This window comes from Ylistrum balloti, unplaced genomic scaffold (assembly GCF_031769215.1).
Source record: "Ylistrum balloti isolate Yb309-2 unplaced genomic scaffold, AGI_CSIRO_Ybal_v1 Utg369680, whole genome shotgun sequence".
In the NCBI taxonomy this organism is placed as follows: Eukaryota; Metazoa; Mollusca; class Bivalvia; order Pectinida; family Pectinidae; genus Ylistrum; species Ylistrum balloti.
Genome location: NW_026781921.1, coordinates 1,219,403 through 1,290,314, shown reverse-complemented (window position 1 = coordinate 1,290,314; position 70,912 = coordinate 1,219,403). Strand labels below are relative to the sequence as shown.

Genomic DNA, 70,912 nt, shown 5'->3' with positions numbered 1-70,912 from the left:
CTGTGTAGCTAGGGTTAAAATGACCATTTGTTACCTGATATGGACCAGTGGACTGTGTAGCTAGGGTTAAAATAACCATTTGTTACCTGATATGGGTCAGTGGACTGTGTAGCTATAGTTACACAGACCATTTGTTACCTGATATGGACCAGTGGACTGTGTAGCTAGGGTTAAAAAGACCATTTGTTACCTGATATGGGTCAGTGGACTGTGTAGCTGTAGTTATACTGACCATTTGTTACCTGATATGGGTCAGTGGACTGTGTAGCTGTAGTTATACTGACCATTTGTTACCTGATATGGGTCAGTACTGTGTAGCTGTAGTTATACTGACCATTTGTTACCATTTGTTACCTGATATGGGTCAGTGGACTGTGTAGCTGTAGTTATACTGGGTCAGTGGACTGTGTAGCTGTAGTTATTTTTGTTACCTGATATGGGTCAGTGGACTGTGTAGCTGTAGTTACCTGATATGGGTCAGTGGACTGTGTAGCTGTAGTTATACTGACCATTTGTTACCTGATACTGACTGTGTATTTGTTACCTGATATGGGTCAGTGGACTGTGTAGCTGTAGTTATACTGACCATTTGTTACCTGATATGGGTCAGTGGACTGTGTAGCTGTAGTTATACTGACCATTTGTTACCTGATATGGGTCAGTGGACTGTGTAGCTGTAGTTATACTGACCATTTGTTACCTGATATGGGTCAGTGGACTGTGTAGCTGTAGTTATACTGACCATTTGTTACCTGATATGGGTCAGTGGACTGTGTAGCTGTAGTTATACTGACCGTTTGTTACCTGATATGGGTCAGTGGACTGTGTAGCTGTAGTTATACTGACCATTTGTTACCTGATATGGGTCAGTGGACTGTGTAGCTGTAGTTATACTGACCATTTGTTACCTGATATGGGTCAGTGGACTGTGTAGCTGTAGTTATACTGACCATTTGTTACCTGATATGGGTCAGTGGACTGTGTAGCTGTAGTTATACTGACCATTTGTTACCTGATATGGGTCAGTGGACTGTGTAGCTGTAGTTATACTGACCATTTGTTACCTGATATGGGTCAGTGGACTGTGTAGCTGTAGTTATACTGACCATTTGTTACCTGATATGGGTCAGTGGACTGATATGGGTCAGTGGACTGTGTAGCTGTAGTTATACTGACCATTTGTTACCTGATATGGGTCAGTGGACTGTGTAGCTGTAGTTATACTGACCATTTGTTACCTGATATGGGTCAGTGGACTGTGTAGCTGTAGTTATACTGACCATTTGTTACCTGATATGGGTCAGTGGACTGTGTGTAGCTGTATGTTGGACTGTGTAGCTGTACCATTTGTTACCTGATATGGGTCAGTGGACTGTGTAGCTGTTTGTTAGATATGGGTTATACTGTGTAGCTGTATTTGTTACCTGATATGGGTCAGTGGACTGTGTAGCTGTAGTTATACTGACCATTTGTTACCTGATATGGGTCAGTGGACTGTGTAGCTGTAGTTATACTGACCATTTGTTACCTGATATGGGTCAGTGGACTGTGTAGCTGTAGTTATACTGACCATTTGTTACCTGATATGGGTCAGTGGACTGTGTAGCTGTAGTTATACTGACCATTTGTTACCTGATATGGGTCAGTGGACTGTGTAGCTGTAGTTATACTGACCATTTGTTACCTGATATGGGTCAGTGGACTGTGTAGCTGTAGTTATACTGACCATTTGTTACCTGATATGGGTCAGTGGACTGTGTAGCTGTAGTTATACTGACCATTTGTTACCTGATATGGGTCAGTGGACTGTGTAGCTGTAGTTATACTGACCATTTGTTACCTGATATGGGTCAGTGGACTGTGTAGCTGTAGCTGTAGTTATACTGACCATTTGTTACCTGATATGGGTCAGTGGACTGTGTAGCTGTAGTTATACTGACCATTTGTTACCTGATATGGGTCAGTGGACTGTGTAGCTGTAGTTATACTGACCATTTGTTACCTGATATGGGTCAGTGGACTGTGTAGCTGTAGTTATACTGACCATTTGTTACCTGATATGGGTCAGTGGACTGTGTAGCTAGCCATTTGTTACCTGATATGGGTCAGTGGACTGTGTAGCTGTAGTTATACTGACCATTTGTTACCTGATATGGGTCAGTGGACTGTGTAGCTGTAGTTATACTGACCATTTGTTACCTGATATGGGTCAGTGGACTGTGTAGCTGTAATTATACTGACCATTTGTTACCTGATATGGGTCAGTGGACTGTGTAGCTGTAGTTATACTGACCATTTGTTACCTGATATGGGTCAGTGGACTGTGTAGCTGTAGTTATACTGACCATTTGTTACCTGATATGGGTCAGTGGACTGTGTAGCTGTAGTTATACTGACCATTTGTTACCTGATATGGGTCAGTGGACTGTGTAGCTGTAGTTATACTGACCATTTGTTACCTGATATGGGTCAGTGGACTGTGTAGCTGTAGTTATACTGACCATTTGTTACCTGATATGGGTCAGTGGACTGTGTAGCTGTAGTTATACTGACCATTTGTTACCTGATATGGGTCAGTGGACTGTGTAGCTGTAGTTATACTGACCATTTGTTACCTGATATGGACCAGTGGACTGTGTAGCTGTAGTTATACTGACCATTTGTTACCTGATATGGGTCAGTGGACTGTGTAGCTGTAGTTATACTGACCATTTGTTACCTGATATGGGTCAGTGGACTGTGTAGCTGTAGTTATACTGACCATTTGTTACCTGATATGGGTCAGTGGACTGTGTAGCTGTAGTTATACTGACCATTTGTTACCTGATATGGCTCAGTGGACTGTGTAGCTGTAGTTATACTGACCATTTGTTACCTAATCTGGGTCATTTGAGCGTTTATCTTATGTTGAAGATTTCTTACCTGATTTATATGCAAAATGGTTTGGATCTGGAGGTATTCAGATAACTTATTTTTCTGATTGAAGACCAGATAGTTATGATGATGTCTTGTAGGGCATTAGTAAGACCATAACAACATGATAGTAAATTACGTGAAATAATCAACAAACATAGTAGTTACAGAGACATGAAAATTTGAAACTGTTATTTGACAGGTTTGGGAGCTTCAGACCCCCAAAGCTAACAGTGATATACTGTAAATCACTTAATACATTTCATCTAGGATTATTTTTTGCGTTAATATGCGAGAGAGCCTATCGTGAATTAAAATCTTTTGCGATTATTTGTATGAACTGCCCGGGATGGATTTCATTTCGAGTTGGTTTCCTATATCAGAGATTTGAGGAGTCCTGGTCTACATGCATGGTCCATATTCAGCTAGTTATCTTTGAAAGTGTTTTTGGTTAACATAGAACAAAGGTTTAGGTCCCTTAAATCAGTTTTATTTTCTGAGTAAGTCTGCTCTTCATTCTATTTTTAATTTGTTTTCATGAAAATTTTTTTGTCATTTGAATAACTGAATTTGTGGATAAATTCAGCGTGCTTGATTGTACAGTAAAATATGTTTTTTTTTAAAAACTGTTCAAAATATATAGAAATTGAACCTGGTACATGCACGTTTGTTTCAGATCTTTCGGAAACTCTTCTCTCACCATGAATAGTTGAAAATTTTCTTTTTGTTTGGTCAGTCATGAAATCACTTTGACCTTATCTGGCTTTAGGGCACTGACCTTTGACCATGCCTTTCTGTAAAACGTGGTTGACCGAGTCTGATTTTGAAGAGAAGAGATTATCTTTGGTCTAGCTTGGTCCATCACAAAGACATCTGATTTCATCTGGCTTTTGGAAACTGGTCCTTGAGCTAGTGTATTCAGTGAAAATTAACATGCTTTAATTTGGGACATTTTCTTCAGGTTGGTAATGTCCATAGATAGAAGTTGTTATAACACAACCTGTAGAAGATTAGAGTGTGAAATTTTGAATACTTCACGATCACCATCTTCAGACAAATGACCAATGTGGAGCATACAAGCACTGACGTATGTAGTGTTCAAGATGGTATAAAATGGACCAACATATTAGACTGTATATTTGCTACAATCCTATGTACACCAAGGTTGAAAATAGTGTGACGAGATGGTACACAGATCAAAGACAAAAAAAAATTGCCTACTGCGACATATCAACTATGTATGTCAGTGTTAGTATGCTCCACACTGGTCATTTGACCTGCTGAAGGGGACTGTGTAGTCATCGAAACATCGCACACTAATCTTCTACTGTTGTGTTATAAGAACTGCTATTTTCTCAACATGATCTACTTTTGTATAGCTTGTCCTTGATCTACCTTTCATTTTGGTGAATTTTTTTTATCATTTATCGTGTCTTTGGGGAGCTATATATAATTAATGAAGGTATTTTGATGGATTCTAGTTTCTAAGAGATGAACGTTGATGATTGGAATTTGTCAGCCATGTTGAGACAAAATAAACAAGATCAGGTAACAAAGAGAGTATATTTCCATATTAAATCATCACAGTTGAAAGTAACTGGACATTCAGTTTACATCTGTATTTAATCTGCTAATAAAATAACATGTAGATTGAAGTTGAAAGATTTTAAGTGAACCAGATCATAGTGAATTTAAATGTTCTTTGATTTAAATAATAATTTTTCCTTATTAGATAATATGCATTGTATTATAAACTGAATACATATTGAATAATGTTGTAATGATTTAGAATGCATGTAGTAATATATTCACAGCTGCCAGTATTAAATTTAGTGTCTATACTGTTTACCATTGACAGAGGTGATAATTAGGTAATTTGTTGTTGATGTCAACTCTAGTCAGTTTATTTCTTGGAGCAATTGTTATCAGATTTCATATTTTAAGAAATAAATTTGATTCATAACTTACTTTAGATATCAATATTTTACAGATACCAGGAAATGGTAGACAGAAAAATAACGATACCAGTGCTGTTTTAATTAGATCTTTGGATGTGGAATTAAAATCATCTATATTTTTTGTACCCGAAGTTGGAAAAAATTATAATGTAATTCATAAAAAAAGTTGATATGAAAAAGGAAGATTTCCCAAGGAATGTTTCTAGTCCAACAGATCAAAGTTTTCGTAATATACAAACTGTATTCATATATTATTCAATCTTATGTTTATGATATATTTATGTATATAACTCATATTCCTGCCCCCATTAAGGGATTTTTTCATAATAATTATATATTTTTGTCGTTCACTGAGATTCTCCACATATCTACGTCTTTGAAATATTAAGGTTTGGCTTTCTATGTCTGCAAATATTTAGCTTCAGAAAACGTGTTTTCTTTTATATCAAATGGCAGATGTGTGTAACATCAATTACTTTATATAGATGTAATGTTTTCAATATAAGAAAGAGAATTGTATCAGTAATATTATGTAGCTTCGATTTGAGAATTTGAGAGTGGCATGCTTCGTCAGCTTTGTGATACTAGTTATGTCTTTAGCATTGAAACTATCTTCAATTTGATATCAAAATGCTGTAAACGTACATATATAAGAGGTAATTTTATTTCAGCACTTGACGTGTTGGAGATATGCTCAATATGGACGCAATCTCTGCATGTTATTACAAATTGTAATTTTACCAGTTTTTAGATCTTATTTATTTTTTCAATAGCAATAATGCGCTACAAATTTGATCGTGCCAAAAGAAATATGTTAACAGTTTTCAACGAGTGAAGAAGCAATTTGTACATTGAAAGAATTTGTTTTCAAACATGCCTGTAATAAACTAATTAAATATTCATATATATATAGAATCAAATACATATATATATATATATATATATAGAATCTAGTAAGTAATATCAACGGTATGGTCCAATATTGGTACTGGATCTTCTATGTATAGAATCAAGTAAGTAATATCGACAGTATGGTCCAATATTGGTACTGGATCTTCTATATATAGAACCTAGTAAGTAATATCGACAGTATGGTTCAATATTGGTACTGGACCTTCTATATATAGAATCTAGTAAGTAATATCGAGGGTATGCTTCAATATTGGTACTGGATCTTCTGTATATAGAATCAAGTAAGTAATATCGACAGTATGGTCCAATATTGGTACTGGACCTTCTATATATAGAATCTAGTAAGTAATATCGACAGTATGGTCCAATATTGGTACTGGACCTTCTGTATATAGAATCAAGTAAGTAATATCGACGGTATGGTCCAATATTGGTACTGGACCTTCTATATATAGAATCTAGTAAGTAATATCGACGGTATGGTCCAATATTGGTACTGGATCTTCTATATATAGAATCAAGTAAGTAATATCGACGGTATGGTTCAATATTGGTACTGGATCTTCTATATATAGAATCTAGTAAGTAATATCGACGGCATGGTCCAATATTGGTACTGGACCTTCTATATATAGAATCTAGTAAGTAATATCGACAGTATGGTCCAATATTGGTACTGGATCTTCTATATATAGAATCAAGTATGTAATATCGACGGTATGGTCCAATATTGGTACTGGACCTTCTATATATATATAGAATCCTTCTAGTAAGTAATATCGACGGTATGGTCCAATATTGGTACTGACCTTCTATATATAGAATCTAGTAAGTAATATCGACGGTATGGTCCAATATTGGTACTGGACCTTCTATATATAGAATCTAGTAAGTAATATCGACGGTATGGTCCAATATTGGTACTGGACCTTCTATATATAGAATCTAGTAAGTAATATCGACGGTATGGTCCAATATTGGTTCTGGATCCTAACAAACAAATGTTCTTTGGCTGTGTATTACTGGGATAGACATATGATCAATGAAGTAATAACGAAAGTACAGCCAAGAGAATTGTCAAATTTTCGAGGCGATCTGCCTCTTTATCAAGACACAAATATTACATAAATTACACCACATACATAGAACATAAAACAAATACAAAGTTATAAATCTAAATCAAGAGCAGTGGTGTTAACTTAGGTGTCTCAATAATCCCTTTGTCGATGGACACCGAAGGCCCTTTATAACGGACAAAAAAAAACATTCTAAGTTGTTGCATGAAAGATGGTGATTAAAATATCAAAAATGTTTTATATCAATCTTGTTATGTTTTGCACAGCTGAAGGGATTATACACATGTAGATATGTATATATTCATAAGCTTAACTAAGAAAATGTGACATTTGAAATACAAAATGTACCAGTATTTACTCTACAACATAACAAATAGAAAATAAATTAGATATAACAGCAACTTTCAATAAAATAATGTAATTAAAGCTATCCTTTCTGTAGATTTTGTAGTGAAACTATTTAAGAAATGTGCATATCTTTGTACAATAAATGAAACCTTTTCTACAAATAAATCTTTATCTCCATATCATTTTCTGCTATTCTTTCAAATATAATATTTTGAGTTTTTAAAAATAGTTACAATAAATAAAACTTACAAAAAAAAAACCAAATCAAAAAACCAAAAAAACCCAAAAAAACCAGGAAGTTCACAGAGGATTCATGTATATTCAGAAATTAGCACGAAATATTGTAGGAAAATGCAATGATAGCTGATAGCATTAAAATAAAGTGGATTCTTATTTGCTTAAAGTTAATTCTGAATTAACTCAAATGTCAATTTCAACTTGAATAATTCATGTTGAAGAATGTATCAAAACTATCCCTCAACTTTGTCATAATTCTAATGATTTACCCAACATTCATGGTCTTATGGAGCTAAATAAGCATTCTTTTTCCAAGGGTTAATTTTTTAATTCATTTCCTTGTCCATAGATTTTTTTAAAAAGGGAAATAAATCCTTTATTTTTTTTCAATGGGTGCTGTGGTTCTAGTTTTTGTATACTGTGAATTACTATGGTTCTTCTATGGTACACAGTGATAAAGATAAGTTTGCTATAATTTGGCTTGGAATGAAATGCAGATATATTGCTTGAATGAAAAAAGAAAAAAAGAAATAAAGATGCTTGCCTTTAGATAAAGAGGTGGTCATTTAACTTTTTTTTTTTTTTTTTTAACATTTTTTCCTGGTGTCAACTTTGCATATCTCTATATATAGGTGCTTCCTAGCCTCGTTTTTGATATTGATCAGAAAATATGCATATCATATATTGAATTGTAAACTTATTTGCTTTGTGAACAATTGTGAAAAAGGTAATATGAGTTCCAGCTATTCACTCTTAATGTTCTCAAAAGAGGACGCAAAGGATCTTGATATTGACATATACTGCAGAAGGAACACTCTCCTGGTCAGACAGGTGACTGCCATACCTTTTCATATCTGAGGGGGAAAAGTAATGTTGATTTAGTGTTTTTTCTCATTCTCCTTATTCTAAGCTGCATAATAGTTTTTTCTATAAAATATCTTACTAACACATTATTTCTGAACTATTATATATTTATGGAAGCTGGTACATTTCCAGTGGTTCAGTTTACTGCAATATAATCCTAACATATTCGAATGATTTCAATGTAACTTTTATCATTGTAATTACTCATTATTATTATCATATTTTCCTTGTTTAAATTTGATTATGAAATTAATAAAATTTTTGAATTGGAAAATTCATTTATTGGTTGTGATAATTTGTCATTATGGAATCATTTTCAGGTTTGGTATCTTTGCTTAAAATATTTTTATGACTTAGAAATAAAATTATTAAAAGAATCAGTTTTGCTTGAAAATGAAAATTTTGATTTATGTTACTGACATGAATGTCATTAAGCACTGGTGATTTAATAAAGTGGTTTTGCTGGTATGTGTATATATATTAGGTGATGTGTTCAAACGACTATTTCATTCATTTTAATAATTAACATTGATATCAATTTTCCCTGTTTTAGTTTTGGCTCTTTAGCCAATGCCTTCAATGGAATTTAATGATTCCATGAAGTATTATCATACATATTATAATATTGTTCTAGAATTTGCTTTTTGTGGGATTTCAATTTTTTTAATGATATGATAATTGAACTATACAGATCAATGTATGATAGCTTTGATTCACATCTAATGGAAACACGTTTATTTCTGAGAATCTCAGCACTGTTTGATATTCTTATGGTACATGTTAACAATATGATTATAATTTTAATTTCATTTCGTTAATACGGAATTTTTTATATGTATTAAAATAAAACAATAAAAACTAGTAAAGGATTATACTGATTTCAAATTTAAATCTTATTGTTCCTTAATTTAAAAAAAATATATTGTATAATATAGATTGTCTATTCATTTCTTTATTAATTACAGGATTGCAAGGTAGCACTGTTTTCTTCTTATTATATATATGATCAAGTTATATAGAAATATAGTGTAACAAATGCTTTAATTACAGTATGTACTCAGTACATCATGCTAAGCTGTCCAGAAGGTATTTGCTTCTTTATATGTGGATTGTGAACTTAAATAAACACTGTGATAATAAGGTTAGCATGCAACTTTTGTCATTTGTTAGCTTACCTCATAGACTTAGGGTTACATGTCAGTTCTTTCCAACACTGGTACGAGCCAGTAATGATCAGAGAAATTTCCAGGACTTAATGAGGTTTGCTTTAATCCTACGTCTCTGAAATAGTGGCAAAGTACTGACTAACAAGCCTGATGCTCTTTTGAGCTGATCTTTTCTTGAATTTTCTAAATTTATTGAATTATGGTAGAACTTTGTTATCTCTAACTCATTTTACTGAAAGAAACCATTAAACTTGCAGCGTTCTAGCAGTCCAAGCCAAATTTCACAATAATCATTCAAACTCGCTAAAATTTAACACTTGAATAGCTGAAAGATTTTCCATAGTCACACCAACTTTGAGACAATGAGTTTTGACTGTAAGTATTTTCCTGGCGTTGTTAGATGGTTGGCTGTTCAAAGCTGATTGTTGAAATTGCTCTTTTCTGTGATCTGTCTGTCCATTGTTTGTAAATAATTCTTTTCATCAATACATTTTTTTTTTGCTTGGAAACTCCCAGATTTCATATGTAGGTTTCCTTTGATCCCTAGTTTTGTGTTTTCAAATTTGAAAGGGGGGGGGGGGGGGGGGGGGGGGGGGGGGGGGGGGGGAAAGGTTGCGGAGAGGTGGCCATTTTGGATTTTGAAGATGATAAATAGTCATTACTATTTCTGGTGTGATACCTGATGGATCATTCTTAATTGATCAAGAAAAACAAAAATGGTCAAAAGGCTGCTGTCATGTATATTAACAGTAACAGTTTGTTATCACAAACCACTGAGAAGGACTGTATGGATCACTCCCAATTTTCATATGTATTTATAGGTTCTCAATGGTACATAATTGTGCATTGTCCATTTTTAGACAAAAAAAAAAAAAAACAAAAAACAGAAAAAACAGGCTAAAATCATGGATTTTGATAGTAACTGTTTGTTATAGCTGTAACTTGGTATTTCTCGAGAAGTACCCGGTGGATCACTCGTATATTTTTTTATGACAAAAAGTGGTCATTTTTGATATTGAGATCTTTTAGTACTGGAATGATCTTTTTCTGCATAATGTTAGTTTCTCTTTATATTTCTTTAGCCTTGTTCAGCATTCAGATGAAGGAAGTGAATAAATGAGAAAAGAAGAGAAAGACCAAACAATTGGCATCAAGTTTTCATTGTTCACCTCCAGGCCTTTCACATTCCTATGCTCCCCGCAGGGAGAGCAAATAGTCACCGTTTTGTTTGTTCGTTTGTCCGCCTGTCATAATTTTGTCCGGAGCATAACACAAATACTATAAGTGGTATCAAGATAAAACTTACTAGGTAGATAGATCTCAACAAGGAGAAGTGCAGTGCACAAGAACCATAACTCTGTTTTACATAATTTAGGAGTTATTGAGACCTGGTGTATACATTGGTCATACTAAGAGAATGTGCAGAACACCAAATTGACAGCCTGCAGCTTCTTATTTAGAGAGTTATTGCCCTTCGATTAAATTTTGTGTCCAATAAAGTCGTTTTCTTGGAGCATTCATTAGTTTCACTGACACTCTTGTGCTATTTAGGTCCTGTATACAGTCTGCATAAGTTAGGATATCTTAAGATTGATCTGAGCCAAAATAAGTTGACATTTAATAGTGAAAAATTAGGCCAACACTGGTAAAAAAAAAGTAACAAATTTGTATCTCGTTAATCTTTTTATTTGCCATATTTTCAATATAGAAAATAGTTTGTAATCATCACAGTCTAGCATAGTAAGATAAACATATAGGTTCATACACATCTCTTTGGCTGTAAGGAGCTTGCGCCTAATATCTGGCAGCTTAGTAATAACTTATGGTAAGAAAATAGTGTTTAGATAGCACTTGTGGTTCAAATTCAATGTTACACAATGGATATATTCATAACGAAGACATTTAAACTGAATGCAAATCCTAAACATTAGGATGACAAAGCAAGTTAATGATATCAGCATGGAGTAGAATTTGTATGCCTGAACATCAACTGACTTTTTCTCTAACATCATATACTGGAATTTCAACATCAACAAATGAATTATCGCTATAACAACTATGATAAATAGGTTTTCTAGAGGGTGAACAAGTAAAGAAATGGAATGATGTTAGAGGTTTTCCAGTTAAAACTGTTATTTCCACTGTGGTGATACAATATTCAACTGTATACAAGTATTGTACATAATTGTAATCATAAATGAATCACATGCGAATTGTTGAATAATTTTTACCAAACGTTAAGTCTGTACTTCATACTGAGCGAAATGCTGATGTCAGTAAGATAATCTGACAGGATCCATTTAATGATCCAGTTCTGATAAAATAATAATCAATTTCTGACAAAAGCTTACGTCATATCTAATTCAGCCCCTGTCAGTCTGCTATAAGAACTTCCTGGTATGATATGCAAATTGTGACACACCACACAGCATAAGTACTCTTACTTCCATAAGACAGATGAGTCACATAAGCAAGTACAGATAAGGTGAAGCATGTTGAAATAAACGTTTACACAAGTGAAAAATACAGATAATTCGCCTAATCACAGAGGACACCAATGTAGTACATCAGGTGTGTCTTTCTTTCTCATCTACAAGCAGTATAATAGTGTTTCCTTTATTGAAATACTATGAAAGCTATTCCTAATTGTTCAATTGTTTGCAGTTTTAGATGTAAGCCACAAAAAAGGAAGTCTGTATTAACCTCAATTTTTCACGATTTCATTTCATCTTAAGAAATTACATAAGAATGGAACTTTTGAGTCATTTTTCGCCAAAGATTGACATAACAAGAGTGGTTGGAATCAAATTCAATTCAAGCTTCGCCGTTAAAAATTAAAATTATACAATAATTAGGATAAAATGAGATGGTAATTACTTCAGGTAAGAGATTTGGTGCTGGAAATCATGCACTGCTGAATAAATGAATTACTTATCCAAATGACAAGCACAAACATTTCCAGTCTTCATGAAAAAGCCTAGGAAGAATGGTTTCATTGAGCACAGCGTTACATTTGTACAAAAACGTTTTAGTACTATCAAGAATAAACCCCATGCCATCACAGCAAACATGACTAGTCCACAAACCAAACTTTCATTTGATTTTATCTATGACCAATTTACCTATCAAAGATCTACCACCTGTCCCCAAACAATTACACATGTAGATTGTAAAATGTATTCCCACTTCCATTAGGTCATAAAGTACATAATAATGAATGCATGACTGAGATACATAAATTTGCATAAAAAACATGTTCAAAATTAACGTATAAACAATGAACAAAAAATGCCGATACCTCTTTCAAGAAAAATATAAGAATGACAATGTTGGTTTCTTTTTAACAGATGACGTAAACAAACAAACAAACAAACAAAACAGATACACTGGATTTGATTCTCAATACCAGGTATTTACAACACAAGTTGTTTTTGTTAGTAAAATTTTATATAACTACATGTAGATGTTGATAAACAATAATATTCAAATATAGATTTTTTAACAATAGTAAACATTTTTGATATACAATCGTCATACAGAGTATAAAGTTCAATTAATATGAATTCAATGTAAATCGGAATTTCAAATTTCTCAATGATAACATAAAATAACATCATGGTCCCACATTGAGCATATGGTTTAGCATCACAGCAAAAGTGTTTTGTTTTCCACCTTCGTGACTAGGACTACCACCTCATGATGTCAGCTACTGATTCTGATGTTTGATACAACGTGCATGCATGCAGTGCAAAAAACTGCTTGAACTCAATGACATATTTTAGTGTCATTTTAATATAGATATAGGGTTAGAGTATAATGAAGCCATGCTTTTCAAATTTTTTGGACAAAAATCATAAATTTTCCCCAAGCTGACAAATCTTGTGAATGTTTTCCACAATTGGAAATTATCTTGAACAAAATTTATGTTTACCTCAATGCCAGCATTCAGGTGAACCTGCACTTCTTCATATGTATTTTCAAAAGTTATTTATGTTTAAAATGAATAAAATCAATGATATCATCATGTCATTTGTAGGTTAAAACACCGGGAGGCAAAACCAGCATTCAAAGCTACAATTCATTTCTAATTATTTTGTGTATTTTTTCTTCATATATTGTCATACAACACTTGTGCCGCTTAAATATGAAAAAAAAAAAAAAAAAAATGGTATTAGCACAGCTGGGTTGGTCAGGATACCCAAATTATTCACTTCAATCAAATTAAGAATAATCGTGTATTTCAAAAATACACAGAGTATAAATGTTGTCTCCATTACAGTAATAAATATGAAAATAAAAACTATTATAGTATTCTCTTCTGTGATCTATTAAAAAAATAAGCAATATGATTTTACACATCCTGGTTTTTTAATCTGCAAATGTTGGATTTATTAAAAAAATATTCTGATTTCATTTTCATTATTTCATAACTATCTTTTTTTCACAGAAACAAAAATTCCCTTTTCTCTTAAAAATATGCTGACATAAATTTACAGGCTTTGTCAAATAAACTTCGTTAATTTTTCAACAATTGCAATATTTTTCTAACTTATATTAATCACTCTTGTTGGCCCAAATAGAAGTGCTTGAGGAGTCTTACTGTAGGAGGAAACCTGAGTACTCAGTGGGGAAAACCCAGGTGGTCAGGCAGGTGACCTCTACCTTTTCATGTCCGTACTGAGAATCGAACCCAGGACGTCTAGGTGAAAAGCAAGTGCATTACCACTGCTCCACCTGACAGGCTTTGTTGTCAAACAAGTAATGACTACACAAAGGTCTATCTCCTACATTGTGTTAATTTGCATATCAAACTTACTGGAAAACCCCCACCCTGATACATTATCAAAATAGATTAAGTTATCCACAATGAATTGGTCATTTACCATTCAAACAAGTCAGTTAAAGAATATGTTTTATGTGGTCACTACTGGTCAGTTACATCAACACTATGACGGCTGGCAGTGAACAAGATGGCATATGAAACGATGGAGTTGATAAAGAATGTTTAAAACGTTAGCGTCTGTATACCGCAGATTTGGCATTCCTGTTTTTAGCAGAAGGTGGCGCCCCATTTCTGCCTTTTACAGAAGCAGACTGTGCATTTCGGACAGTAAATGAAGACCTTGTAACACTAGTACGTCCGTCCCGACTTTTACTGTCATTTTCCTCTTTCTTATCACTTCTAGGTGGCGCTGTTTGAGGTCGCACAACCTTTGGGAACTGTGTCTGGAACCATGCCTCAAAATCTTCTATACTCATGTCAATAATTTTTTCCCGTGCAAACTCCACGGCAGCACTGATGTCAGGACTGCAAATCTCCCATTCCCTGAGAGTTCCGAGCACCTTGATAAACTTCAGCATGCTGTGCTGCTGACCGGAACCTTCCATCTGACAAATAGGTAAAATATTAATTTAAAATCATATTGGAAATAAAGAATCACAAAGTAAACAAAGTGTTTGGTAAACACAATGTTGTCACAAGTACCTTTTTCATATTTTATAATACAGGAATGCCTATGGGAGACTCTACTTAAAAATAATGTAAAAATTCACAAATACTCATCTACAAATATCTATTTAAACCTACTTTCAACTTCATAAACCAAATGTTCTAAAGCAACTGATGGAAGACATTTCAGATGGGATTAATTTATAAATCATTATCTATAGTGTGACGTTTAAAAGACATTTTTATCAGTGATATTTGAAATCGACAACATTTTATATAGGGTATTTTCAAAAAAATGTTTTCGCATTGATTACTGGTTTTTTTTATTGCATCTAAATGAGCATATTTGATGACCCACATGTTACCATTGTCATATTTGCCGAACATCAAACTTTGTAAACAATAGCAAACAAAAGTATCCTTAGAAATTATCTATTTCATAATTTTGCTAAAGCATTCTTGAATTCATTTATTTTTTTTTGGTCCAAATTCAACGAAACTTTATTGATATAAACTTCCAGCAATCAACTAATATAGCCTTTCATTAGCTGTGGTATACCTGTCTTTGATGTTATTTAACAGGTGTGTCTGTTGATACTTATTTACTGAACTACATATTAGCAAAATTTACCTGATGTTTCCCTGTATTTATGGATTTTTAATGATGAAATAATTTGTTGATGAGTAAGAACTAACTTTACCCTTTGTGAAGTGATATAATGACATAATCCTGTTTTCCTGGTTTCTTTTTTTCTCTAAACCATTATAAACTGCTGTATATCATAACACATATTATAACCCTGACCAAAGATACACACCGAATCTTACAACATATATGTATCAACATTGATATATTAAACATGACTTAACAACCAAAGTAATTATACAAATTGTGATCCTACATTATAAAAATTCAAAATCATTGTTTCAAAAATCAAATAGATGAGACAACATGTACAGTACATTTAGCATGTCATAATGCTTAACTTCTAAAAATCCCATGAAAGTATCATTTTTTTGTTTTTGCTGAACTTGCAAAAGTTGTCAAATGTGTCCTTTGACACTTGATCCTTGACCGATGAAGGGTTTGGTAATTATTCTATAAAAGAAATGAGTAAATTTGAGCCAAATCTGTGGAGAAATTAATTAATTTGGAATGGGACAGAACTGATATTCCTCCAATAAAATGGTGGGGACATAAAAAGAAACGAGCATACTTAACCCTTTCGGCACCAATTATCTCTTACAATGTACAGCTCAGCGCCAAATATTTTCCGGAAAATATCCGAAAACAATGGCAGCATTACTGAAACAAGCATATCTTGGCTAATAATAATGATATGTAACTTTATTGACCAAAGTCGCCTACGGCGGCCTGTCTGCATGTCGACTTTAGTTGCCATTGGCGCCGAAAGGGTTAAAACACAATGCCTTCACATAATTTCAAATCGGTTTTTGTTTTTTAACAATGTGTATCAAATAGTCTTGAAAATTTTTTTCGTTTGTTTTTGTTTATCCTAATGTAAGTTAATAAGCCACACGTGCTTCCTAACTAAAACACATTGAAATGATTTTTAACATTCAGTGTTCTATAAAATTCCTACAGTGTAAGCATACAGAACCATCAGCGAGTTTTCGTCAAAAGTTTCGTACTATCAGCATATTCTTTCACTCCTTATACAACGGAAGGAAAAATGAGTAGATACCAAACCCTGTATAGCTTTAATTAAGTTAATATGTTTTCAACTATAAGAGATAATATTCAGGGTTCTTAATATCAAAACATTGATCATTCTGAAGTGACCTCCTTGGTTTCTGCCGAAAGTATGTGCCTTCATTTAAAAACTCGTTGAAAGGTTTTAATTTTTATGTAATTGTGGGGTAAGACAATACTGTAATTTTACAAAGTCTGATCCACTTCTACAACAGAGATTACATCGCTGAGAAATGAAGATATAACATCAGATTTATCCACCATTTCTGGAGAGAACATGCATTTAAGTGTATCTATCAAGATTGCAATTTATATAACATAATTCTTAAGTGTTCCACCATCATAACGCTGGAGACATCATGCAATAATTTGGTCTAAATTTCCAGAGTGTGAAAGAAGAAACATGCATGTGAAGAGAATAACGAGGAGACAGATATGTCTTAATGAGAAAAAATTTGTAATTAATGTCAAGAAATCATACAATACCTAAGATGAGTTAAGTATTCAGAACGGATGGTTCAATTTGAGAGCCAATAATAACAATGAAAAGAGTTTTTGGATAGTTCTGATATTTCACTGAGGGTTCAAGAAAAAAAAAATGTTTTGGTAAATGTTAAAACAGGCAAGTCTGTGCTCCAACAAGCCATCATAGCAATCAGGGCATTTTTATATTCTTTTAATTATTCCGTTGGTGATATAAAATGATGTGATAATTTTTCATTTGGTAAAAATAAATGTTCCAACGTTCACTTGATTCTACACATTTTCACTTGCTGTTTGGATACCACACTTTTAATCTTTGTGAATATATGTAAATTATATGAAACTACTTTTTCATAAATTAAAGATGAAAAATACTAGTTCTTGGCCTTGTTAGAGGAAATATGTAATGTTAAAACATTTTGGAAGATGCATGAGGTTAGAAATATATGATTGCAGCATATGTTCATGTTTGCTAGAGAAAGCTTGAAAGAGAGAAATGCTGTTGTATGAGCTCATGTGTGAAAGTGCCACAAAAGCTGTTCATGACGTCATGGATAACGCCAGCTGGTGGAGTGCTGTACTACCTGGATGATGGTACTGCGACGACGAGCTAGAGGGTTCTGTTAGGGAGGTAGGTAGTACTTGTGTTAATGTACATTTATGTTAAAAAAAAAAAAACACACACACACACGCTAGAGATTGTAAACTAAACCGACTGGAATTTAAAACTTTTAAAAAAAATATCTGCTAAGCATCTTTTATCATATGTAAAAATATGCAGGCACGATGGAGGACAAACAATGAGTTCTTAACAAATTAATGCATTCATATCAACATTAAATTCAAAGATGTTTCCGAATAAAACAAAAGTCAATGATACAAAAACATAAAATATGTTGATATAGACGACATAACTCATGTTCGTACAGCCCTGAAATGTTGAAATTTTTGTTAATTTCTAATTTCCTATAAATCCAGGCTTCGAACGCTGTGTCAAGAATCTGAAAGGCTGGAACACAAATCTGAAAGCAAATTTGCATAAGGCTAGGGAAACCTTTTGAACAGCATTTCTATTGTAAACATTACTACAACTAATGCCTGTGCAGATTTGATTTTATAATGACTTCATAGAAATGTTACTGATGTTTAGAATGTTAAAAAATATTGACAGTGATTCAAATATTTGTATTAATTATGCGATGCTTAATAAATTTCGAAACATAATAATATTCTTTTTATAGATGTCGATTATTCATAAAACGCAATACCAACAGGTAGTATTTACAATGTAGCTTCATTTACAAGATAAAAAATAGTCACTTCAAGTCGAATGTTATAAACAGTAAGCATTAGCTCTGTTGAGTAGACAGATCTCATTTTGCCTGAAATTATACTTTCGAAAAAATGAATTGAACTTAACAAGTATCTGTTACATTCAACTAATGTCTTGTATCTTTGTTATTCATCATGTTAGAGAACGGTCTGGTTAGAATTTGAATATCTTAATAAAAGTTTTAATGTTTTTATGATATGTTTACAATCTGGACCAATTCCTTTATGTGTAGTGAGATAAACTGCAATGCTGATAATGACAAGAATTTAAACCACCACATACTGCGATTGGCTTACCACCAAGATGTTCATACAAAACCAATAATTTCCAAAACAAGAATAATGTTTTAGTGGAATCCGTAATATCTTTAACCAGAAAGAGGGGTCGTAACATTGAATGAAGAGGTACATGGAGATAAGAATGGTAACATCTCTGTGATGATTTGATGCAGGCCAACATAACATGAAACTGACAATTGTTTGTTCAGGGAAAGAAAAAAAAAAAATAAGATAAATGAATACGTTTCAAATATATGCTCCATTATTATCAAAAGAGGGAAAGAAGTCGACGAAAAAATAACTTTTAAGAAAAAAATTATGAAAAGGTATGGAGTTTTCTTTGTTGGTTTTCTCTCTCCACACAACAAGAGCCACATAAAAACTGGGACTTGAATACCAATAAAGATAAGATGAATTGAAAGCATGATGATATATATTAACAATGACGAGAGTGGGTTTGGGATGAAACTCTTTTACGATATCGGCGTCTTTTCATGCAACAGCCGAATCAACAGACAGAGATTCAGTCCAATGTAGAGTAGATGGACATATGGCATGCATGGACATCAAAATCAAATAGGACACACTGTGCTTGTCTATCAATTGATGAAAAAGAAAAACATAACATATAAAAGATTATTGATTTTTTCATTAACTGTATAAACTTCATGTTATTGTTTTTATCCTGTTGGTTAGACTGATACACATATATATTTTTTGTGTTACATTTTATTAAAAGCGTTAAAATGCTTTATCAGAAATACCTGAACCAGATGTTGTAAGCATGTTGACATTTTTATACGTTCATTTATAAATCTTCATTTGGAAGGTTCTATACAAGCTGCATGAAAAAGCATCCACAACAGTATTAAAAAAAGGCCTTGTATCACTACTTCTAATGTTTGTTGTACTATCTTAAAGTGATTTTGCAAGCAAAGTTGAAACAAAATTGAAAATTAAAAAAAAAAAAAAAAAGGAGAAAAATGTCAATCAATCAATAAAGAAATAAATTACAAATTTTGAAATAGTGTTTTTAGTTTTTTGTTAAAAGCATTTAATATAATTAATTTATTCTTTGGTTAAATCCATTTGAAGAAAAATCATTGTCCATTAATTTTAAAAATTCTAAAACCTTTATTGTCAGATAATATTTCATTGCCTCTAGATAGTATCAATGTTATTTCAATATATTCATACAAAATTTTTTTTTTTTATGTTATAATAGCAATATTCAAGGTTTAGATAATGATCTTTAAATAATATTTTGAAATAAAATATTCCCTAAATTAACAAAATTACTACTTTGACAATGATACTGCAAACCAGGGTATGGAAGGAAGCTACCAACAACAACAAGGAGTGCGTGATGTATGTAAAAAAAAATCCACTATTCCCATATCATTGTTATAGACTTACTCTCCTTCGTTTCTTGTGGTCCTCCAGCTACAGTGGATAGACGGAGACAGATTTTATATCATTCTTAAAACCATAATTACGCAAATAAAACTCAAAATGGATGCACATGATATCAGAAAAAAGATTTAAAAAAGACTGTGTATGATATCATTCTAACAAATTGCATCATAAAGTTATAAAGACTTCAAACTACGGGAAACCATCTTCAATCTGAAACGTTAAATATTTCATGATAACAATGGTATAAAGATATATTATTTACTACAAGATTCATTACACACAAAATGAACATACAATGCATTAAACCGTAATACATTTTTCTGCATCAAAATACATTTCATTTACTTCAAAGTGTTAAATGTGAAATAGATACCAGATATATATAAAAAAAATCACCCAAGAGGTGAATCTGCCACGGTGATGAAATGACTCAGAACGGCGCTTATGTAAACTGAAAAGATTAGAGTTTGCAGGATTTTGTGTTGAAAGGGACATGGAACGGAGTTCAAGGAGTGTTTTTAGCTTTGTACTTCAAAATATTTACCTGTCCACATTGTATGTAGATGTGAGAGGGAGTTAGTTTTCAATGTCCCCCAACAAGAATGATAAAATTTAAGATTAGTTAAGAAAGTTACTATAGGCCTCAGATTTCCAGGGACATTTTCCAGAAAATGAAGTCACAATTTGAAACTTTCTTCAGCACACTGATAAATAATACAAAATTATTTTTCTTTAAATTGTACGGAAAATCATAAATTTGAAAAGTTGACTGAGAAAATTTTGCTATTCCTTAAGAAATATTATCATGTCATTAGCTAAATGACAAGCATCACTTTCAGTAATTTAATGATATTTCAGGTGGTGAAACAATACTATTGTAGACAACACCATACCATGGGTAATGAAATGTGTACTTCATATCAAGTAAGTTCAATCCAATCTCACAAAGCTCATTAGCTCAAGATAATTGATTTCTTATCTGTTTCGCTGAAGACAAAAAAGTCACACTTAATTTTAAAAGAATTGTGAACATTAATCATCAATCATCACTTATTCAGCACTTTTATAGTAAATTTTCCAATCCATGATACTTTACTTCACATATATTTATATTAACTACCTATGTATACATTTTATAACTTACCAATCCATATCGTGCTAACTTGTACATGATGTTTTTGTATTCCCATTTAGCTTGCAGTTCCATAGGTATATTTTTTAACAAATCCGAATACCTAAGTACAAAAAAAAAAAAAAAATTCAAATGAAGTATCAATGCTCCAAATATAACATACAATTTTCAACTGAATGTTCCTAGTCGCATTCACAAGCAAGAGTCTCAAAGGGCCTGTATCACTCATCTGGTTTAGTTTGCTGAAATTGATTCAATTAAGAATGTATGAGACTTTTGTTTGACCAGAAGAAGGGCATAATTCAGTATGAAATAATTCTGTTTTTAAAATTTCTACATGTAAATTTTAAGAATCTCTTAATGTAAAATTCTGTAGATTTTTTCTCCTGTGGAATATATTTTGTTACATAGCTGATGTCGTGATTCACTTTTCACTTTCAATGTTTTCCGTTGCTAGGGTACTAATATAAATATAAAATAGATATAATTTAATATAAGAAGTTTCAAGTGGAATTCACTATAAATTACTCATTTGAAATGTGTGAATGCAGACTTGGTGGATCGCTTTTCTTGAATTTTAGGACCCAAATATAAAAATTTCTGTCTGTTTCCAGATTTTTGAAAAAGGTGGCATTTAGGTGAAGATTACAAGAAATTAAGCACAACAACCACCTCTTTCTTTTATTATGAAAAATATTCACAAATAATTTCTACAAACCATAAAGTCTTGCAATTTTTCAAAATGTACATATTTCTGTTGCTATGGAGATTAACGTCTGTCACATCAAATTAAAATTAGTATTTAAAATTGTGTTCTGCTCATTATTTGCTAATTATCTTCATATCATTCTATCATATTTTGGTGAAAAAGGAATATTGCTGGATACAAAGTCTGCCTCAAAAGGGTAGAATTTTAGAGAATTTGCTCTATTTCCTCTATGGGGCCCTGCCACTTCCACGCCAGGAAGCCCAGACCCACTTTTTATACAAGACTAATTACGCTTCACCTAAAAAATGCTGTACACCAAATTTGGGCAAAATTCAAACATTCCTACAAAAGGAGTAGGTTTCAAAGGGTTTTCTTTTTTCTGACATTGGGCCCTGCCCCTCTTGCCAGAGGACAGGGACCTAGCATTTACACAAATCTGTCCCTCTTCCCCAAATGATGCCTCTGATCAAAATTTGTCAAAATCTGCTTGGTTGTTCATGACTAGTAGCAAATTGGAGGGAAAATTGAGGGACGGACAGACGAAGGACACCACAGTATGCCACAAACTAAACCATTATTAATCGTTATTGGGATACCTATTTTTCTAGTTAATGATAAATAACATTTATTACTATTAAGAAGAAGAATTTTGTTAAATATAGATGCCAACATTTGACCTACCAGTTTCCTTTGTTTTGATCTGCTTCATCTTTCTTTCTTTGGATCTGTTCCTTTGTTGGGCTGCCATACATGCAGGCAGCACTCCGTGCCCTCATCTGACGTACTGCTCTGTGGAAATGTTCCTGCTGGTTCGAGTTGATAGCTATGAACTTATTTTGGCATATTGACATCTTTTGCCTGAATAAGAAAACAGAACAATGTATATCCGAGTTGACAAAACAACATATCACAGTTTGCATAACTTAAATCATATAAGGCCTCAGCTAAATACCCTCATATAATTCTCTGTTTTAATTGAATTTTCAAAACAAAAACTAGTCAATATTGCCTAAAACAAGCTTGACATTGTGAACTGTGAAGTTTTAAGACAGGCATACTTATGTTATACTATTTGTAAATAAGTAAATCCTTTGGCAGTGTTATATCGCGCTGTTTTGTAAATATTATCTAAAGAATCAGTAAGTGTTCTAGCCAATGAAGTTAAATTTGTCTGAATGAACTAGTCTCTCTTGAATCGTATTTCTATTTCTTTAAAGTCTGAAGTTTGATGTGACCGTTATTTTAATCTTTAATAATTGTACTATTTAAGCTCTAAATAGCAAAATCATAAAATTAGCACATTTTAGTCTGTTCCGTCCATCAACTTAATATATTATAGGTAAGAACCTACTTACTTTATATTTCTAGTCTTTTTAAACAAAACAGAAAAAAAAAAAAAAAATCAAATTAAACAAGGTCTTATACAAGTTTGAGATAATGAGGTTCAATTGTATTTACCTGTCTACTGTGAACTTACCTGTCCATATTCTCCAGTGTGTCGTGTAAGGTAAGGGCTTTGTCCTCCTGAAGTTCTCGGAAAGTGTTGCTCCATTCACTGACTCGGTTTCCATATTTAATACTAGGACGGTTCGCATGGAACTGAAGCAACTGGGGTGAACTGTGTATCGTTGAACAAAAATATTGGTAGTGAGTCTCTCAGTTCTATTATAAATCATTAATGAGTTTTGTGATTTTAGTGTATGTAACAATCTAACAATTTAAACGTATTTCTACAATAGCTGTTTTATACATGAGGCATGAACTCATCCTTATATTTAATCAAGGATGTATGATGGTCAGATATATGAAGCTACAATTTCTGAAATTCAACTTTTTTTTCTGGTGATCATCATGAAAAGTTAAGTGACAGAAAGAAATTAAAAAAAATATGTTGCTGTCCTACAGGCGTTAAAAATATTCTTATTCCCTTGTTATGCTGTCCTTTATTATTCTTTCTTTTTTCAATGACAATAGCAAATTCCTTTTTTTATTCTTGTCATTAAAAAGCATTGAAATGATGCCACATAATAAGAAAAAATATTACGGTAATAACTGCATACTGACCAAAAAAAGCAAATTTTTAAAAATTGCTTAAATCCTTTATCTGACAAAGTTCTAAATTAAATTTTTATTTTTGGCAATAAGTACAACTATGCATTATAAAAGTATATGGAAACTCAAAAGTTCGAGATTTTACACTGGAATTCATTTTATATCAAACCTTAGTATCTCACACTCAGTGGGATCATGGGAGAACTTCGAGATAACCAAGTATTCAATTTAAGAGAGGTTGAATTTTTTGTGTATAGTTAGGCAGGGACCAATGAAATGCTTTGAATTTAACATAGTCTTCAAGTTATATGAGTTTGAGAGAATGAGGTTCGACTGAATGTTTTATCTTTGGCCAGACATGACTCTTATAATCCTTAAACAACTAGAAAAATGTGTTACTTGCATAAGCTTATACATACTGCAATATGGAAAAAAATATGTAGACAGGGTTCCCTTGACTACTGAGAACATCTTAAAATTTTTATTGGAAAGTCAGAAATAAGACAGTATTTCTACAAAAGGGTCACATTATTTAAGATGCTTTCTACAAATGTAGCCATCATCTGTCAGGTTAAATTAGTTTTAATTTTGGAAAGTAGTGAGCCAATTTATTTAATGAAGTTCTGGTAGTGAATCTAACTGGACACGGTAGTTGGACTGAAGTGCAAAAGAGAAATCAGCTGTTCAATCTAGATTAAGCTTTTGCAGCACTCACATGTAATTTAAATGTTTGGAAAGAAACCTTTTAATAAAAGTTTAAAGTAAAATGGCATGAATTCTACAGAACTGTACTGTATAATATCACAGTTTGGTATAGCATTATAACTGTACACACAGACCTACCTTTTTGGTCTCACATTCACCTCTGCACGATACGTCTGAGCAGACATTCTCTCTCTTGGCGTCTGGGAATTTCTAAAACTTTCTTTCTCTACACTCTTCTACAATAAGACAAAGCCACAATGTATACCATGGGTTGATAATATGTCTGGTGCTGGTATTACAGGAGTGATCAATATCTATTTTATTATATACTATTTACCAGGTACATGTATATGTCATTTGAACACTACATTAAATTTCAGTTTATTTCATATTGTATATAAATTTTTCATTACTTTTCCTTTAAATTATCATTACTTACTGAAAGCTCTGTAGATTTTAGTCTTGCAGATTTCCTACGTATTGTTGTTTCCATGTCAGACGATCTGCAAAGACAGAATTAAAGACATTTCATATTTTCCTTTCCACAAATTCGTTACAAAATTTAAATATTTTCTCCAACTGGTATTTCTGCGTAAAATGTACAATAAAGAAATAAGGATGTACCGGTATGTGACACCCAACATGGTCTATATACAGTAAATACTTTATACAAACAATGAATCATCGTTTATCAGCTGAGGTCAATTATATACTGTATGTTATTTAATATACCGTAATATTTTCACTCTAGGTTTTTTTTGTCCTAGTACCATGATACTCAAATTTGCAGAATATTCATTTCTCTCTCTGAAGATTATATTAAAGAGTTATGTAAATGTAATAAATGTTTGCCCTCATCGTAAATTCGCCCTCTCTGTTCATGACTGAACTGGGCAAAATTAAATGGGGGCAAATTTCCTGATATACAGCATTTGTTTTCCCCAAGATTATTATATCAAAAAGCAAAGGTTGATATTACAATCTAGAGGTTAATTAACATCCATGTTTTTGTTATCAAATAACAATTGGAATATTTACCGTAATTTAAATTAATATAATAATGTTAGTGTAACCTTGGTAAAATACTAGCCGCAATATACCACTCGGTTAGAGAGAATTTCTCTTTAGCTCAATTGGTTGAGTGTCAGGGGTCCTGGGTTCGATTCCTAGCGGAGGCATTGAGATAAATAATGACCTCTGTTAAATGCAATATGAAAACTCTGGTGTGGGTTTTACATAACAACACTGAATGTATTGTATTCTGAAAGGTTTAGAAATCCCTTTGGTAAACTGGAAGACTATGAGAGAGAAACAGAGAACTGTTTCTATAATGATCAGATTCACAACAAGCTTTAGCCCTCAGTTACACTGAGGTTTCTTTGATTTTCAGTATATTTATTGCCAGTATTGTGAAATCTACATAAGTTGGGAGTTGTATTGACATTCCATCAAATCTTACAAAGTTAAACAGCATGTCTGGTATCGTCTTTGAGAGAAATCTTAAAAGTCAAATAAAGAATAGAAAAAAAATTCTGTTATCTGGCAATAATGTCATTTTGGTACAATTTGAGTATGTTATTTTTCAGTTTATAAACTGTTACATTTGTAGATTATTTTTTGTATAATTTAAACAAAGATTTGGAAAAATTTTGATTGAATAAAGACTTGACCCTGTGATACAATGATTTAAATATCTAAATTTACTGGTAAGCAGTGTAAAGGTGATTCCTGATGATACGCAATACGATATAAATTGAAATGTCGTCCTTTTTGCCAAATTCAGTGTGAACAACTTCTATGTGATACAAACTTATTTGAGTCCTTCCGTCAACAATTATTTGTATAAAACCTACGCTTTCCTATGCTACCTACGCTATGCTTTCCAATTGGTGAACTTATAAGATTTAAAATGATATCAAATGTAAGCAAGAAATGTTTGTATATGTTCCTGCACTTCAAATAACAATTTCTGTGCTGTAAAATTATTAGGGACAGTTTCATTTACATTAAAATAACAGAGCACAGGTTTATGAAATATGATGGTCAAATCTAGGATGATATTTGGTTCATTGAGTCAATGTTGAAAACATCTGAAATGATGATTACAGCTGTAAGTCTATAGCGTTTTGTATACGACTGAAATTTAAGTTTCAATTTGATAGATGTTAATCTTTTTCCCTGACATCATGTACAATATGAATATATATAAAAAATCTGAAAAAGACTTATTTTATAAAATTGATTGTATGGGGAATTAGTCTAAACATACTTAGTACTTAAACTGTTAAGGCGTTTATAGATTAATAATTATCTAAATTTTGTCTTGCAATTATTTATTAGCACACACGATTAAGATGAATTTAATACCATCAGATTGTAAATAGATTTTGGAGTTAGGATGGTTCAGTGAATTATTTGTTTGATCTAAATTGAAGTAGCATAAAAAAAAATCATTTTTTTAAAATTGAAATTTGTATTGTTTAATAGTAAATTTGACCTACATATTAAAAATACTGCAGTAGTACTTAAACTGTTAAGGCAGTTTATAGATTAATAATTATCCAAATTTTGTTTTGCAATTATTTATTAGCACACACGATTAAGATGAATTCAATACCATCAGATTGTAAATAGATTTTGGAGTTCAGTAAATTATTTGTTTGATCTAAATATTGCAGTAAATACAATAAAAATGTAGAACTGATCAATGTCATATTTTTGACCTACATATTGAAATTTGAATTGTTTAACACAGTAAATTTGACCTACATATTGAAAATAGAATTGTTCAACATAATATGTTTTAACCTACATATTGGAGTCAGAATTGTTCAATGCAGTATGTTTGGCCTACATATTGAAAATAGAATTGTTCAACATAATATGTTTTAACCTACATATTGGAATCAGATTTGTTCAATGCAGTATGTTTGACCTACATATTGGAATCAGATTTGTTCAATGCAGTATGTTTGACCTACATATTGGAATCAGATTTGTTCAATGCAGTATGTTTGACCTACATATTGAAATCAGAATTGTTCAATGCAGTATGTTTGACCTACATATTGAAATCAGAATTGTTCAATGCAGTATGTTTGACCTAAATATTGAAAATAGAATTGTTCAACATAGTGTGTTTAACTTAAATATTGGAATTAGAACTGTTTACAGCAGTATGTTTGATATACTGGAGTTAGACGGTTTAACGTTTGAGTAATATTTTGGAGTTTGAACTGTATAACTTACATATTGTCACCCTTACTCAGTAGTTGTATTAATGTTTGTATTTATCAATGCTGGAAACATAGAAAAGTGAAAGTCATTTAAATAAAGGTATAGAAAAATATCCTTTCCAATATTCAAAATTGAATTAATTGAATTGGGTCAGTAAACAGGTAGAATATGTGTTTTTGATAGTTTGATTTTGTCATCAAAATACACATTATGTACTAAGATTATCAGAGAACAATTAGCTATGAAATGACTTTAAAACAGAGAAAAAAAACCAAGGAAAACGAAAATGAAATCCTAAACACAAGAACAATTTTTTTTTAAAAAGAACAACAAAAGTCACTTTACCGTTTTTCTTTCTTGCGTTGTCCAGAATTTGCGTTTTGTATGTCGTCCACACGTCCCTGATAACCATCAGTCTCATCTTCCTTATGTCCTGTGTTAGCATTGTGGTTCTCTCCAAACCTAAATAGGCCTGAAACAGCACAGTTTTGATTGGTCATCATTGTAGCAACAAAAAATTCTAAAAAAAGATTTCACTTCAAATAACTTTAACAACTTGCATGAATACATCTATCTTAAATAAATACAAATATTTTGTTTATTGATACACATATCATAAATCTTATTTTTTAACCATGTAAGAAATTGATGTATACTAGTAGATAAATAAACAAATATGAGTTATGAAAAAAATACACTGAGACATTTGAGTATATTTTTGATTATCTTACTTTTATGGGGGTGGTCATCGTCTTCCTCAAAGTCTGCACGTGAAGTCGGGACAGAGGACTCATCGTGGTTGGGATCTTGTGAGGCACCTAGTCGGAGAGATCCCATGGCTGTAGTTGGAGTTGTCAGTCCAGCAGGATGGGACAAAACAGAGTTTTTAGATGTCAGCCAACCTCGCTTGGTCCCCATTCTTCCGGGAGCATTGCGTCGCTGACTTTTACTTATCTGTTAATTAAAGAGTAAGCATTTTTTTGTGAATGTGATTTAAATGTTTCTGTTTAATTAGTTACATATCAATAAAAATTAATATCAATAGAACAATTTAAGAGATACTTATAAATGTAAGAACAGTTCTACATTATGGATTTTCCGGGATATTTCTATTTTCTTTCATTCATGGCTTGAGAGGGACATTCTGGTGAACAATCAACATTAAGCTTTTATTCATATGGCAAAGAAGATGACTCAAATCACATTTGGAACAGACTTAAAGCACACGCATACTCACAATGAACCTGGCACAAAAATGTAATATTACACCATACGTTGTGAAATCTATATGGTTTTATTATTAAGTAGATAAACCTTGCTGTAAGATAAAGGCAGTTCCTTTTCACATGCTTAAAGAGCACTGAATTTTGCAAATGACTTTGTGGATTCCATATTACACCAAAAAGAACAATACTAAAAATCCATTTCATAATTTCTTCGATAAGACACCTGAAATAGGGAAAAAACTTTCTAGTAGTAAGTGTTATGAAACATATGATAAGAAAATCTTCAGTACTTACCTCATCAACGTTCTAATATGTCTATACTGTAATTGTCATGTCAAACTACTCTCAAAGTTAACAAGTTTATTTTAAAAACTTTGCAATAAACTATTATATATGTTTTACCAGAATATCGTGATTGGCTGTGATTGACTGCAAAACAACCATTAATCAAACGACATCACATATTTTGACATGTGAAAATAGTAGATATACACAAGAACGACTGGTTAGAACGTGTGCTCCAAACAAGTGACACAAAAAAATCTTTCATAATCATTCCTGTCCTTATTATATAGGTTCAAATCATAAAATTGCTTTATTCTCCTTTCTACTGTTTAATGGGTCTCTGTGTAAATCAATCTCTCATTCATATTTTGCCCTAGTTTTATTGAATTTGAGTTTAATTATATTGAAATGTTGGTATTTTCCCTTTTTTTTTTTAAGTTTTGGAAATAGATAGCCATATCTATATTTCCACATTCAATGAAATTAGTCCCAATGCAATCTTCCATAAGCTTAGCATACAACACTCCACTAACTTAATAATTTCCCAAAATATCTAACCACTGATGTCCTCTTGTAGGTGAACACCACCAAAAAGTCAGATAGAAAAAGACAGAACAGACAGCAGTCTTTTTTATTTCTTTTCAATGGCACAGAGCCTCTTACAATCAAAGGAGTGGAAAGCTGCTGGGAAATTCAGCATAAAAATGTATAAAAAGACATAAGTAAATATATTCATGTAAAGTACATGAAGACATGTGTAAAGTACTTGAAGACATGTGTGAAGTACTTGAAGACATGTGTAAAGTACTTGAAGACATGTGTAAAGTACTTGAAGACATAAAGTACTTGAAGACATGTGTAAAGTACTTGAAGACGTGTAAAGTACTTGAAGACATGTAAAGTACTTGAAGACGTATCAAGTACATGAAGACATGTAAAGTACTTGAAGACATGTTAAGTACTTGAAGACATGTAAAGTACTTGAAGACGTATCAAGAATATGAAGACATGTAAAGTACATGAAGACATGCAAAGTACTTGAAGACATGTAAAGTACTTGAAGACATGTTAAGTACTTGAAGACATGTAAAGTACTTGAAGATGTATCAAGTACATGAAGACATGTAAAGTACATGAAGACATGCAAAGTACTTGAAGACATGTAAAGTACTTGAAGACATGTTAAGTACTTGAAGACATGCGAAGTACTTGAAGACATGTAAAGGCCTTTTTGTATCTTGGGAAAGAACATTCAAAGTACAAGAAGATATCTGTAGGACTTATATTGTACTTTTAAGGGAAAGAACATCCATGCAAAGTATAAGTTTAAGAAGACATGTATGAGACTTAAGTAAGGTTAAGTAAGAACTATCATGTTCTGAAAAGTAGACTTTTGCTCACATTTCCTTTACTACTACATATAAACTCCATGGTAACAAACAATAATGATAACATGACACACAACCAGATGAACAATCACACAATATCTAAATAAATCTAACGGGTCGATACATTACTAGTATTACTCAATACTGAAACAGTTGATATAAAACAGAATTATTTTGACGTTTGGATATTATCAACCTACTGAGCTTATAAAATAAAGTTCACATGACATAGACTATCATGTAGTCAAATGTCAAAAGATGAAGTACTTTTTTAACATCATGCACATGCATTTAAGTTTTGACAAACTGTAAAGCACCACCAAAAAACCTATATAAAAGACACTGTATGATGAATTACATTCATGTAACCTTCTTTAATATTATCCATTTACAAAGGATCATTACATATTTAGAATTAAGAATGTTTCCTTGGTATCAGATTCATTTTACTAATGACCACTGCAGAATGTTTGACCACTGATAAACACCAGTACTAACACTTAAGTGTGTAGAGTTTGATAATAATATCAGACAACACTAGTAACATTGGAGAGTCCTGAATTTGACCAGTGACACGGGACACTGCAGTGTTCAGAATTTTTACCACTGTCACGAGACACCACTACTTACACTGGAGTGTTCGGAATTTTTACCACTGTCACGAGACACCACTACTTACACTGGAGTGTTCGGAGACACTACACGCTGACCAGCTAAGTTCCGGCTAGTAATATTCCAGTTTCAGATACACCCAAAGCAGATTTTTGTTTTTGATTGAGAAACAATGCACTCTAATACAATACAATATCAATTAATTCCTGAAAACTTGACTACAGTGTAATACTTCATGCAGTAGATAAATATTATGTATTCTAACTTTGATTACTATATACGTGTATTGAGGCACTGAAAAGGATAACTTGAATAACTGAACAAGTGCCATTCTGTCTGAGGCAGACATTCATTATCTGATCAAGTTTATAATTCAGAGTCATGGCTGTCTAGCTTTTTAAAATCATAACAGTGCTTTACATCCTTGTGTTCTGCTGACCAAACTTTGGGTAGTTCTGGACAGGTGCAAATCTGACAGGTGAGATATACAATCATACCATGATATTTACGATTACTCACAAACAATAAAGAGGACATTAATCCCATCTGTAAAGTAAGCAAAATAAGGAAGCATGATACACACATGTATAGCATTTAACTGAATCAGATAAATGTATGGTAACAGTGTTATGTAGGAACGATGTAACAACAGTGTTAGCCAGTTTTGAGATAAATAAACAAACAAACAATGTATAAGCGATGCAAAAAGTGATGCAATGCCATTGCAGTGTTCAATAATAAAAACAAAATGATAAACTGGGGTGGGAAATGGGGTGGGAAATGGGGGGATTTCAAAACTTTAATCATGTGGTTTGAAATTATGATTTATATATATCAGCCCAAATGAAAATATTTGTTTTAGTATAAAACATATATATATATATATACATTTGTATATGTATGCAAAACATTTACATGCAATTTAAACAAATGGAAATGCTTTAATAATTCTTATCAAAACGTCTCTGAAAACACAGAACTCATGCAAAATATTTTGTTTCTGAAGTAAAATAATAATAAAAAAAAACCGTGAAAGATAACACACTTTATAAATGTAAAATATCAACTTCAACAATTACAGTAAAATCTAACCTAACATCTCAACAATGGTTTGATCATATATTTACTGTCACAGTTAACAGTATAGGGTTCCTTAATTACAAGTTTGCTACAACCTTTTAGCTATTTAATTCATTGTTAAAGTATGAGAGAATTTGTAAGATAGATTTAGTTTTAAAATCAATTTTTTTTCCAATAGAATTCCACTAGTGCATGTTTTTAAAATCGCTTATAGCGTTGATTAGCTTTTTTTTAACTAGAGGTACTTATTTCTTTTCGCGAAGTATTCACCCTTACAGCCTACACTAAAATGATAGCCCTAAATAAAGACACTTTCCCTTCTACATTATCACATGTTGAAATGGTTGCTAGAATTTGCTGTCATGATATAAAAGATGAAGTTTTTAGAACAACAATTAAACAAACATTTTTATTTTCAGAATTTTCAAGTCCAAGCCTTCTAAATCTTTCTACAGCACTGAACATTTGGAGTTGTACCATCTGGCGCCCCCAAATTCCACGTCTTCTCCTTATCTGTAAAATTGGTTTCAAAATGCTTGATCTATTCAATATAAGCCTTAAATATGCTATACAGTGCTGGTAAAACCTAAAACAAATTGCACAGAAGTATTTTTAATTGTGTTATCACTTTGGTACAACATCTTGGAATCTGAGATTTTTTTTTCTTTTTTGTTGGAATATACATTGTATACAAATGTATATATGTTTTGCATGTCTGTGATCTAGCATTGGAACTGTTTTGTAAATAGAAATCTTATAATGGGTTATAAAAATAAAAAAAAATGCTTTTTCATGATTAAAGCAGTAATACTTTTAATCAACAATAACATTCAGCAATCACCATAACTGGGATTAACAAGAATCTACCAAACATCTTCTTTAGAGGAGGGTTAATGAATTTGAGTATATTTCTAATAGTACTTTACTAAAAGTTTATCATCAGCTAAAAGTTCAACCATGTTATAATGAAGGAGATTATGATGGAGATTGATTCTGAAAAAAATAAAGCTTTAGCAAGTATTAAGCCATGCAAACCTCTAGCATTAGTGATACAGGTTACGCTACCTGCTGTATATTTCTAATTTGTGTTATAGGTTCAGCAGCACAAAGGGAGATAATCATATTTCTGTAAGTGCTAAAATCTTACCTTTGCACCAGGGTTTGTTAAAAAGTCTTTCCATCTACCATCAAATTCTTTCTCCCTTGATTTTTGTTCTTGGCTTCTTAACCCACCGATATCACTGCAACAAACAATAGACTGACATGTAAATCATTCTTACTATTGTACAGAGAAGATCAAGAATTATTCCATGATTTTCTTCTGTAAGTTAAACTTATACTAGGTTGTGTTGATATTCATTGCCTTGAAACAATCTGAGTTTCCAGGTAAACATGATGGGAGGGAGGTTGTATATATTCACTTGAGTTTCCAACTAGACATAATGGGAGGGAGGTTGTGTATACTCACTTTAGTTTACAGCTAGTCACAATGTGAGGGAGGTTGTGTATACTCACTTGAGTTTACAGCTAGACATAATGGGAGGGAGGTTGTGTATACTCACTTGAGTTTCCAACTAGACATAATGGGAGGGAGGTTGTGTATACTCACTTGAGTTTACAGCCAGACATAATGGGAGGGAGGTTGTGTATACTCACTTGAGTTTACAGCTAGACATAATGGGAAGGAGGTTGTGTATACTCACTTGAGTTTCAACTTAGACACAATGGGAGGGAGGTTGTGTATACTCACTTGAGTATCAACTTAGACATAATGGGAGGGAGGTTGTGTATACTCACTTGAGTTTCAACTTAGACATAATGGGAGAGAGGTTGTGTATACTCACTTGAGCTTACAGCTAGACATGATGGGAGGGAGGTTGTGTATACTCACTTGAGTTTCAACTTAGACACAACGGGAGGGAGGTTGTGTATACTCACTTGAGTATCAACCTAGACATAATGGGAGGGAGGTTGTGTATTCTCATTTGAGTATTAACCTAGACATAATGGGAGGGAGGTTGTGTATACTCACTTGAGTTTACAGCTAGACATAATGGGAGGGAGGTTGTGTATACTCACTTGAGTTTCAACCTAGACATAATGGGAGGGAGGTTGTGTATACTCACTTGAGTATCAACCTAGACATAATGGGAGGGAGGTTGTGTATACTCACTTGAGTTTCCAGCTGGACATAATTGGAGGCAGATTTTGTGGAGAATCTTGCTTCATTGCGTCCAGGATCCAGTTTAAAGTGCATAGTTGTCTGAACAGCGAATCCCTGAAAGTATAAGTAACCATACATTGATATGTAAATCTAACATTTACTCCTGTTGTTACATCTCCAAATATGAGGATTTACAGATGAATCATATGTATATGGACAGTTTATTTGTCATAAATATAACTTTTATTGTAACTACATCTTTGTTTTTATGTTTTTTCTGGATATTCCTAAGTTTGTTTTATTCAATAGGCCAAGTCTTTCAGGTTATACTAAAGGTTTATGCAGAAGGATGTGTTAATAGGTTGAATAAAAGACTGAATAACAACCTTTACAGTAGAGTAAAAGACTGAGTAACAACCTTTACAGTAAGAGGGTGAATAAAAGATTGAATAACAACCTTGATAGTAGGGTGAATAAAAGACTGAATAACAACCTTGATAGTAGGGTGAATAAAAGACTTAATAACAACCTTTACAGTAATAGGGTAAACAAAAGACTGAATAACAACCTTTACAGTAATAGGGTGAATAAAAGACTGAGTAACAACATTTACTGTAATAGGGTGAATAAAAGACTGAATAACAATCTTTACAGTAATAGGGTGAATAAAAGACTGAATAACAACCTTTACAGTAATAGGGTGAATAAAAGACTGAATAACAACCTTTACAGTAATAGGGTGAACAAAAGATTAAATAACAACCTTTATAGAAATAGGGTGAATAAAAGACTGAATAACAACCTTAACAGTAATAGGGTGAATAAAAGACTGAATAACAACCTTTACAGTAGGGTGAATAAAAGACCAAATTCCTTCCAAAATATTTTTTAATCTAAAACGTTTTTGCAGATAACTTTTAAAAATTCATTTGATGCAAAAAAAGTTGACACAATGAAGAGATCGCTGTGTTGTGCGTACATACTTAGAAACCTGATCTCGTGCCTCACTGATGTTGGTGTGATGGGGTGTGTAAGGACGAGGCATTTTTACTTTCTTCTTCCTTGTGCTCTCAGGCCTTGATGTGGTCATGATGGACTTACTGGTGGGGATTTCTGACTCTTCATCATCCTGTGTAATCCTACAACAATTGTAAGTGAAAAGTTCAAAATTCTATGTCAGAGACATTACAATACAGAACAAATGTATTGTAAAACAATTTCATTTCTTCTCAATAGGGAATATAACATGATTAAAACAATGAGAGGCCAACCTAAGGTCAAAAAGGTCAAAAGGTCAAAAGACGATACCTATAACTTAGTAAGTACAACCTCAAAAATTTTAAAAAGTTGTACATTCAGTGGATGCATGACTTTTGTAATCAATTTTTTCTGTGGAGCAGAGTGCGGCATATTGTCTAAGCACCGTGATATTTTGTCATTTACAGTAGGTTAATTTGGACCTGGCTATAGAAACTGGTCCCTGTTATGTACCTAGGTATGTATCCCTCAAAGTTATTAAATAAACAGATTACTAAATTCCTGATACTTTAACTTATTACCTCAAATTTTATCAATGACAGGCTATAGTCTATAATGCTATAATGATCAGGAAAAAATTTCAGACTGAAGGAAAGTCTAACTTTTTAAAGTTTTCTGACACTGTACTATCAATATGTATTTATTATATTTTCTGCTAAGGATACTTTAAATCGTCTCACATCCAGGAAAGATATAATGTGTTTTCATTAAAATAGAGGCAGTAATAGATATTACACATCACACAACTTACCCTAAAATAACACCGATACATTATTTAAGACTAAACATTCGTACCACACAGATGACTTTCTTGTTTTTTAGGTAGATTTTATATTTCTTCATGTTTACAACTATAATGACAGAAATTAAAAATAAAATACATCGTTCAAAATAACAAGGAAACAATGATCAAGGTTAATTTTTATATTGTTAGTATGCCGAGTGACTAGTACAAACCGTGATAACAACTGAACGAGCCCTTTTTCTTGTTCTGCAGTCTCTTCATCAGAAATGTTACCTCTCCCAAAATCGTCGTCATCATCACTGTCTTGCCTTCTGAACTCGGCCATATATCTTTAGAGAAATATATTTACACACGAAACATGTTAGCATTAACTACATGTACGCTATAATTAGCACCTGTTGTTTAATAGTGAGGAACTTTTCAATGACTGATCAAAACTTTGATAAAATTAGAGTCTAGAAAACAACATTAGTCCTTAAATTCTTTTTCAATAGGACAGCATTGTGGGAGTTCAATTAATTTTTTTTGCCAAAGAAATTCCTTCATTTTAGAATAATATTTTACATGTATGTAATTCTTAACAAGTATCCCCTAAAAAAAAATCAACTAAATTCAAAAGATGTGTATCTGAATTCTTTAAAAAAAAGATTTAAATAAACATACAAAAGTTCCTTTAATTAAAAAATGAATTTATCAGGGAAAAAAAATGATAGAAAATGAAAAAAAAACTTATAGTTTTATTGAAATTTATTTCAGTGATCTGTCATTGAATTATTGAAGTTCCACATGTGGAGTGATGTATAGTTACACACACAAGGTTCAAACATGAACAACAATACATACAGCACTGAACACCATGCAGTTAAACTGATACTAATCAATAACTAGCAGTTCATAAACCATATTATAGTTTTACTTTCTCCGAATGTTTTACCTGTAGGGGTGGGCTTATCAATGAACAGTAAATACTGATACCCATTTATACTAGACTACACGTTGAAATCTGTGTCAATGTTTAGATGTTTAACTTTGATCAAAATGATCATCACTGATATTGATTTCATCAGCAATAATATATATATCTGTATCATCTGAATCTGTGTAACCCTGGAAAAACTAGCCACAATATACAACTCGGCTAGAGAGAACTTCTCTTTAGCTCGATCGGTTGAGCATCAGAGAAGTAAAATTCACAAGGGGGATCAAAATACTATGGGGGGGGGGTCCTTTTCTTATGGGGAAAAAGCAATTCTCAGGTCCTTTTCTGATGAGGGAAAAGTGATCCGGATCCTTTTCTGATGGGGGATACAAATATGATATGACACCGGAGGTCCTGAGTTCAAATCCTAATGGAGGCATTGACATAAATAGCCTCTGTTACATAATCCAGTTTTCTTTACTCAAAAGATGCAGTTTTTAAATTTAGAAATGAATCCTTATTTTCTACATGTAATTTAATATCTTTTGTAATGATTAAAAGAGTAGTTATTCCTCGATCAGAAACAAAAAAAATGTTTCTGAATTAATAAAATTTTTAAGTTAGGATGTATTTATATATATTTCTATACTGTAGTAACTGTTAAAATGTGTCTAATTTAATTATTTAAGTAGTTGCAAACTTTTTCATTTAATTCTGCAACATTTTCTTTAAACTGAAATTAAACTAGACTTCAAATAGTTAAATTTACATTAACACAAAGAGGTATTTATATAGGAAATCAATAGCTAAGACACTGTATACACAACAAATATTACTAGTCTCCATTTTCTCACTAACCTAACTACAATCAATAATAGGGTCATGTTCCAATACACAGTAGATGTCAGTCAAGTGAAGGTTCACAGATACAATAAGCCTGGGGCAAACATTTAAACTTTAGTTATAATCCAATAACATACAGGAACAATAAGTAGCAGAACTCCAGTCTACATGTATGCAATGTACCGTCTAAAATCCAATAATAATGGATTACTGCTTGTGTTCAAGTACTCAAAATTGATTGAAACAATCTCACATTTTCTTGACAGATACAGTGAGGTCATTTGAAAGTGAAAATTTTCATATCAAAGTTTTGATTTTTTTTTTGTTATATATCTTTAAGCCTTTGTGGCATATCCATCCAACGTTTCTTTAGATCGGGAAATTAAAAAAAAAAATTTTGTAAAAAAAGTCTTAATTTTTATAATGACAATGACTCAATGCTATCAAAGTTGTAGTCCTTGAAAGCACTCTTTCCCATAATCTAAACTTTTTCAGTTACTGGTGATTAAAAAAAAAAAAACCCAAAAATTCCATTAAAATTTCTGCTGATTTTAAGAATCTTAAATGAATATTAAATGAAAGATTTTTCTCCAAAAAAAGATATTTACTAAATAAAAACAAACACATCACATGAAATTATCCTAAATTTGAGATATAAATGTTATAGTACTGATATTGTGTTATGTTACTACATGCTGTGAGAGTGGGACAATAATTACTGTGCACAACATAAGGTCATCCCAATGTGTGGTAAAGGCTGTCAGTATATTACAAGGTAATAACATTCTGTGATACGATAAAGAGACAAAACTACATGACACACCAGACAAACATTTAGCTTTCCTAAATGATTAATATTCTCTTTTAAGATTTTACAAAAAAAATTAAGATGCTAAATCTAGAATAACAACGTTCTGAACTAACAAGTTATTATGGTAAATCCTAGATCTACTTTTTTCTATACCACTGAACACAACACAACACCATGGTTACCTGCTGAGGTCCTCTTCAGCAAGAAGGCCTTCATCAGAGCTTTCCTCATCACTAGATGTGTCTGTTTTCGGAGGCTGCCACTCATTTCTCATGGCTTCAGCTTTTCTTTTGTTTTGTTTTTCTTCTTCTTCTTGCTGTTTAAAATTTCATCATCATGAATACAAATTATGTCACAACTTCATATGTACAATGGGTAGACTGTTGGTTTTAAACATTAGGACATCACTAACCAATATTAAAAAAAAAAAAAATCATACATTTTTTTTCAGTTATTCCTTTTTTCCATTATGCTGTAAGAAATGGGTTAATATGATCTCATTTTTTAAAGAAATTTATTTGATCAAAATCATAAACTGACAGTGATTGTTTTGAACTGTACTAAAAGATGATAATCATAATGCAGTTATTAGCTTTGAAACTTGTTATCTTATGATTATCATCGACCAAAAGTTCACAGAAAAATAGATTAAAACTTACCTTTGCTTCTCGTTCTTTCTTTATCAAGTCAAACAGGCCATGTCCAAGTCTTACGTTACGAATCAGATTCCTGTTACAAAGTTCATCATCATCATCATCATCATCATCATCATCATCATCATCATCATCATCATCATCATCATCATCATCATCATCATCATATCATCATCATCATCATCATCATCATCATCATCATCATCTGTTATTTAATTTCATTTTCAGGTGTTATGTAATGAAGTTGGAATATTATTCACAAGCAACAACAAAGAAAGCATAATTATATAAATTTTATATAATAAAGGAAGAAATTTAGTTGTACAATGTTTGTGTGTCAGTCCATGACCTCGGTAAGTTAACACCATTGCTATACCTGCTGTGAGATACTTCTTGTTTCAGTGTGTTTAGATCCTTCCTGGATCTACGCAGAACAAACTTGGCAGCTGAGACCTTCAACAACAAAATGGATTTTAAATTGTAGCAGGCCGATAAAAAAAACCCAAGAAAATACCTTCACGTCAAATAATCATGATTAAAACTCAAATTTAATAAAATTAGGACAAAATCTGAAAAGGAGATTGATTTACACGGAGACCCATGAAAATTACAAGGAGAATAAGACCAAATGTTTCTGTTGCTTCATCAATGACTGTGATCTGCCATGTAAACCTTGGTCGATCATGTCAACAATTGTTGTGTATGTGATGACAATCTTTTATTTATTGTAGACTGATTCTCAAACTTGAATTATAACAATTGCAGTTATTATCACTTCATATAGTTTCCTCTGTAGTTCTGTATTTTCCTTTGTCTAACAAGTTCCCTCTTATCCAATACCTTTGATTGACTTTTAACCCTTGACCTTAGCTGAGGAAGTATAATACAGAGTATATAGAGTCAGTGATATATGCACGTCACCAGATTACTGAAGTTCATTTGTAAGACGAGATTTGTAAGACGAGAGACGGCAAACCTGTAAACCAACCATTCAGTCAGTGATATTCAGCATTCACAATATCACTGTGCTCTGAAATTAGTATCGTCACAGTTTAAAAGCAATCACAAATTATCATGTGTATTGTATTTCATGTAAACTGTCTCACCCCTTTTCCTTTCTGGTTCGCAGCATCTGTTGCAGGTTCTCCATCCTCTTCATCAGAACTACTGCTTGTCTCCATGTCTTTAGACTGAAATAAAAAAAAGACTGATTGAAAATAGAATTCTAAAGAAATATGCATTGTTTTGGCCTTTTTAGGGCTCCCACATCCATAAAATCTTAAAACCTATAATCTTTATAAACTTTAAAATCACTCCATGTATTTCTAATTGAGAATACTTCCCTGATATCATGTTAATGACATCTATCTTCGGTAAAGTCTGTCAAAGTTTTATATAGTTTTTCTCTTAAAAAATTATTAAATAACTGATTCGCAAACAAACAAAGTGAGAATGTGTATAGACTCTAACCTACTACATCTTTAGGAGAAATATAATGTCTGGTTACCATTAAATGCTCTAAGGCTGTGAGTGAAAAACAAAAGTATTCATATTTGCCAAATCTATAGGTTTACTAGGTTAACAATATAATAGCAGAAAGAATCATGACATGTAGTATGGTCTCATGGAAATATTCTTCATCTAAAACCAGGAACTCTGAGAGTCTGATTGTTTTGGAAATTGGATGCATTTGGGGGCCATAGTCAGTCCTTTTTTTCACAAGAGCTGACTTTGACTTTTTTCCTAGAGATAATATTGAAAGTAATTTCAATAATAAGTCATTTGACTAACTTTTGGATGGGATGATAACAAGACCTCCATTATTATTAATTTTTTTGTATGGAAACTAAATTCCTTTTCTGTAGTACTGCAAATTTAAATACCATGATATTTGACTTTCAAACTTGATCAGCAATACCAAACAGATGCTTTCTGAAAGGGAGCATCATTGTAAGAACCATGATGGGAGATTCAGTAAGGTTATGACAAGAAAAACGTTGTCTATAACAACAGCAGTGACCTTGACATCAGACCTTCATAATTAAAAAAGCAATCTGATTGAAACATATTTTGTATAAAGCATATATAATAATGAGAACTGAAGTTGGAATAGGGCTGTTGAGGGAACTTATACCACACAAAATACTAAATTTTCTATCGCAATGATATTGACCTTTGACCTTCCGAACTTTCAGTAAGAAAGCATCTAAAGGATATGAAGTTACCAGCACATTGTAAGGATAATCAATGAAGGACAAAACTTTGATCTCAGCTATGTTCTTTCTTTTCAGAGGTGACACAGAAAACCTACATGTTTCTATCGAACCTTAAGTACCCCATTGTTTAGCTATGACCGTGACATAGGTTACAGAGTTGATAAATTGATCAATGATTTATCAAGATTAAATTGGCAACTAATTTGTGTCTGAAGTCTGATAGATGGATAAATCTATCAAAATAAATCTCAACAAAGGACAGTTTTTATCTTGAGTGTGAAGGTATGAGTACACTTAACAAATACTAATATGTTTATTTTCCATCCAATTACATCTGTTTCTGGTGTAGATTGGCTATGTGCCTGCATACAGCTGGCTTTAAATATACTTTAGAAAGTTCACAATCAAGTTGGTATGTTGTATGTCACAAAGTGTCAAAGATTGTTCACAGTGAGCACCTCTCCTGGGGGCTACAGTCTTCATTGCCAAAATTTCTAAATTTCCATACCAATGTGATAAGCAAAGTTCTTGTGAAATTGAGTTTATTTTTGTAAATTGAATTCAATAGCTCATGTCACTTACTAATTCAGCCACAGAATATGAAAGTATTTAAAATAAAAATTATTATGCAATATCTGAAATCTGATCTCCATGAGGAAAACAAGTCATTTCAAATTCTAAAAATATAATTAAAAGATCATTGATATGTCATAGAAAGCTTCAATATTATATGTACATATAAAAAGCTAAAAATCGTGATTTAGTAAAATAGATATACATTATAAGCTTATCAAATACCTTTAATAAAAATCTTTACAAAATTTTGATCTAGTTACAAGTCAATAGTAATACGACAAAAATTTTGTTTCACGATGGAGTATAAAACTGGTTTCATTTTAGGTATGATTTACTAGTAATTGTATTTAATTTGAACAAATGTTTACACCTAACCGTTATTCAGAATTTTATCAGATATAATGTATTTTTCAAACTTGTCCATGGCTCTAATTTTCAGTTCAGTACAGAGATATGTCTGAATGAGCTATCTGATATCACTGAAACATGGTCATCAAGGAATTGTACTAAAGACACACAAGGGAACAGCTCGTTTCTATATAGAATTTTTAATCAGATACATTCAGCTGTTTTCATCACTTTGTGGATTTAGTTGTCAGTGATGTTAAGGGCCAAGTATTGTAACCTGTATAGGAGAGAGATGCTTGAGGAAAATCAAAATTTGTCAAAAAAAAAAAATGTCAAATTCTAGAATGGAAGGTGCACAAACCAATATTTGACAAAATTTTATAATATTCAAATATTAGATGGCTTCAACAGACTCATATACAGTTTGCAGTTCAAACTTTCTGTAAATCGATGGCTAGATTTTAATCAAAGTACTGAAAACGCTGATAGGAAATTGTTAATCATCAGCTTATATATAATAGGGCAGCTTATATAGATTTTCTTGAAGTTTAAAGCACCTCAAATTTTGATCATCATGATCAACATCATATCATATACATTACCGGATTTGGTAGGATACTTTCATGGAAGAAAAAATTGTACATCTATATTTTTGGTTATGCACTTGGTAGAAGCACAACCTGTTATTTTTCCCATAGGAATCTATAACTTAGACACCATCCAGGAAGCGCTTCTGTGTCACTGTATTGCGTGCTTCTTTGTCTACAATGAGTCCATGAGGACATCACAAAGTACATGTGTAGCAGAGGTCATTATTTATTTCAATGCCTCCGCTAGGAATCGAACCCGAGACCACTGGCTTACTAGTCTGACGCGCAACCAATCAAGCTAAAGAGAAGTTCTCTCTAGCTGAGTGGTATATTGCGGCTAGTATTTTACCAGGGTTACACATGTACATCAGAATTCTAATACATCACAGACAGGACAAGAAATCTTTGCCATATCTATACACAACAATTTAGACAGATTAAACCAATCTATGACATGACCTTATTCTGTGAAATGTCTTCATCTTTTTTGATTTTGTATCAATTATTTCCTAGAAATAAACAAGATTTCACAATATATTGTTTATTTCTTAAATGATCTATTATGATCAGTCCTCTGCTGAAGGCTTCTCAAAAAATTAAATATGATCTAAAACCTTAAAGACGAAGGCATGTAAAAAATTGTAATTTTTTAATTTTCTTTATTTGATTCTTTTTTCATTTCTTTTCAACATTTGTTTGTCTTTCTAGTGATAATTTTTCAAAGTTAAATACCATTAATTGAAAAATAAGTATGAAGTATATAATAAAGGAAGGCGCCACATCCTGTCAAAATTGATGACTAGTTTAATTATTATTGTACAAAAATTGCACTGTAATCTATTATTAAACCTCGCCCCCACCAGAAATCATATCTATCTCTGATTTACATCACTAATTATCAGAAAGAGAAATTTTATATGATGAGCAATGAAGTGAACTTGATAACAATCCTTGTCATAAGTGCTGGATGCTTATTTACCATGTGACTATATGAAAAAAGTCAGTGCCTAATTATATCTGTGGGATATGTAGTACAGCGATACTAACTTAATACTCAGTCCTTTTGTACCCTAATGACATTGTCATGTTATCAATACAAATATGGCTTTGTAAAATGTTATTGTTCCACAACAGATTACATTACAGGACAATCGTTGATCACAAATGTAAAAAAATTGGCACTTGACAAACCTACAGTATCTAAATGGTTCAGTGGATTTAAACAGTTCACAATTCTATGTATGTATACAGAACACAATTACTAAAACACGCCATACACACGTGACCTGAAATAGATACATTATTAGGCTGTTATATATATATTGTAGATCTTTACATCACAAACAATTGGTTTTTGTGACCTGCCTTGTACAGCTTGATAACAGTCTGTCAACACCATGTCTTCAAAGGAAGTGCTTAAAGTTGTTCAAAGCCATTTCCATCTGAAGATTTGTTGTTTGGCAATCAAAGTTTATACATTTTTTTTCAATAAATAAAGTTTCGAAAAAGAAATATTGTTTATCAGATAATCATTCATGAGAGAGATTTTTTTTTTCTTACCAGCAGATCTTCAAGCTAATTTCAACAATAAAACTGAATTTATTCATTTTACTGAAAAGAAGTCGATTTCAAGAATGAATACCCAATTTCTAATAAGACAGTATATATCTTTGATGTTGTTTGTTATGCCAGATTGATTTGCAGGTGTTAATTATTCAAAATGATATTTCTAATATTTTTTCTTTAAAAACTAGGAACTTTATCTTGTCCATGAAGCTGTTATTTAAAAGTTCATAGTTCAAAGTCAGATTAGGTAAAATTCCACTACCTCTTTGTATATCTAGATTAAAATTTTTTTTTTTTGCTAGATAATATTTTTAAAACCGTATTACCATATTTTTTATAACAAAGTGTCATAATTCTCAAAAAAAAAACTACGAATAAAACAAAAAAAAAAAAAAAAAAAAAAAAAAAAAAGAAAAAATAAAAAAAAAAAGAAAAATTGCATAATGCCACTGAAAAATAAACATGTACCTGGTCATTTTATATATTAAAAAAAATAATGATAAAAAATTATTTTTTTCAATTTGTTTCATAAAAAAATATTTATTCTGCATAAAATATTTCCATCGGTTTGGATTTACTGGATAGATATCTACATATTTGTTTTATCAAAAACATTATCCTAAAGGAACAAAATGTATCTAGTGAATGTAATATTTTATAAATCAAAGTATTGAAGATGATATATCAAGACGAAAAAAAAAACTTTGTAAATTGATTCTAAATTAAACCTTAACTAAACTGCAAACTGAAAAAAGGACAAGAAATTAATGAAAATTGCCTAGTAAGATTTCTAAAGATGCTTTTAAATTTCAGTAATATCTGATCCAGCGAAACACATTTTATTGGTTTAAAGATTCCTTTGAAAGCTAGTTTAAAAGCTTCATTGAATATTCAATATCACTTCAAATTCATTTCCATTTAAAGATGCAAATTCTATCTTTGTAGGCGCATAGATTAAACTACCAGACCATGATTATATACATAGAAAGATTTTTTTTCTGTATAATTTGGATGTGAAAACTTTCTATGAATGGGTAGAAATTCAGGTAGTTTCATCTCATTTCAACATTTAATGTATATTTCATGTCCTGACATATGAATGACTGCTTGTGTGGATTATTGGCAGGAACATATTAAACCGTCTAATACATGTATGTACAAAAGCAAGAACGTTCAAAAGATTGAAGAGTAGCAAAACTAAACTTGATGTTAAAATATGTCTGTTTTCATCATATACTAAATATCTTATACATTACTTTAAATTATTAGTGAAATTTGAAAATGAATTTTTCTGCATTTCATGTACAAGAACCCCAAATGAAATTGTCTTCACAAAAATAAAACCCCTCACATCATGTATAAAATGTATTATAAGGCATTTAATGCCAGTTACCAATCTATTTGAATTTACAAGACGATAGATGCTAATTTTTCAATATAATCAAATTATGTAATTCTTATCTGTTGAAATATTTTTACATACCATGTATCAGATGATTTACCCCGGACTGTGTGGTTAAGATAGCCATGAGTGAAATACAACAGCAAAATATGTTGTAAAATCTTGTTTATATTTGAGTACAGTACATACAATACTTTGTACAAATAAAAACTCTAAAAAGAAAAAAAAAAAACACACTTCCTTGATTACAAAATTTTCTTATCCAATGCTGTGACAGAATTCTTTTGAGGAGAGACATACACATCTGTTGAAATAGTGAGTTGCTTCTAAAATGATATTGTTTAATTATCTTATTCTAATTACAAGAAAGTGGATAATTACCTCCTCCATTTGTCCAAGAGCATTTAAAATCAGTTTTCTCTCATCCAAGTAAAATGGGTCACCGATGCCAATGTAGGCCTCATGCTTAACTGCATTAAATCCCATTGTTTTCATCTGTTGCAGGCGACGGAAATAATTATCATTTCTCACTTCGATTCGCATTGGTGACGCAGCTCTGTAGTTGCTGGTCCCCCGGGTCTCGATCTTGGCCCCGACATGTGAAGGTAGCGGTAGACGCTGGGCCTTGATGTAAGATCGAGGGTCTTGAAGGGCTGGTTGCGGCATTGTGGTCCTCTGTAAAAAAAAACATATATACAAAACCATGAAGTTTTTTCTTTCCCTTTTTTTTCTACTTTTGAAAAAAGGTTCTAATAAAGAATTTGTTTATATTATCCACTTCCAAAAAAACATAAACTACTTGCAATGCACAGCCACTAGAGATTGATGTATTGGTATTTGAAAATTAGTTTTTAACAAAACATAACCATTCCTAAATTTAGTTGTTGAGAGACTGTTCAGCTGTGGTAAGTCTGATGGCATTTAAAGGCCAAAGGGACAGCCATAAATTACTGTCTTGTTTTTATTTATTTTCAGCTCAAACCGAAAAGCTCACAGGTTACAATATATCGCAAAACAACTTTGTAACTTTAATAAAGTGTGTATTTAGGATTTTGCCACGGTACAAAATTACAAACCAAAGTCAATAAACTTGCCTGCTAAATATTTGTAACCTTTAGGAATGATCTGTGAGTTTGTGTACACAAACTTAGAAGTTATTAGTGACCAACTCTTTAAGAGATATACCTGCTCTATCAATTAAAGGTAGGCTGATGGCCCCACAATGATATGGTTTAAACCACACAAACCTAGCAGCCAATTATTGAGATACCTGACTCACTATAACACACAAATATTTACATGGCAGTTGTCACTTTCTCACAGTAATAAATCAAATGTTCAAAATGTTTTCATAAACATGTTATATATACTGATCCTAAATCAATGAGTTGACTTAATCTGAGGGTTTATGAGCTAACAAGTAGATTATATAATTTGAGGTGTTAGTAATATATATGTACACTATTAACAAAATGGTAATGTTCACATCTGCTGCATATATTTATTCTATAATGTGAAAAAATTGATTTCATTGTTAGTAAAGTTTGTCCTCTCTATAGAATAATAACCATTAATTACTTCATTATTGATATATTATTGAAAGCAAATTTTCCATTGAATTCTTTTGGTCTTTTTAATCTCTAGGCCTAGTTGTGATATCTATACCGAATCACAAGAAAAAATGAATGTGTCGCTTGTATCTACTTGTATCAATTTGGTCTCTATTCACTCCTATATAATTGACATTTTTACTTATCAAGATATATATATCAGTACATTCTGGTAAATTCAATACTACAAAACAAGGCTTAATTGAGATAGCCAATTCAAAACATTCAATGACAAAACAAGATCATTATTGAAGTTCTTATGAAAGACTTATTGTGAAGACTTAAATTCTTTTAGTACTGAAATCCAAATTACATAATTTTTCTTAAAAGTTACCTTGAAATGATTGATAGGTTCCAGTGATAATCAACTTAATTTGACTAATTACGGTAGTTATATACTAGGATTTCTTATCCCAACTCTTAAAATGGCACCAGTTGTGAATCAAAACTTCCTGGTTAATGAGTTCATGTGTGTTAAAGCACCATAGATATGGGCTGGAATACCAGGTTAATTATCAAGTAGGTAACTGAAAGTTATCCCTGTACAATTCAAGCATTCAGAATCAGGTGTGTGACATCACACAACACTTTGATTCCTATTTATTTCGAGTAACCAAAGGAAAGCTCCTATGAAAAATTCAATGTTTTGATAAAGTAAGACATGTAGTTCATACAATGCACCTGTCTGGGATCTGAATATGGTGCACATAATTAAAATTAGTTCTTTTTGGGGATATTTTCCACCAAAAAAAAAAAAAATATATATATATGAAAATACATTGTACATGATGTAATCAAAGCGTAAAAGTTCTGCCCTGATAACTACTGTGGCAGACATCACTAAAGCAGGAAAGTTAGAGGAGGTTTTAAAAGAATTTGGACAAGGAGACCTCTACACTACTGGTCACTTGATCATGCAAAAATAAATTCCTATATCAAATCATTAATACTTTGATGGTGTGCCGTTTTCGTATATCTTAAGAGGACGGTTATATTACTAAAGAGTACTGTAGTGCAGTATACATACACGTACGTGGTCGTACAATCGTCATCAACTGTTCAAACACTGTCTCGTACAAGAACGTAGTTGAACACATGAACCGATATAACTGTCAACAAATTTAAATTTCGCTTCAGTTTTCCATTAATCCGCTGGACTCGAAAATAACACAGTAAATCATGTATCGCATGTACATTTATCGCGTGTTCTTTAGACACGATCAGCAGGTGAATGCCGGAGGGCACTTGCTACTCATGATCACACTGGCCGCTCTATTGCCAGAATTTTATGTCTGATGCCAACACTTTCATCATGTAATATTTTAAAGAACATACAATTTCTTTCGTAATAATACTTACTCATTCGAGCTAAGTCACTGTTTTGGCACGAAGTGGTCACCGAGTACACGGGTCCATGCACACACAGAAATTCTTACAGACGAAACTAAAACCGGAACATAAATAATCTTGTCTCTCGGGTTACCATGGACGCCGGAAGTCGGGGTGGTCTCAAAAACAAATACAAACTTGTCGTAAAATACTTATTCATTAGCTATTCTGTAACATGTCTAGATTTTATTAATGTAAAATTCTCAACTGATCCTGCTAATTCATAGCAAAAGATGACGTATCAATAATTCATTCTTATTTTAAATAAGAATGAAAAAAATTTAAGCACTTTGTAACCGGAAGCGGAAGTTCATAAAATGTCCTCGTTTAAAAAATGAAAACAGGAAACGCATGTGACTTATGACAGGGCTCTCACTTGAGATCGTTTCTACGGATACTTTTTATGTATATTGTGGGTAAGATATGCGTCGGGAATATTGATTTGTTTTCTTTTGTAAAGCAAATTTAATTGAATCCTTTTTCAAATGTGATTAATCATTGATTGGTGATGTTTTGTTTATGCCCCCACAAGTACTTGGCTAGTATATTCTAGTTTTGACAGTTCGGATGATTGTTTAAGTTGTGGTACTTTAAAAAATCTTGCTTTTATTATTCTGCTTTAATGATATAATCCCTGCCATGTTCGTAATGTTGTAAACATTTATGAACGTCTAAAGCGTTCCATTCTTGTACTATGAGTATGCCTAAAGGGACTGGTATCTGTGTTTTGAGAGAGATGCTAACTCTGGGTCCGTATTACTGGAATACAGATAATAACAACAGGGACATGTTTATGGTGTATTATCCTACATGAGAAAATAAGTTTTACATACTTATGTTAATAGTGTTTTTTCACTAAGTTTACTGTACAAGTGTAGACATGTAACGACATAAAAACATATATGCTCAATAGGAAAGTCATTGTTTTTATTGAAAAAAAAACATGTTCGCATCTGGGTTAATGTTGCCTCTCAGTTTGTTACTTATTAGATTATTCATATAAAAGATACATTGTTGACATTATACATATTGATGATGTCACAGTTTTTACAGCATCTGAGGAGCATTTGCACTGGATGACTTTGTTTTGCTATTTCATGTTTTTCATTGTGTTTGATTGTGTAAATATGTTGAAATTGATTGGATTATGTTAAGTAGGAACAATCAATAACAGACACAATCTCAAATTTTTAAAGAGTATAGCCAGTTTTGCATAAGACCACAATTTTCTCCTAGCTGAACATAGCCCAGTTGATCCAGCTGTGATTGGCTGTCATGACAACAATGAAGGCTGCATTTTTATGCCATGCAGAAATCCCCAGAGGTCTAAATATAACCAGTTTATGTTTTGTTTGATGGACTGTTTAATGCATCCAAGTAGAAGCATTTGACATCGTGATTTGTATGAAGCAGTCCATCAAACAGGTTTTTTTTAATATTCTGAATGAATTTTCAATTTTATCAAGTGTTCATTTAGACAAGTACTTGTCATTAGTGGATCACTGAATAAGGTACTTATATTGTCTGTGTCTGTGGTATTTCTGTTGACAAGTGGTGTTATTGATGCAGAATATGAAAAAAACCTGTCAAATACGTATGTATCATGTTCATATATGACTGTTAGTTACAGTACATGTAGCACATACATAAATATTTAATAGTGGTTTAATATCTAAATACATTAGGAAGTTACACCAATCTTAATTTATGTTATGATTGAATGCACTCATAATGAATAAAAGTTAAGATGGTTAAGGCTTAAGATAATTGATTATCAAAATATTGCTTTACTTTTTTTTTTAAAAATACAATATGTTGAATGTTGATCTGTCGCTAGGGAGCACCTCATCTCATTGAAGTGAGCAGTCATGGTGAGACATAACCTTGCACCAACAGTAAACTGTGACTTGATTGAAACACTAGAAGATGATGAGGATGATGATGGGGAGCTAGACGAAGTTTCTTTGAATTCCGAGTCTAGTCAGGCAGGAGGACTACAGTTGCAAACATGGCCGACCGTCATAGGAGTGGTTCAACTATGTAACGGCTTCATCACAGCTATTTTAGGTAAACGCATGTGGTTCTGTATAGGGCAGTAATGATTTGTCTGCAATATGAGTGTTTATAATTACCTGGTAATAAACCTTTCTGTATATATACCCCTAGGTTAGCTACTAAAGTTAAAATTAAGGTACACTTCAGAAAATTTTGAATAATTATTATGAAATTACACTAGTACTGTATCTAGTGTGAAGTCTGTCCTCTATACCTCTTACAATCTCCATTCATTGTTAAGTCAAGCTGTTTTCAAACCTTTGTTCATCTGACATCAGGTATTGTACTGGCATTCTGGAGTACCCTTGTAGGATATCCTGACTTACCAATAGACCTATTTCTATCCTCTGTGTTATATAGGTACTCTGGAGTTGTTTGTCATCCCCCTTGTGGAGGGTACCCTGATTCACCAATCTATCCTCTGTGTTATACAGGTACTCTGGAGTTGTTTGTCATCCCCCTTGTGGAGTACCCTGATTCACCAATCTATCCTCTGTGTTATATAGGTACTCTGGAGTTGTTTGTCATCCCCTTGTGGAGGGTACCCTGATTCACCAATCTATCCTCTGTGTTATATAGGTACTCTGGAGTTGTTTGTCATCCCCCTTGTGGAGTACCCTGATTCACCAATCTATCCTCTGTGTTATATAGGTACTCTGGAGTTGTTTGTCATCCCCCTTGTGGAGGGTTCACCCTATCCTCTGTGTTATATAGGTACTCTGGACATCCCCCTTGTGGAGTCTATCACCAGTCTATCCTCTGTGTTATATAGGTACTCTGGAGTTGTTTGTCATCCCCTTGTGGAGGGTATCCTGATTCACCAATCTATCCTCTGTGTTATATAGGTACTCTGGAGTACCCCTTGTGGAGGGTATCCTGATTCACCAATCTATCCTCTGTGTTATATAGGTACTCTGGAGTTGTTTGTCATCCCCCTTGTGGAGTACCCTGATTCACCAATCTATCCTCTGTGTTATATAGGTACTCTGGAGTTGTTTGTCATCCCCCTTGTGGAGTACCCTGATTCACCAATCTATCCTCTGTGTTATATAGGTACTCTGGAGTTGTTTGTCATCCCCCTTGTGGAGTACCCTGATTCACCAATCTATCCTCTGTGTTATATAGGTACTCTGGAGTTGTTTGTCATCCCCCTTGTGGAGTACCCTGATTCACCAGTCAACCTACATCTTGGCAAAGACAACTGCTATGGAGCTGGACTTTTGGCTGGATTTTTTGTGAGTAATGTCCGATAAGAAACGAATGTTGAAGAATGATTGTCTAGGAAAACATGAAAGTTGTTTTGGCATGATCTTTTGGAAAATTTGTATGTACTTACAGTTTCCTATGTGAAATATAAGGTAATAGTGAAAAAGGAAATATTGATGTTTTTATTAATGTGATTTTGTGATGTTTACACATATTATGTTATAAATTGATTTGTATACAGTGTATGTGTTAAAAAAACTGTCTTATTTGTTACAGTTATTTGATACTATATGTATATAGATACTATTACGAAAGTATAGCTTCTGATGTTTTTAGGTCATCTGACCCGAAGGGTCCGATGACCTATAGTCATCATGCTTCGTCCGTCGTCGTCCGCCGTGCGACTTCTTCTCAAATACTAGAAGGTCTAGGGGGCTAATACTTGGCACAGAGGATACTGGCATGGAGCTCTACCAAGTTTGTTCAAATGAATGACCTTGACCCACTTTAAAGGTCACAGGGGTCAAATATGTTAAAATCTTTAAACAACTTCTTCTCATTAACCAAAAGGCTCAGAGTGTAGATATTGGGCCAGTGACATGCTGGGATGAAGGACTACCAAGTTTGTTCAAATGAATGACCTTGACCCACTTTAAAGATCACAGGGGTCAAATATGTTAAAATCTTTAAACAACTTCTTCTCAATAACCAAAAGGCTCAGATTGCTGATATTGTGCCTGTGGCATGCTGGGATGAAGGGCTATCAAGTTTGTTTAAATGAATGACCTTGAACAACTTTCAAGGTCACAGGGGTCAAATATGTCAATCTTTAAATAACTTCTTCTCAAATACTAGAAGGCCTAGGGGGCTAATACTTGGCCCATAGCATGCTGGCATGGAGCCCTACAAAGTTTGTTCAAATGAATGACCTTGGCCCACTTTCAAGGTCACAGGGGTCATATATGTTAAAATATACAAAGGACTTCATCTCAATAAGCAAAAGTCTATGAGTGCCGATATTGGGTCTGTAGCATGCTGGGAGGAAAGGCTACCAAGTTTATTTAAATGAATGACCTTGAACAACTTTCAAGGTCGCAGGGGTCAAATATGTCAAAATCTTTAAATAACTTCTTCTCAAATACTAGAAGGCCTAGGGGGCTAATACTTGGCCCATAGCATGCTGGCATGGAGCCCTACAAAGTTTGTTCAAATGAATGACCTTTCAAGGTCACAGGGGTCAAATATGTTAAAATATACAAAGGACTTCATCTCAATAAGCAAAAGTCTATGAGTGCCGATATTGGGTCTGTAGCATGCTGGGAGGAAAGGCTACCAAGTTTATTCAAATGAATGACCTCAACCCACTTTCAAGGTCACAGGGGTCAAATATGTTTTTAAAATATACAAACGACTTCTTCTCAACAAGCAAAAGTCCATGAGTGCTGATATTGGGCCTGTAAGATGCTTGGAGGAGAGGCTACCAAGTTTGTTCAAATGAATGACCTCAACCCACTTTCTAGGTTTGGCTTGCTTTTTGTCAGATGACCGTTAAGGCCCATGGGCCTCTTGTTTTTATATAAATTTTACAGGAACAAGTACAAAATAGATACAATATTAATACATAGTTAATATAATATTAATATATAATTAACATAATATTTATACAAAATTTATATATTATTAATATATAATGAATAGTATATCAATACATAATTAGTATAATGTTTATCTTAAAAACAGTTATGTTATTATACATATAATTAGGCTTAAAAGAATAATAATATCACCGTGGTTTTCAGGTGGTTGTAAAAGTCTCTGGCTTGTGTTTATTGTTATATATGTACCGACTCAAAATAAGATTGACTTGACTCGTGTTTCCAAAAAATGACAAAATTAAATAGGAAGGTGGATCAGGATTTTTGTGTTTTTCGATTCTGTATAGATTTTGGGAAGATTATGTAAACTACGATAATATAGCGTAAGTTTTGAATTTAATAGTCTCTCCTTGAAAGCGGGAAGTAAAACTGCAACGACAAAATTTAGTTTTGTAGAGCATCAGCACAAATTTGATAATGTTTGTTTTGCAATTATACATGAAATAGATATCTTTCAGTTAACACTTGAATTTTAGTTTTTTTTTTTTACATAAATTTTTTTAAAATGAATTCTGGTTTTTCACTGCAGAACTATTCAATGATATGTATATGTTTTAGATGATATTAACAGGAAGTGCAGCCATCAGATCGTCCATCAGTCGACGGCCAACCTCTGTGAGTAGATTTAAATATTTTTGGCTAGGTTAATTTGTTTCCCAAGACAATAAAACTGTGATATTAATTCAAATATTGTTCTCATAAAAAAGTAATTTATTGTACATATACATAATAAACTTTTACACTTCTTCAACTTAAAAGGTCCACCTCATAGCTTTTGAGTGCATTTTACTCTGTGGTTTTGCATTGACTTAGAAACATTTGTCTGATGTTAGTTTCATATTTTGTGTTTAAACAGATAGAAATATAGGAATATACAAGTCTAGTTCGACATTCCATAAAAGATATTTGATTTTATTTAAAATCTGTAATGTGATCTTTGAACAGGTGAGGAAATTTTTCAACTTGACGTTGTTTACACTTGTGCTATATATGGCTATCACAGTGCTGCTCATTGTTGGCTATGCTCTCGACTGGACAAAACGAAACCAGTACAAGGTCAGTCTGGCTATTAGTAAACAAATTACATGTCTTCTGGTATTTGGTAGAATACGCTCTCTGACCATATTTAATCAAGCCATGTTCCTTTTTTTAATTAAAAGTGATTTGTCACAGTGACATTGATTAATCTATGTTTTGCTAATTTGATTTATAAACGAATTTATTGAAAAAAAAGTAGATCTTTATTGTTTTTATCAAATCATTTATGAAATTTCAAACCACACTATATTTTCTGATTGCATTTAAATCACATGTACATGAACCTTCTGTTGATTTTTAAGCCCAGCCCATATATGAAGGACATGACATTCCCCATATCCACCATTCCCCCTGTTTCATTCAGCCCTGTTCCGAATCAATACCATATTTTGAGAATATCTCTGATGACAGATTTAGTTGGTATTTACCTTATAGAATCATAACATGAAGTTCTACACCTGATCAGATTTTTGTTTGCGAAGAAGGTGGAACAGATATGTCTTATAGGCATTTTCTAGTACTTATCGACCAATCACAACTAAATTGTCCAACTGTGCAATCTTAAAATTTTTTTTTTGTCTATTGATAATGTGTCCTGCAGGTGTGTGACCAATCCAGATTTAGACAAAGATTGCATGATGTATGGAAGATGTACAAAAAATGTGATGACAGTGCTTATAGTAATAGATGTGGAGTGTGCTACTAGACAACGAAACTTAATGTAGAAGGGGCATAATACATCTAGATTCCAATCCCAGAATGTGGGTGTTATGTATAAAAAATTATCATTTTTTGTTTGTAGGAGGGCAGTAGGGTGTATGAGGTACATATATTTGTCACCATCAGCACTGTACTTGGATTTCTCTTCTGCATTGCTGCCTTTATCCAATACTATGAGATTGTATTCTTCGGACATTTCCAGTTGTGTCGACGATGGATATTATGTTTATGTCCAAGTCTAGCTGAGGTAAGTTTAGGTCGAATTCGCCTATGTCAAGTAAGGCTTAAGTAGAAACATGACATTCAACCCATGTCCTGGCAGTCTTAGATAGATGTTGACCTGTTTTCACTGTTTGTTGGAGGCTAAACCCACTGAACACTGAAAACATTGACATATTTTCTCTGTATATCCATGTTTACACATAAACTGTAAGGACATTGTCTTTTATTCACTAAAAGCATGAACCTCAATAATCATTGTCATGTTTTCTCTTATGTTCCTTATGTTCACCACATGTATAGGACTAACCTTGTGTTCACCACATGTATAGGACTAACCTTGTGTTCACCACATGTATAGGACCAACCTTGTGTTCACCACATGTATAGGACCAACCTTGTGTTCACCACATGTATAGGACCAACCTTGTGTTCACCACATGTATAGGACTAACCGTGTGTTCACATGTGTAGGACTAACCTTGTGTTCACCACATGTATAGGACCAACCTTATGTTCACTACATGTATAGGACTAACCTTGTGTTCACCACATGTATAGGACTAACCTTGTGTTCACCACATGTATAGGACTAACCTTGTGTTCACCACATGTATAGGACTAACCTTGTGTTCACTACATGTATAGGACTAACCTTGTGTTCACCACATGTATAGGACTAACCTTGTGTTCACTACATGTATAGGACTAACCGTGTGTTCACTACATGTATAGGACTAACCTTGTGTTCACCACATGTATAGGACTAACCTTGTGTTCACTACATGTATAGGACTAACCTTGTGTTCACCACATGTATAGGACTAACCGTGTGTTCACCACATGTATAGGACTAACCTTGTGTTCACCACATGTATAGGACTAACCTTGTGTTCACTACATGTATAGGACTAACCTTGTGTTCACCACATGTATAGGACCAACCTTGTGTTCACCACATGTATAGGACTAACCTTGTGTTCACCACATGTATAGGACTAACCTTGTGTTCACTACATGTATAGGACTAACCTTGTGTTCACCACATGTATAGGACTAACCTTGTGTTCACCACATGTATAGGACTAACCTTGTGTTCACCACATGTATAGGACTAACCTTGTGTTCACCACATGTATAGGACTAACCTTGTGTTCACCACATGTATAGGACTAACCTTGTGTTCACCACATGTATAGGACCAACCTTGTGTTCACCACATGTATAGGACTAACCTTGTGTTCACCACATGTATAGGACTAACCTTGTGTTCACCACATGTATAGGACTAACCGTGTGTTCACCACATGTATAGGACTAACCTTGTGTTCACCACATGTATAGGACTAACCTTGTGTTCACCACATGTATAGGACTAACCTTGTGTTCACCACATGTATAGGACTAACCTTGTGTTCACTACATGTATAGGACTAACCTTGTGTTCACCACATGTATAGGACTAACCTTGTGTTCAACACATGTATAGGACTAACCTTGTGTTCAACACATGTATAGGACTAACCTTGTGTTCACTTTTTGTATTGGACTTACTTTTTGTTCACTATATGTATAGTAAACCTTGTGTTTAATGTGTGTGTAGAATGATACTCAGTTCACACAAAAAGAATGTTGTGTTTTTTATCCAAACTTCTTTAATTAAAAAGTAATCATATCACATTTTTGAAATTATTTCATTTGGAATATTGAAGGGCCTGCAGCCTCTTAATTACAAAATATTTGCCCTTTGTTTAAATTTTATAGTGAATTGTCATTTTCAGGAAGCTTTCACCAGTTTTACTGATACTATTGTTTGTTTTGCAAATCTGGCTGAAGTGTACATTTATCATCCCCAGTTTTCACCGAAATGGGGGATATTAATTTGGGTTCGTCCATCCGTCTGTCTGTCACACTTTCGTTTCAGTGTTCTAACTTCTCCAAATATCATCCAATTTGGGTGAAACTTGGTCAGCAGATGCATCTTGGGGTCATTAAGACTGAGTTCAACTGTGATTATCATCTGTTAATAATTATGCATACTAATGAGGTATCCTTTGATTTCATTGGTTGGTTTATTTCCGTGCTCTAACTTCCTTAAATATAATCCAATTTAGATGAAACTTGGTCAGTAGATGCATATTAGGGCACATAATACTGAGTTAAGCAATCAGCAATCATCTGTTAATATTTATGCATGCTAATTAGGAGAATATATCATTTTACATAGCATTATGACATGTTTACTGCTAACCTATAAAATATTTACTTACAATATGTTTGGAAAGCGGGGGATATACATTTCTTAAATTTGCTTGTTATTCCGAATCTAGTTAATGTGCTTTTTAGTTTTATTTTAGGCTGCTAATCCTCACAAAACTCAACTAAACCATACAAGGCAGATAACTGTCATTTCTATCACCATGACTTTTGACTCACCTGGTCCATTAACTAGCCATAAACAGCTCCTTGAAGTTATCCATCCTCTCCTTACAATATGTTACTCTATAATAGGCAGTTGTGGTAGTATGCCTGCCCAACACTGATAGCATTTTGAATTAGAAATACGAGCATCAGATGTTCTGTATTTCTATTGTGTAGATAGTCCACTTGTCTTCTTTGTGATTCTATGTTGACTCGTGTATCGCAGGATGTGTACAGTATATCATATACACTGTACTATAGGAGGTATCGATATATTTTTGTTGATGTTGATGTTTACACATTCAGTAAATCTATAGCTAACTGCCTCACCGATTCATCCTCCACACTTCAGCATTCTTTATTTTTTCCGATGTTTTTGTCTTAGCATATCTATGAGTCAAAATTTGGGACAAGAAATTAAATTTTTTCACTCATGCAATGCATGTTGTTAAATACATTTATCTTACAACAGGTTTCAGAAGTCAAAAGTTTAAAAAATGCAAGCAAATCGAGTTTCAAAGTACTATAATGATACGGATGCTCCTGGGAAATTATGATCATAAGTCATAAGGAAATGTGTTTTAATTTTTCTCTTTTCAGAAATATGATGATGATTCAGATTCAGATATTCAACATTGGCCTTTTGGTAAAAATCTCATTTTCCCTTCCGATTGCTTCATAGCAGGTCACCTGTAGTATGTGCGGTTGACTGGAGGCCAGTGCTACAACACTTCACTATTGTTTCTTCTAATTAATGTTACATGATAAATCTGACTACCAGCTAAATATATCTTGTTGATACTGTCCCACTCATTACTTCACCACTACAATATATACCGATACTTAGGTCACACAAAAAGAATGTTATGTTTTTCATCTAAACTTCTTTAATTAAAAAGTAATCATATTACACAGGGCTCTCCATCTGCCAGATTTGGGGCCCCATTCCCAATGCAAAATTGTATCTTTTTTCCCAATTTAGACCCCAAGTTTTCCCAATTCTAAGGAAAACACAGCTATTTTTCCCAATTCTAAGAGCCCCGGGCCCCAGTCCCAAAATGGAATGTGAGAGCCCTGTTACACTTTTGAAATTATTTCATTTGGAATATTGATAAAGACTGAAAACTGTTTGCTTGTGGGGGGAGTTGGGAAACAATGAAACTCATTATGAGTTTTCCTTGCCCTGAACTTAACAGAATCCAGGACTGTGCATGTAGTACTGTTACTGGCTTCTTCTTTTCATCGTGACTGACTGTAATTGGTGACCACTATAGGTTCATCTCTATCATACATATGTATGTGATATATATGTATGTCTGATCCAATGTTTGACACGGATTTAGAATCAGATGGAATGTTTGGTTTTAGAATAAACAGGATTACCTACCATGCCATTTGTCTTTACGTACAGGGTCCTCTCTAGGATTAGGGCGTCACAGATGAAACACTAATTGTTATTTTTACTTGCTGCTTAGACATTGCCTTTAGTCTAGCTACTGCTATCTAATTTAACCTTGAACTTTGTTTCCAAATAAAAACGTACCCAACACAAGAGTTGTCATAACCCTGCTTATCACTTTAACAAACGCTTCAGGAAAAACGCTTTCAAGCTTGCACTGTATACAAATACCCAACAAACACTTAACTGATCCTGAAGACATTTTTATACGCTGTCATTTTATGGGGGTAGGAATGAGTATTTTTCAGAATCAATATTATCATTCTAACAACTTCATTTTGTAGGGAGTCTGATCAAACTGTGTACACAGTTCATCTATGACAGTACCACATACAATTTTATGTTTCAGGGTAACAAGGTCAAAGTTGCCATTACTATTGACAAAAATTTGATTGTTTTATGTCATAAAGATGTAATCTAGATAATAAGTGAAATTGCCTGAAGATAATTAATGCATGTCTTGAAAATGTCAGCGAAAATTGACTGATGATAGTCCATACATGGCTTGAAAATGTCTATGAAAATTGCCTGAAGCTAGTCCATACATGGCTTGAAAATGTTAGCGCAAATCGCCTGAAAATAGTCAATTCAAGGCTTGAATATGTTAGCGAAAACTGGCTGATGATAGTCCATACATGGCTTGAAAATGTTAGCGAAAATTGCCCGAAAATAGTCAATTCCAGGCTTGAATATGTTAGCGAAAACTGGCTGATGATAGTCCATACATGGCTTGAAAATGTCTATGAAAATTGCCTGATGATAGCTAATACATGTCTTGAAAATGTCTATGAAAATTGCCTGAAGATAGCTAATACATGTCTTGAAAATTTTAGCAAAAACTGGCTGATGATAGTCCATATATGGCTTGAAAACCTTAGCCAAAATTGCTTGATGATAGTAAATACATGTCTTGAAAATATCTATGATAATTGGCTGATGATAGTAACTACATGTCTTGAAAATGTTAGCCAAAATCACCTGTAGATAGTCAATACTTGGCTTGAAAATGTTAGCCAAAATCACCTGTAGATAGTCAATACTTGGCTGGAAAATATTATCAAAAATTTCCTGAAGACAGTGAATACATTGCTTGAAAATGTTAGCGATAATAAACTTCCGCTTTGTTGATTCTTGATGTTTACATATTAAAGTGATACACAGTGTGTTCATCAAATTGAATACACCATGTGTGTGTGTTTATGTTTCTTACATTGCTGGTGTCACTCTTGTGTTTCCATAGGTACCAGCTAGAATGCGAAGTCCATCACAAGAGGGCCTCCTGGACAGCGATCCCAGTAGCATGCCAGTCTGAATGAATGAACAGTGAAAGATGGAAGAAAGGAAATGATAGGCTTGGAGTAACAGACGTGTGCATGAACAAGGACAATTTTATACAACCTATTTAAATGTTTATAATATTACTCTTCGTAAACTAATGAAATAATTGATTTAAAATTTATACAAAATTTTCAGGAGACTTAAGTACATCAAGAAACCATTCTAGGTGGCTGAAATATTAAATAATTCTATATTGTTAAACACTTGAAACAATTACTGAATGATATACTTATAAACAACATTCTTATATATATAAACAAATATGTTATCTTTACAAAACATACTCTATGCTGATGAAGGTTACTTTTTCGTATATAGAGAATATAGACAATTGATTTTAGAGATTTTGAACAGAAAGACAACTGAATGAGAATGTATGTAATGACATTCTTGGAATGTGTATCTGACAACATAAATACCTAACACAAAGGAAATGGTAATTTATCAAATTAGTGTAGTGTTATAGGGCAGAGCCATTCTGATAAACTTCTGAAATTGATCATAAATTCTAAAATTGTTCAAAATGTGAATTTTTTTACATATATTTTGGATAGTTGAACTGAATCTCAATAGGCAATTATCAGAGGTATTAGGAATTTACCTTTGAAAAGGAATATTTGTACTGAAGCCTTTAGATCTACTTTATATGTCTCAATTAAGATTTTTAACAATTGGTTCTGAAATTTTGTGTTTCGTGTTTAGTGTACTAGCAAAACGTTTAAGTTTTTTCTTGAAATCTTTAACTAGCTCCTTCTGTGTAAATTATATAGCAATAGAAGTGTTATTTGAGTAGAGAAATTGCTCCAATTTGAGCAAGACTTGATACCATGGCTATGTTATGAAGTTCAGTAAGGTTTGACTTTACTGAAAATGTCGCAAATAGGTGTTTTCTTTATAATTTGACAGACTTAAGAAAACTTTTATTGAACAGATACACGGTATAAGTATTAAAAAGTCTAAACATGTTTATCAGCAATTCAATGTGAGTGATTGTGATTGTGAAGAATTACAGAAGAATAAGTTATATATTGTACATTGAGAGAGAGGGAGAGAGAGTGAGAGAGAGAGAGAGAGGGGGAGAGAGAGTGAGAGAGAGAGGGAGAGAGTGAGAAAGAAGAGAGGATTGGAAAAAATGTTTACTTGGATACATTTCGGAGGTGTGTATTTCTGGAGTTTTATTTGTCGAACAAAGACTCTACAGAGATTTACATGTGTGTGAATTCCATCACAATCGATTATCAGACTTTTCTGACAGTAAGTTTATACCATGGGTCTGATTTAGTCTAAACTGTTAATTAAACCCATGTAAGAGATATAGTGAAAGGTTACCTCCCTTGTTTTAGTCCTTGGTCTTTCATTGACTCCCCAGACGAGGTATTGCAGGATGAAAGTGTGAAAATAAGTGATTTAGAAGACTAGGGAAACTAATAGCAAAATACATAACCAACATGTGGTGTGTAAGGCTGGTACATGTAATTACTGGTCTTCATCCACTTCTTGGCAAGAGATAACTTCAGAATAAGCTTGACCAATTATGTAAAATCTAGTAAACCAGAGGTTCAAGATTTTATCCATAGCAAGGCAAGAAATAAAATACTGACATCTTACAAATGTATATATGTGAAGTATGGAAGGATTGAGAGTTCAAATTTTTCTTTAAAGTATCCCAACTTATGTTTGGTGCAGAAATTGTTATACTTTATGATATTCATTTATATATTAATAAATCTATGTATTTTTTCTTCTTTTTTTTTTTTAAATAATGCTTACAGAAAGAACCCCATCTGTTAACCAATACAACATTTAATAAAATGACATCGATTATAATATGTTACATTTATGAAATGTTTCCTATAAAAATGTTCAAAATACAATGTATTGAATATTGATATGGAGTTCATGACTTGTAAAAAATAGTACCAGGATCCTGTACCAATTTTATTTATTTTATTATTTGTTTAAAATTATGACCTTTAAATTTTGAAAAAAAAACCAACAAAAAATGCTAAGAATATTACAAAATAGAAATGAAATAAAAATAATGTTTAACTTTGGTAATCTATTAAAAAAAATGAAAATTAATTATTTATGGTATTCCATAATGATTTGACTTCATATATATGTATATATATGTATGTACTCTCTACTCTGGAGACATCTGGTGAGATATTATCTCCCCTACACTTAGTATTATGTATTCTTCATGCTGTAAACTTTTTTTACATGCACTTCCTCCATATATACTATAGTGTTTATATTTGGACATTCTGAAAATTTAGTGTACTATTAATTTTGATAGCATAGAGCTATAATGAATTACTGCACTCATATGATTGACCTTAAGAAACAATACTGATAAGTATGTACAATGGACAGACAATACAACTAGTGCAATCATGATTAGTTAAAATGCTTTCTGTATTTTTAAGTGTAAACAAGGATTAATTGCTTCATATTAAGTTTACTACCAAAATGAGATTGTCGTGAAAGTCAGATAACTATTTTATGTACAGTGGCCAAGTAGTTAAGGTGTTTGACTGTTTTCATCATTAGCCCTCCACCACTAGGTCGCGGGTTCAAGGCCTATGTAGGGCAGTCTTCAGGTACTGACTGCAGGTTGGTGTTTTTTTTTTTCTGGGAACTCAAGCTTTCCTCTACCACCGAACCTGGCACGTGCTTGAAAGACCCTGACTGTAAGTAGGACGTAAAGCAAAAATTAACCAAACTAGACTCAAGCTCCAGCGTACAGTGATAAGTACTGTCATGTAGATTTAACATTTTTGATGAAAATTATCATCGTTTCGTCAAGTCATATAGTGTTATGAATGGAACATATATGTCTAAACAAATTATCAACTTCAGTTTTGTGAAATATATTTTCAGGCTCCTCACACTGTGTATAGGGGAAAATTTAATGGATCATGTTTCATCAACAGTTGGTTTGTCACAGCTATTTCAATGCCTGGATTTTCTTGCCTTTTATTAAAAGATTAAAAGTTTGCAGAACATAATTGAAAAATTGTTATCTAAAATTTAATCAAAATATAATTATATAGAAGTAAAGCCAGTAAAGTACTAACTAATGGGATATTTATGTGTTTGTGTTGTGATCTGAAGTTGGTAAAACTGTGGGAAGGTTGTAGATGTTACAGATATATAATAGACTAAAACCTTTTTATAATGTTTATATATGTATTCATCAGTTATTCATTCAAATTTGATTTTCAGTTATTTCTTATTTTATTGAACATAATTAGCGAAGAAATTGTATTAATGAAAATCACACAATGCTCTACACACGTGTGTATATGTACATTTCAGATCAGCTACAGTGTATTGCACATGTTTATAGCGTCATAAGTTTTTCACAGAAACCACAACTTGTCAAATGAATTTCTCCAAGAATGTTTTTTTGTATATGTCGCTAGTGTTATAAACATTGGAGTTGCATTCATTGGCTTTGCTAGTCAGAATTAACGGCAATGTCTCAATATGGACTATGATATTATGTCCTGGGTTGCAAATAGTGCATCAAAATGGCAGTGGCCATTCAATTTTGTCCTTTTTTACTTCAAAACCTGTCTAAATGTTACTGTTCTTATTTATTTGGATATGTGATAAAAATTATCAGAATTTGTTTTCGTTTCAGATGAGATTTTATACAACTCATCTGTAGTTTCAAGTTTAGTTTGCCAAGGCTCGAAAAATACAAAAAAAAAATCACTTGTTTAAGATCTCATTTGAGATGAAAACTCATCAAAGATACTATATATAATGCCAGTTCCATAATTTAGTACCACATATATTATCTATTTTGATGTTAGTAACATTGTGCTACATGTTTGTGTGATAATAATTACACATGTGTGTGTGTGTGTGTGATGATAATTACACGTGTGTGATGATAATTATACATGTTTGTGATGATAATTACATGTGTGGGTGATGATGATAACACTTGTGTGTAAGATGATGATTACACATGTGTGATGATGATTACACTTGTGTGTGATGATAATTACATGTGTGTGTGATGATAATTACCCATGCTTGATGATAATTACACGTGTGTGATGATAATTATACTTACATGTGTGTGATGATAATTACATGTGTGTGATACGATGTTGCTAATACCATGTTTCACAAGGATGGTGTTTTTACATGTTCACAAGTGGTTTATATTATCGTGTTAGTTAAAAGATATAAATAACATGAATGCATGTCTTCTGTCAGAAATGCATTATATTGCATGTGTTTGGGTATTAACAAGAAAAAATTGAATGTACCGTTTGCCTTCATATTTTTGTTAGAACATACCGAAGTATACTTGTGGTATTGAGACTTAATTGAAATATCTATTTATTTCTGGTTTGTTACAACCACTGCCTTACAGTAATACAGTGAATAGGAGTGATATATCCAGGAACTTACATCATTATGTTATCTTTAGGGCATTTTATACTAATCTGTACTTCTTTGATATCAGGAGAAGACAACTTTAAAAAACAGAAAATACGAAAAGAACAAAATGGGGTTGTACAATCAAAACATTTAATAAGGTAGATTTACATCATTTTGTATATAAGTATGCAGAATGAACAAAATGTTGATTTCAAGTGTGTGTACTTTACTATTCCAAATAACTACACTGCATTATTGAATAAAAAATGCAACAATTTGTCCAGAAAGTTTTTTGTTGATTTTTTGTATATATTTTTATGAGTTAGACGTGATATTAATAGTTCACAATTTTTCAGGACCATTTCATTGAGATTGAATTATCAATGCTCAGGTGTAGCAACATTTGAACATTGTGTCCATAGCTAAGGATGCTACAGCTAGATATCAAATGTCCAAATATTGCTACAGCTAGATACTAAATGTCCAAATATTGCTATAGCTAGATATCAAATGTCCAAATATTGTTACAGCCAGATGCTAAATGTTCAAATGTTGCTACAGCTAGAAACTAAATGTTCAAATATTGCTACAGCTAGATACTAAATGTTCAAATGTTGATACAGCTAGATCTCAGATGTCCAAATATTGTGACAGCTACATACTAGATGTCCAAATATTGGTACAGCTAGATATCAAATGTTCAAATATTGCTACAGCAAGATACTAAATATTCAAATGTTGCTACAGCTAGATACTAAATGTCCAAATATTGCTACAGCTAGATACAAGATGTCCACATATTGCTACAGCTAGATATCAAATGTCCAAATATTGCTTCAGCTAGATACTAGATGTCCAAATATTGCTACAGCTAGATAACAGATGTCCAAATATTGCTACAGATAGATACTAGATGTCCAAATATTGCTACAGCTAGATACTAGATGTCCAAATATTGCAACAGCTAGATACTAGATGTCCAAATATTGCTACAGCAAGGTACTTGATGTCCTAAGGTTGTTACAGCTAAATTCTATCTGTCTGTAAATGTGTTTCTTCAACCCATATATCACATTCCCTCCCGAAGGGTAAGTTTTATTTTCTGTAAATGTTATCTGAAGGTCATCTTTTCATAACATAACCAAATGACTACCTGTAACACAATTCATATTTATCTGATTCTTTTAAAATTTGATTGACTGTCTTGGATTAGATGTCGGAGAGGAAAGGTTTATGCCTGCCGACAGCCTTTCTAGATTCCCACATGGATAACATAGATTTTGTGATCGATATTGGTTTCCCAACATTAATCATTAATGTAACTAATTTCCAACCAATATTGATGCACGTGTTTGAAGGTAACATCAAGCATCTTGGAATGTCTTGATATAATAAGCATTTTTCTCAATGTAATTGCATATACATATGTTTTTCTACATGTCTGTTTGTATCACGTGTTCTTTTTTTTGTTGAATTTTCCTTACACAATGTATAGTTTAGTTTTTTCATCGCTGTTTTACGTCCTATTAACAGCCAGGATCATTTGATGATGTGTCAGGTTTGGTTGGTAGAGGAAACCCCACTGACCTGTGGCCAGTACCTGGCGACTGCCCCGCGTAGGCCTTGAACCCGCTACCCAGAGGTGGAGGTTGTATAGAAAACAGGGGTTTATTATGCAAAGTATTCAATTAAGTGATTAGAATCGTTAGTCCGATACCCCTATCATTCGTGGATTGGTTTCAACAGTCAAACAGAGGACTACATCCATTGTGAATTATATTACTATGCTTTACTGTCTCCCAATGGTACTGTAGGACAGCTGAGCGTTTATCGTTTTTGTATAGCATGGTTTGAGTAACAATGCTCATATATCAAATATCAACGTCGGTATTGCATGGACAGAACATTTATTGTTTATCTATTATTGATTAACGGCTTATTAACAGCAAGGGGTATTTAAGGACGTGCCAGGTTGGTTAACGTCGTAGTTAACAGAGAAAAAAATACACCGACTTGCGGGCAGTCGCAGACGACTGCCCTGCGTGGGTCTCGAACCTGTGACCAAGAGGTGGAGGGCTCGTGATAAAGACAGCCAGACGTCTCAACTGCTTGACCTTTGCGACCCAGTAGATGGAATAAGGGGTAAATACCAACATTAAAAATCTGTATGAAACAGGGACTAAACACGAACAGAAAGATATACATGGATTGGTGTAAAAATATACAGTGTAATGTCTAGATGTTCAGGAATGCTTACCGCCTTCTGCTTCATCGGTGACACCAGCCAAGTAAATCTTGCTCACTTTAAGCAAAAGCTATGCAACTGTGACATTCTCATAATGTAAACTCAACAACAACAGTGAAACTAGTAGGACAAGCTACATCTTAAAGACATCGGAAACTTCAAACACAAAATGAAATCTTTATCAATGAAATCATTTGACGACCTTCAAACTCTAGAGTCCCTATTTTGTAATTGTGTTTGTCTGCATTTTCCACAAAAATTCGAATGATGAATCAACTCAGACATATAAAATTCATATGATGGGGAAGTAGGAATGCTACTGTCTGGAAATGGAAAATCTACAATAGATTTCAATTGATGTCAATATCATACATGTAGTGAATAGGAAAGTTTACACCTGGGGTGTCTTCAGGAATCATACAAGACATTAAAGTAGAACCAAGCGAAAGGCATTTCCACTTTCGGACCACTAGGTTGTAATATTACTGATATTTTCCAGATTCCTTGTTAGAATGATACATTTTTTATGTTTTTCCGTCTCTCTCTCTCTCTCTCTCTCTCTCTCTCTCTCTCTCTCTCTCTCTCACACACACACACACACACAAGCACATGACAAATAAAACAAACAACTTTGTAAACAATTCAATCGTTTATTACCCAATAGATTCAACAATTACGTTAAAAACTGTTTTCATGACTTAATGTTTATCTGATATTGACAGTCACCGTTCCTACATCATTTCAAGCGTTTATCTGATACTGACAGTCACCGTTCCTACATCATTTCAAGCGTTTATCTGATATTGACAGTCACCGTTCCTACATCATTTCAAGCGTTTATCTGATACTGACAGTCACCGTTCCTACATCATTTCAAGCGTTTATCTGATACTGACAGTCATCGTTCCTACATCATTTCAAGTGTGTATCTGATACTGACAGTCATAGTTCCTACGGCATTTCAAGCGTTTATCTGATACTGACAGTCTTCGTTCTTACATCATTTCAAGTGTTTATCTGATACTGGCAGACATCGTTCCTACATCATTTCAATCGTTTATCTGATACTGGCAGACATCGTTCCTATGCCATTTCAAACGTTTATTTGACACTGACAGTCATCTCGTTCCTACGGCATTTCAAGCGTTTATCTGATACTGACAGTAATCGGTCCTACATCATTTCAAGTATATATATACTATATTATAAAAATGACATACACGTACAATAATGGATAGACGTTCGTATGCTTTCTCACGCTGATTGTTTAATATAAAAATGAAATATATAAATAACAATGAGAAGGTTAATAATTTAAATACCTCCACACGCATTCTCACGCAGTTTCTGAACAAGTCTTCAAAAATGGATATACGTTTACACAATTCTGGCACTGTTTTTTTGTTACGTAATTCTCCTATATATTAATGAATGGATGCCTATACTGAAGTCAATGCTGACCTGTCTTCATCACACCTCTTTAGTCATATCGTTTACGCTCATTCAATGATGGTGATGATCTGTTGAAATCGACCAGCCAATTATAGTCATATCGTTTACGCTCATTCAGTGATAGTGATGATCTGTTGAAATCGACTAGCCAATTAAAAAAAGGTTTTCGTCTTTAATTAGCCTTACGGTAGGGCTAAGTAATTTTTTTCGCTGTTTATATAGAGCTGTAATCCGAAAATTTATTTAAGTTATGAAGACGGGTTCTTCAGCTGGCGAATGCACTTCTTCAAGTTTTAAGACAAATTATTCATGACAGCTATTTTTTCTTTTAAAATGAGACTGTCCAAGATGAATTATTTGAAAGTCTTTGAATGAATATGTATTCACTATCGAATTGTCAGCATTCACGTGAATTCGTGATCATACTGTCATTTGAACACGTGCTTTACAGATAGCCAATCGGAGCTGGCCTATTTATCATGGGGGTGTATCCAATAATTTTTCGGCTTTGACTCATTTCCAGGGGGACATCGGAAGGGGTGACGGCTTGGGGGAAGTCCATATAATCACGTTGTCCGGTCGAACGCCTGTAAAAAATAAAAATGATGATTCACTCTGCTTCTTCTTTTATTATGTCAATGTACAATCACACGTGTAATCAAAATGTTTATTACACCTTAATATTTGAAGGAAAATATTGCTGGATGAAAAAAAATCAAAGGGATTTTCTTTTATTGACCTAAATTATACTCGCTTAAAAATCATCGCCAGTGGGAAGGTTTTTTCGAGCTATGTAACACTATATAAAAACAGAATTTGGATTGATATGGGAAGTTAAATAATTCAGCTCGTAGAAAAATATATCCATTTTGATAGTATAACGAGGGAGAGAGGGGCAGTGCAAATCAAACTAACCATTGACGCGGATGGTAGTCACTATGTTTGGGCTTCGTCGATCCTAGGTCGGTATCTATAAAAAGGGAAAAGGGCCCCAGATAACCATTTACCACAGCTAGTTAGTATATAATAACAAAACGTAGCCTCAATCAAATTTAAACAATGATTTTATAATTTTTCGTATAGCACAACCCGTCAAAAAATAAATGTTGTTTGCGACTTTTCGCTGAATTCATCTTGCAATGTTCATATGAACAAATATTGAAAACATAAGTTATACACATGTAGATAGTCTTGTACTGTCTTACTCTGAAAATTTATACCTGTGTTCGATTGTTCACGCCCTTTTATCAATGGAAT

General features: G+C 32.8%; 2 protein-coding genes across 2 annotated transcripts; one reads left to right on the top strand and one right to left on the bottom strand.

Annotated features, from left to right (window-relative positions):
* Nucleotides 1-14,399: 14,399 nt before the first annotated feature.
* On the bottom strand, nucleotides 14,400-47,110 carry LOC132564773 (coiled-coil domain-containing protein 60-like). The gene is made up of 19 exons (XM_060229404.1): nucleotides 46,826-47,110; nucleotides 40,853-40,936; nucleotides 40,123-40,199; nucleotides 39,753-39,822; nucleotides 39,276-39,409; nucleotides 36,733-36,849; nucleotides 35,721-35,876; nucleotides 34,747-34,851; nucleotides 33,721-33,814; nucleotides 32,979-33,086; nucleotides 28,714-28,936; nucleotides 28,328-28,454; nucleotides 25,185-25,248; nucleotides 24,884-24,981; nucleotides 23,466-23,606; nucleotides 22,670-22,846; nucleotides 21,292-21,382; nucleotides 20,148-20,174; nucleotides 14,400-14,862 (listed from the first exon to the last, which is right to left on the bottom strand). Exons 1-19 carry the CDS (start codon nucleotides 47,108-47,110, stop codon nucleotides 14,488-14,490), a joined length of 2,553 nt encoding a protein of 850 aa, XP_060085387.1. The 3' UTR covers nucleotides 14,400-14,487.
* Nucleotides 47,111-49,800: 2,690 nt separating this feature from the next.
* LOC132564191 (uncharacterized) lies at nucleotides 49,801-63,364 on the top strand. The gene is made up of 7 exons (XM_060228869.1): nucleotides 49,801-49,859; nucleotides 51,281-51,510; nucleotides 52,624-52,733; nucleotides 54,918-54,974; nucleotides 55,305-55,415; nucleotides 56,200-56,364; nucleotides 61,457-63,364. The coding sequence occupies exons 2-7, from the start codon at nucleotides 51,312-51,314 to the stop codon at nucleotides 61,526-61,528; spliced, it is 714 nt and encodes a 237-aa protein (XP_060084852.1). The 5' UTR covers nucleotides 49,801-49,859; nucleotides 51,281-51,311; the 3' UTR covers nucleotides 61,529-63,364.
* Nucleotides 63,365-70,912: the final 7,548 nt, after the last annotated feature.

Bases quoted from the DNA above. Each gene is read 5' to 3' on its own strand.
- LOC132564191 (XM_060228869.1), top strand. From the start codon at position 51,312: ATGGTGAGACATAACCTTGCACCAACAGTAAACTGTGACTTGATTGAA. The intron at 55,416-56,199 runs GTCAGTCTGGCT...TTTTGTTTGTAG, and splicing joins CAAAACGAAACCAGTACAAG to GAGGGCAGTAGGGTGTATGA. The intron at 56,365-61,456 runs GTAAGTTTAGGT...GTGTTTCCATAG, and splicing joins TATGTCCAAGTCTAGCTGAG to GTACCAGCTAGAATGCGAAG.
- LOC132564773 (XM_060229404.1), bottom strand. From the start codon at position 47,110: ATGCCGCAACCAGCCCTTCAAGACCCTCGATCTTACATCAAGGCCCAG. The intron at 33,815-34,746 runs GTGAGTATACAC...TGTTTGTTGCAG, and splicing joins ATGTCCAGCTGGAAACTCAA to TGATATCGGTGGGTTAAGAA. The intron at 28,455-28,713 runs GTAAGATAATCA...GTGCTGTTTCAG, and splicing joins CGATGACCACCCCCATAAAA to GCCTATTTAGGTTTGGAGAG.